Here is a 72,089-nt window from a genome sequence, read left to right as displayed (position 1 = left end):
ACCCTGACCTAAACCTCAAAGGCGAATATCCCTTGACTGACAATTTGGTTTTTATTAAGTAGTGTGTAGCTCTGAGGGAATCCTAAATGAGATAACATGATATATAGAAACACCATATAAAACATAGGGTAACATACATACACACTCACACACACACACACTCACTCCCCTTGGTTCATGCGGTATTGAAATGGAAGTTGAAGGATGAGAGCCTTATGGATGGTAGCTAAATGATTGGAATGTTACCCTAAAAAATCATTCTGGCATTTGATGGATCTCAATGACTTAAGAGCTGAATTCTTATAAAAGGAGTGGTCCTGGACTGTCATTCCTCTGGTGCTTTTCCTTGCCATGTATCTTCTTTCTCTTGATCATACCTGTTCTTGTCAGGTGCCATCCACTATACCGGCCTGTTGCCAGAATATTTTCACTGGAAGCCAAGATGAGACTTTCAGCCCCCCCCCCACAACTGTGTGATATAGTCTTCTTTTCTTAATATATTACATAACCACACATGCTTTTATTATAGCCATAAAAATGAGATAAATACCACTCTTCATTTAAGTCATTAGTTTATTACAAAAAGAAAGTTTTTTCTTATACCAGAACTTTGTCTTCTTCTAGTTTATTCAAGCAATAAGTTTTAGGAAAAATAAATATAATAATACAGAAGTGCAGAGTATCTAGTTTAGAGGTCTAATTTAATGAAGGTGACTCAAGGATGTTCAATAATGGATAAATATAATATATAGAATAAGACCAAACACTTCATTCAGTGACAATAAGACAGTGGTGTCCCTTGGTATTTGTTCTTGCAAATAAGCCAATGGTTAGATATCCAGAAGTCAAGTATGGACATACGCAAGGAAAGAAATGTGGCTATGATGTTTTGGGTCCCAGTCAGCTGGATGAAGTAGGGGTGATTTCTCCTTTTAAGAGGGAACTAAAATGTCTACCATGGAGTTGAGAAGGAAGCCCTCATGGGGAAGTTTTGCTAGCATTATACCTACAGGCTAGTCGAGGCTACGAGGAACTCACACTAAATGTCACACAAGACAAACACAGCCCTATCTGCTGTTGGCGTGAGGGACATGTAATCCTTCTTGCTGTTGTTATGTTTTCCCTGACTGTTGAGGGGAGATGACTGTGAAATAGGAGAGATAACAAGAAACAGAGAAGGAGCTCCCAGAAGCAAGTTTCTCCTCTTTAACTGACCACTCTATTAATGTATAAACCTTACAATGAACAGAGGTTGATGTTTAAATCAAATACACACAAGCTGCCCATACAAATTTACCATTTAGCAACTTCACAATTCACAGCACACATGCTTTGATATTCTAGAGATTTATTTTTGAGAAAAAAAAGAGGAAAATAATCCTTCTGTCTTTTTATAAACAAATTAAATTTCTGTAAAGCATAGAAAGTCAATTAGCATTTCTCAAACATTGTTTGGAAGACACAGAACATATTTCAAATATATAATTTTTTTAGACATTAAACCGTAATTACATCATTTCTCCCTTTGCTCCTATATCTCCCACGCCTGATCACTCTTCCCTCCTCTTCAACAACTGGGTCGTTACATGTGCACTTAAACAAATCAACATATTCATACAACCTACTGAGTATTACATATATATATATATATATATATATATATATATATGTTTCTAGGACTGATCACTTGGTATCGGATAATACTCAAGAGGCTCATCACTGGGGATGACTAATTCTCCCTCTCACAATTACTGATTTTCTTTTACCTCTCTGTCTAAGGGTGAGGCCTCATGAGATTGGGATGTATTTTTTGTCCTACTACAGTATTACTACTTATAAGTATAAATTCTGATACTCAGGTAGAACACGGGTAGCCCAGTCAGTCTACGTTTTCACAATAGCAGAAGTATTTCAAGCTGTGCTCTTAGCAAGCTCATTATTCTGATGGCTGGAGCATTCCAACAGCAGGCTGCCAACATCTGTGTGGGTTCTGGGGAGTCCTTCCCTGCTTGAATTGTCTCACTGTTGTGAGAGAATGACCAGGAGCCACAATCATCCAGAAATAGAGAGAACACGATGGAACAGAAAGGTGCAGAGATTCAAGGGCCATACTCAGTCATCTTTATAGCAAATGAGACTTGCAGGAATTTACAAGGATCCCATAAACCTCAGTAAAAAATCTTCCAAACAGATGATCACAGTGACACAATGACCTTTCACCAGCATACATTTTTAAAGTTATTTTATTTTGAGATTATAGAGTAATTATATCATTTCCACTTCATTTTCCTTCCTCCAAGTCCTCCTATATATACCTCCTTACTCTCTTTCAATGTCATAACCTCTTTGTTCATTAGTTGTTGTTACATGTATATATGTGCACGTATATATACATACATTGCTAAATATAATAGGCTACAGTCTTAAAACTTGACATCACCACATTTAATGTCTGTCTTCCATCACAAGAACTGATGAGCAACACACTCAAACCATAGCCAACCAATATGGACTCCACATGCTAGGCTATTAGGAAATAACAACTGAAGACAAGGTCAGCGGGGATCTGAGCTCAAAGTCCAGATCAAGTCCTACATCTGAAATTCTTATGTCAGGCAAGATTTTAACTTCACATCGTTGGTTATGGTGCTGAGGGATCTGATTCCAAATGTTCATTATTCCTTACTGTTTTTGTACCCCATGAAACCTGGAGCAATCTCGAAGGACACTTTTAAGCGACATAAAAACATAACTCCATATTTTATAATTTTGCTTAAATTTGTAATAATATTGCAGCTGTTTGACCATGACTGCTTGTCCCACTTAATGACATGTTATGAGCAATTTTCCGTGCCAGTAAATACAGCTCTACGCTGTTATTTTTGGCAACTGCCTTTGTCCTATTGTATAGTATTGAATAATTTGCTCCACTCCTCCTGGCTTATTTTTCAATGTTAAGGATGTTTAATGTTTGGGTTTTTAATAAGAACTAAATATGCAGCTGTGGCTAGGAGCTACTAAATTTAGCTCTAAATATAAAAAAAAAACATTTATGATCTTTCTTTTATTTCATTTACCACACCTTCTCAGGGTCAAGGGGAAAAGGCAATGTTTTATAAGTATTTTAAAAAGCTTACAGTGTTTTATAAGGACTTCCGTGAGGTCAAAAGATATTTTAAAAATGTGTGACTCAAGATGGTTTTCCTATTCCCTAGAAGAAGTATCTATTATTAAAGTTCTAACAATATCCTCTTCTCATATGCTCTCCAGGCTCCCAATTAATTGTGACACACAATAAACACAGAGAGATATTCATCAGAGCATTGGTCAGATCAGTTCCAAAGACAAAGGTCCCACAAAAAGGTAGACTTAGTGGCTCCAGCCAGTACTGATGAACCTCAATGTCCCGGTGACAGCTCTCTTGTTCCACACTAGCCAATTTCTCCCCAAAAAACATCAAAGATAAGAGATAAAAGCATTATTAATAGCTATACAATGCAACAGGCGGAAGCAAAATTATGCTGGTAAAATTGATATCCACAGATAACTCAAAAGTACACGCTGAAAAGCTCAGAAATGATTGCTGAAAGTTTTTATTCTCTTTTGTAGCTAAGACATTAGCTGGGAACTAAGGTCAAACTTATGTTCCATGTCTCTTCCTTCTCCATGGATTTTTACATCCTCAGATGTCTTCTCAAGGTAGTTCTGGTGGTGTTTTAGACACTTATCCAAACTGGGTGGAATCAATCGGTTACTTTGCAGCTAGTGATGGTGGTGATGTGGAATTACTTTCATAAGCATGGTTCTGGTTGGTATTTATTATTTTATTTATTTTTCTTAAAATTTAAAAGCTCTTGAATATATCTTTGTATGTTAAATAAACTTCATGGGCAATATCTAAGTCAGTGGTTCTTGACCTTCTTAATGTTGCAACACTTTAATAGAGTTCCTCATGTGTGGTCACCACCAACCATAAAATTATTTTCATTGCTACTTCATAACTTTCATTGATGCTTCATACTTTTCCTAATGTTAGGAATCGTGATCTGGGCAGTGGTGGCAAATGCCTCTAATCCCAACACTCAACACCCAACACTTGGGAAGCAGAGGCATGGGGATCTGTTTGAGTTTGAGGCCAGCCTGGTCTTCTGACTGAGCCCCAGAACATCCTCTCAGAACCTCTCCCCATCGCATTAAAAAAAATCATAAAGTAAATATCTTATATACAACCACAGTTTGGCTCACGGTGTTGTGACCCACAAGTTGAGAGCCACCCATCTAACTATTTTCCTGAAATTAAGGAAAGGCAAAAAGGTAGTTTGTAGGTTTCACCACTAGAGAGCGGGCTGGGCAAGATTTTTGAGTCGATCACCTGAAAGGGAAGTGACTTTCTGAAAAAAGGAAGGCAAGGTGTGGGATTATTTCCTATGTCTAAAACAGAAAGAGAAGCTTATGTGTGCCCTCAAATGCTTCTTTTGATCTATGTTTAAATGTTGGTTGAATTTTAACAGCTATCAGGAACTTTAGTTGCTTAACCTGTGGCCATCCATCTGGGATGTCATTCTTCCTTTTATTTCCCCCCGACAATTCTCCTGATTTAACTCTGGTAACAAACTCACTATGATATAGCAAAATTACTTGGTGATGTTTTCCATTGCTATATCACGAGACTGTGAAAGCTAATGGAAACGTAATAGCCCACTCCTTCTAGCACAAAGTTGATAGTTGGTTAGTGCTCAGTAAATAATGAAAGAAAGAATTAATGGATGAATGGCAAAAAGAAAACAAAGTGATAGAGTGAGAACTGAAATAATACAAGAGAAACTTGTGTTTTAAGATGGAATTTTGGTATAAGCTATATGGACCCTTCTGACCAGGGTGTTAAAATTCAGCTTCAAGGCTTCGATGATAGAAGGAGCATCTGCCATAAAATAAGATACATGGTTACTGTTTCAATTTATTTTCAGCTTTTTATAACTTGAAAGTGATGGCTGCCTCGTGCTCTTTGACAGCCCCTGGCTAAGTTGAGGCTCCTGGAAATAAAAAGGGGCTCAGGCAGGCTCATTGGCAGTGTGGCTTTCACACGATGCCTCTTTTTGCCTGGGATGTGGGCTTATGTCAATTTTTGTTGGGCAGTTGTCAGGTTCTCTCACAGGGGAAACTCCTACTAGGGCATTTCCCTGTCTTTCTTGGTTGGTTCTTGTTTACATTGTATCTGTTGGACAACTTCCCTTTTCCTGGCAACCTGAGCTGTGTTCTCTCTGGTATGGTGGAAAAACCCAGGATGGGGCAGCCTCTTCTGCAGGTGGAGTATGCAAATTCAGGGCACAGTCATAACAGGAATCAAGTTCATGGTATTTTACTTACATACCCTACCTAGGCAAGGACACTACTGTAACCTGGAGGCTTGTCTCTTGCATGGGTCAGATGAACATGAAGGAGTAAAGGGGCCAATATTACCTCACCAGTTCTTGTTTACCTTGTTAGATTCCTAAGAAATGGTTTTTCCTATTTAATTTTCCTTTCTTTCTATTTTTCTTTCTCCTCCTCCTAATCCTCATTCCTTCCTTCCTTCTTTCCTTCGCTCCTTCCTTCTTCTTTTATTCTTTTTGCCTTAAACATAATTTTTAGATTATTAGGTATAAGATTCTTGATTCTGCCTTGCAAGAGAGTTAGTTTTCCATGTCACATGTCACCAACTGCTGTCTATGTGCCTGCAGTCAGATAACTGTTCAATTAAACTGTTGTAATGAATAAAACTGAAGACAAAACACCAAGGTGGTGTCTTGCTATAGGTTTGTGCAGCTTTTGACATTCACTCATTAATTCTTTCCTTATAATATACATTAACACCTACGAGTTCAATTACTGTTCTGTCATGGAACCCACATTTCTATGTCTTGAACATGATGAAACCATGAACTTCTTTACCAAAGGCCTTTTAGAATCCATGTTTTAAAACTAGGCATCTATTTCTGATTCTAATATTCCTGTCAGCAATCATTGGAGTTTAGTTTATCCTGACACATTCTCCAGTACAGGTTGTTATTGGTCCTTCACTCCTCCCTAAGTGCTAATTTATTCCATTACTCAATATAAATTATTTTGAAGGGATTTTCTGTGATAGACTGTGATATACATGCATTAAATTCTTATTTCTTTTTCTTTCTTTTTTTTTTTTGGATTTTTTAAGAAAGGGTTTCTCCGTAGCTTTTTGGTTCCTGTCCTAGAACTAGCTCTTGTAGACCAGGCTGGCCTGGAACTCACAGAGATCCGCCTGCCTCTGCGTCCCGAGTGCTGGAATTAAAGGCGTGTGCCACCTCCGCCGGGCTTAATTCTTATTTCAAACACGGAACTATAATACTTTGTTTATTTTTGCTCTTCAAATCCCACACTACCTTTTTGCTTTCTGTCTTCAGATTGTTACTTTTTCTCACCATAGAATGTTGAGCCCACAAACCCAGATGAGCTTTCTCTAAGATCAATGTCCAGACACTCTAAAATCAACAGCAGAGTGTAATTAACTTTCCATAGGCTAGACAGCCATGCTCCCGAAAATTTACAGAAATGTTCTACTTGGTTTCATTTCAGTTGATTTCCCTTCATCGGTGCTTTAATTTGATCCTGTGAAGATGGCCAACTATTTTTCTTGGCCTTGTGGTGACTCCCTAACAGTCTGTCTACAGCAAGAACTCAACTCTATGCCTCGGCCCTTCATGTCTTTATACAGTGTTTTAGGCAATTTAAGGAAGAGAGTTTATTTGGGCTCATAGCTCCAGAGGGAGAGTCCATAATGTTGGGGAGGCGCAGCAGCAGGCAACAGGGGCCAGGAGGCTCAGAGATCACATCTCAGCCACACACAGAAGGAGAGATTGACTGGTAAGTGCGTAAGTCTTTCCACTCTCAAAGCCCATTCCTGATGATACATTTCCTCCTGCAAGGCTGCATGTCCTAAGAGTTCATAATCTTCCCCAAATACTGCTACTAACACTGGGTACCACGTGTTCATTTGCTTGATTCAACAAGGGACATTTCTCATTCAAGTCGTTATTCTTGGTAACCCAAGTTTCATATAAAATAGAAAAAGAAAAAAAAAGAAAAAGAAAAGGGAGTATTACTAAGGCTGTTTACTGATATTATAGAAAAATTCCTGAGACTGAGTATTTTGTATACAAAACAGGCTTATTTAACTTATTTTTGTGAACTTTGGGGATAGCATGTTGGAGTTAGAAGTGTATTGTTAAGTAGCACCATTAACTAGGACACCTTTAAGGGTCTGACAGAAATGACTCTGCCAAGGGAGAGATACCTGTAAGGAAGAGAGCATATGCAGAGGCAGTGTGTAGATAGAGACTGGGGGATGACTTTTGCTTTTCTGAAAACAACTCTTTAAATCAACTGACACCAGGATCCTACTAAATAATGTGTGTTATTTTCAGTGGTGACAACACAGTGATCTGAGAACCTTCCACTAGGCCATATGTGTTAGGTAGGATCTCCTTTCAATGTGGCCATAGGATAACCAAGCCCCCTGCACGAAACTTTGAGAAACACATTCTAAAACACAGCAAAGCCCCTCACAACATTGCCCTATCTTGTCTCAGTCAGTGACGTCAGCTCTGAGACCAGACTATATAGGAAAAGATATTTCCATACTACATTTTCAATAGGCCCCAGCTATAATGACCAAATTTAAATTCTTATGTATTCTGCATGTGTGTGTGTGTGTGAGTGTGTGTGTGTGTGTGTGCATGAGTGTGTGCTGTCTGCACATGTCTAGGGAGGTCTGTGTAAGCATGAAGGCCAGAAAAGTTTATCTGTTATCCTGTTCTACCACTTTTCACCTTATTGCTTTGAAATAAAGTCTCTCACTGACCCTGACTGGAACTACCCTCTTCATCTTGCTTCCTGTGATCTGTGAGTCATGGAAAATCTCTCAGCCTGAGATGGCAATGTGGCTCAGTGGTGAAGTACTTGGCTGGCATACACTAGCTTCTCGATTAGATTCCTATCACACATGGAGGCAGGGAGAGGGGAAGAAAGAGGAGAGTGAGATTAATCATAAATATAAAAATCTATGGTCCATATTCAGGAGGATGCCTATATGTTTTTCTTTGGGTTCTCCTTATTTAACTTCTCTAGGATCACTAATTATAGGCTCAATGTCCTTGGTTTATGGCTAGAAACCAAATATGAGTGAGTACATCCCATGTTCCTCTTTTTGGGTCTGGCTTACCTCACTCAGGATAGTGTTTTCTGTTTCCATCCATTTGCGTGCAAAATTCAAGAAGTCCTTGTTTTTTATTGCTGAGTAGTACTCTAATATGTATATATTCCATACTTTCTTCATCCATTCAAGCGATGAAAGGAGACAGAGACAGAGACCCACATTGGAGCACAGGACTGAAATCTCAAGGTCCAAATCAGGAGCAGAAGGAGAGAGAGCACGAGCAAGGAACTCAGGACCGCGAGGGGTGCACCCACACACTGAGACAATGGGGATGTTCTATTGGGAACTCACCAAGACCAGCTGGCCTGGGTCTGGAAAAGCCTGGGATAAAACCGGACTCTCTGAACATAGTGGACAATGAGGACTACTGAGAACTCAAGAACAATGGCAATGGGTTTTTGATCCTACTGCACGCACTGGCTTTGTGGGAGCCTAGGCAGTTTGGATGCTCAACTTACTAGACCTGGATGGAGATGGGGGTTCCTTGGACTTCCCACAGGATAGGGAACCCTGATTGCTTTTCGGGCTGGGGGGGCATAATTGGGGGAGGGGGAGGGAAATGGGAGGCGGTGGCGGGGAAGAGACAGAAATCTTTAATAAATAAATAAATTAAAAAAAATCTATGGTCCACTTAAATTTAAATAGATCCAAATAATGACCAGACAAAAACATCATGAATTACAGAGTTTTTTTTTTTTAATTTAGGGTGGGTTATCAATGTTTCTTAGTAAAATTATCTTTTTTTTGCTCACAAATATTGTATTCACAATGGCTTAATTTAGTAATACTTTGCAAAATGGCTGAGGAGTGCTCAAGCCACAAGGCTACAAGCTCCTGGTGAATACTGATTGAGCGCTATGCCTATTCACAGAAAATTTATTATGGAAAATGAAGAGAGAGAGGCAACAACAATTAGGACCTAAAATAAAGAACAAGGAATGGGGACAAGTCCCAGAGGCCTAAGGTGACTTCGTGTTGTGCAGTTTCTCATTTCCGTTCGTTTGTCTCTCTTTTCATATTCTCTCCAAGGAACACCGTCTCCTCAGGAGTCTTGGTCTTCGCTGGTGCAAGATCACTGGAAACTTTACAGAGGAAATGACTCTTTTGTTTTCCCTCTTCATTCATCTTCCTTTCTTTTGCCAAAACAAATATATTTGCATTCTGAAGTCAACAGCCCAGCTAACTGTGCTTTCCACTGACTATCCTCTATAGAAGGTTTATTTGTACATTCTGGAAGCTTTGAGGGTAAAACTGAAAAGTCCAAGCCACTTTCCTTCATCCCACTTGAAATTCTTCAGAAATTACACTGTCAGAATGAATGCATCTTTCTCAGTCTCTTGACTTATTGGCTTTGTGTCAAATTTCTTGGTGGTTTATTTGCCAATCAGCACACATCCTACATGACTTTCATGAGAAAAACATCTTATGACTTTTTATGTGTTTATTCAGAGTTTTCCCTTGAAATCTTTTGGTTTTGGCAACATTGTTTTTGTGATCCAGGAAGGTAACGATATTTATTTTCCATATTACGGTACTAATATTTATTGGGATTGGTAATTGGCTAAAGACACAAGGAACCTAGCAAAGCCAGGATGTAAACCACAGAATTATGCTCGCAGGTTAAAGGTTATCCTAGAACATGTGCTTAGCATCAAATATGGCAAGTGGGCTTGTAGGGAAGGATATTATCCTATTACTCAAACTGAGTAAGCACGCAAATGTTTCACTTGTGAAGAAGATTACATGGCTCTTTTTAGAATCGCCAGAAGGGGCACTTGAAAAAGGGGGGGGGGGGCAACCAGTGCTCCACAGACTGCAGCTTGCAACATGATGTAAAATCTAAGAGGAGTTCCAAATGAGCATGGGGTCTTTGGGGGAGGATTGAATGGGAGGGGAGAGGCAGGGAGGGGAGCAGAGAAAAATGTAGAGCTCAAAAAAATTAATAAAATAAAAAAAAATCTAAGAAGAGCTCTTCCTGGGACTACATACACTCTCTATGCCAACTGCTTAAAAAAAAAGTGTTCTAAGCAAACCCATGTGCTCATGCAAAGCTACTGAAGGAGGTCTACAAATTGAAGTTTATGAGGAAAATTAGAGAAAAATAAAAAATAAAAAAAATGTTGGTTAAGTGGTACCTACTAGAAAATTATTCATTTTTTTCAGATTTTCAAATATGGTGAAGTATAAGTGTGTCCTTATGAGGTTTCAGATTAGATTTCCTTGGTATCTGTTATTATGTGCCCCCTTTAAATTCTAGTTTTGTTAAATTGGAATTTCTCTCTTCATCTTTTTATTTGGATAAGGGTTTGTCAATTTTTTCAATTTTCTCATACAACAAACTTTTTCCCCCAAGACTGGGTTTCTCTGTGTAATAGCCCTGTCTGTGCTAGAAATTGCTCTGTAGAGCAGGCTGCCCTCAAAGCCACAGAAATCTTCCTGCCTGTGCCTCCCAAGTTCTGAGATTAAAGGTGTGCACCACCACTACCTGTCAAAACTAACTCTTTGTTTTGCTGAGTTTTCGTCAATTTTTTTTGTTTCAATTTTTTGGTTGCAGCCTTAAATTTTATTATTACTTGCTGTCTCCTCCTTTGGGGTGTGATTTCTTCTTTCTGTTCTAGAGATTATAGGTGTGCTGTTAAATTGCTAGTATGAGATCTCTCCAGTGTCTTTATGTAGGCATTTAGTACTATTAGCTTTTCTCTGAAACTGCGTTCATTGTGTCTCATGAGTATCTTCTATATTCATTTTCTTCCAATTCTAGAAAGTTTTTAATTTTATTTTATCTTTTATTATTATTATTTATTTATTAAAGGTTTCTGTCTCTTCCCCGCCACTGCCTCCCGTATCCCTTTCCCTCCCCCAATCAACTCCCCCTTCTCTCATCAGCCCTAAGAGCAGACCAGGTTCCCTGCCCTGTGAGTAGTCCAAGGACCTCCCACCTCCTTCCAGGTCTAGTAAGGTGAACATCCAAACAGCCTAGGCTCCCACAAAGCCAGTACGTGCAGTAGGATCAAAACCCAGTGCCTTTTTCTTGACTTCTCAAAAAGAATTCTGACTTAACACATTTTTACTCACTAAAGAGTTGTTCAGTTTCTATGAATTTGTTAGTTTTCTGTTGTTCTGTTGCTGCAGATATACTGCTTTAATCTATGTTGGTCAGATAGGATGCAAGGTGTTATGTTAGTGTTCTATCTGTTGAGACTTGCTTTGTTTCTGAGTATGTGGCCAATTTTGGAGAAAGTTCCATGAAGTTCAGGTAATAGGTATATTATTTTGTGTTTAGGTGAAATGTTCTCTAATAATCTGTTAGGTTCATTTGGTTTATAATGTCAGATAGCTCCAACATTTCTCTGTTTAGTTTTTGTCTGGGTGACCTGTCTATTATTGAGAGTAGGGGATTGAATTTTCCAACTATCAGGTGTCAGGATCATAATGTGATTTAAGCTGTACTAATGTTTCCTTTTTTGTTTGTTTGGTTTTGGTTTTTGTTTTCTGGTTTTTGAGACAGGATTTCTCGGTAACTATGAAGCCTGTCTTGAATCTCTCTTTGTAGACCATGCTGGCCTCTAACTCATAGGGATCTGCCTGCCTCTGCCTCCCAAGCACTGGGATTAAAGGTGTACGCCACCATCACCCAGCAGAGTATTTCTTTTGCTACCCTGATTGCTCTTGTGTTTCAAGTATAGTTGTTAAGACCTGAAATGTCTTCTTGGAAAATTTTTACTAGAATAAATACATAGTGTTCTTTTCTGTATCTTCTGATAAGTTTTAATTTAAAGTCTACTATGCTTTAAATTGCTTCTTACACCTATTTGTTTGAAATATCTTTTCTCAGTCCTTACGCTGAGGTGGTATTTATTCTCAATGTTAAGTGTATCTCTATGACACATCAAAAAGTGGATCCTGTTTTCCCATTCATTCCATTAGTCTGTGTCTTTTCGTTGAAATTGAGACCATTGATGTTGAGATATTATTGCTGATTCCTGTCCTTTTGTTGTTTGTGTTACTGTTATTGTTGTTGTTATTGGTGGTGGTGGTGGTGGTGGTGGTGATTTTGGTGGTGGTGGTGGCTGTGTGTGTTTGTGTGTATGTGTTACCCTTCTTTTAACTTTGCTGGTCTGGGCTTATTTTTTCTCTGTGGTTTTGTGGGTGAAATTAGCCTATTTCATTGGAGTTTTCCTTCTAGCACTTACAGTGGAGCTGGATCTGTAGATAGATTGCTTATGTTTGTCTTTATCACGGAATGCCTTATCTTTTCCATCCACGGTGTTAAAAGTTTTGCTGTATATAGTAGACTAGGCTGACATTTGTGATCTCTCAGAATCATCCAATCTTTGTTGGGTGGTTGCTTTCTTCCTTGGTTTCTGTTGTCCTCTCTGGTAGCTCAGTGGCTTTGTCCTAGAGGGAAATGCTTCTGGATTTCTGGTAGGTATGGTTCTGCATCCTTGGCAAGAGTGGCAGGAATGAGGGAAAATTGTAAACTAACCAGATTAAATGGGGTGTAGCAAATAGCCCTGTGACTAATGTACGTGTTGTACAAAAGTGAGGCCTAAGTTCATATCCTCAGAACTGGCATTTAAAGAATAGTAATAAGCAAATAAATAAATCAGTGAGGAAATAGAGAAAGAATTTAACATTGACTTCTGATCTCCATATGCACATTCAATCATTATAAACAAAGAAATTAATTAGCTAAAATTTAAAAGATACATTTCTAGAAGTGTATGGATACTACAGAAGATGCATAGTGAAGCTCAAACAACCATTTAATACAGCCACTTAATATCTTATAAATGCTGACTTATAAGAAAATGAAAAGTAATACAAGTTGTGGATAATTTCAGGAAATACCATGAGTTTAAAATAAAACTTGACTTGGGATTGCGTTGGTAATAAGCAGACTACTTTCCTGGTAAATTTAAATTTAAACTCATTGAAACCAATAAGAAGGTAATTTTAGAGCAAAGTCTATATAATAAAAATAAAAAACAAATTTAAGATTCATGTAAAATAAAGAAGTAACTTACATAGAGAAAAATATTAGGCAACAAGCTAAGCGGTTAGCACCAACATATCCTGTTATTTCTGTATAGATTCTGTCTAGACAATTAACAAGATTTTTTAATTTCACAAAATCTATAATCAATATATAGAATTCAATATATACTGAGTTAAGCCTATTTTTCGGAGCTCTCTACTTATTTGTAACTATTGTCTCGCTAAACTCTAGGAGGTTTTTTGAGTATGCCAGTAATTTTTTTTTTTAATTTGTACACACATGTGTGTGTGTGGTGTGGTAGTGGTGGTGGTAGTGGTGTTGTTGGGTGATAGTGGTGGTGATGTGAGTGTGCATGTGTGCGTGCATTTGTGTGTGTGTGTGTGTGTGTGTGTGTGTGTGTGTGTGTGTGTTACCTTTGTCCTTTGTGCTGGTACCCAAGCAGGACTGGATAGTGCGTGTCAGATCAACTTCAGATGAAGTTACAGATGCAGTGAGCTACCACACTTGGGTGCTGGGAACCAAACTCAGGTTGCTTACATATCTTCTTAGCCCTTAAGATTTGAATTTTTGTTAATTTACTGTTAGACTTTCTTTATTTGGCTTGTTATTATTATTTTATTAAAATAGGACCTTACATCACGGCCCTGACTATCATGAAACTACCAGAGCTCCGTCTATCTATACCTCCCAAATGTTGGGATTAAAGGCATTGTTAAAACTTTTAGTCCATGTTAATATATTGCTAAAGAAGCAACTGAGTTATTGAAGAGGTTAAGGTGGTGTGGGACAATTCTGTATTTTGTCAATTCTGTTTTAAATAAACACTGATTGGCCAATAGCCAGGCAGGAAGTTTAGACAGGTCAACCAGACAGGAAGTAGAAGTGGGGCAATGAGAATAGGAGAATTCTAGGAAGGTGGAAGCCTATTCCTCCCCCCAGTACTGTCTCAACCACAGAAGAAGGAAGATGGGATTGCCCCACTGAAAAAGGTCCTGAGCCATGTGGCTAACATAGATAAGAATAATGGGTTAATATAAGTTATAAGAGTTAATAAGAAGCCTGAGCTAATGGGCCAATAAGTTTATGATTAATCTAGACCTCTGTGTGATTTCTTTGGGACTTAATGACTGCAGGAATGCGGTAGGACAGGAAACCCTGACCACAGTTAAGGGATTTTTTTTCTAGGTCATTCAGCTAGTCATTGACAAAGTAGAACCCAATATCAGATCATCAACCCAATATTTGTCTTTCAAAGCAAGACATTTTCCATTGTAATTGGGAATACACTTAGTAAAACTTACAGAAAAATCTAGTTTATGAAAATATATGAAATCATTAAATTCAGACAGTGGCAGTTAATTGGCTTCTTAATCAAATAATTTACATGGAAATAGGCATATGTATGGATATCAGCAAAAAAAAATAAAACAAAGAAAGTTGTAACCAGGCTAAGTCTTTGCATGAATAGATTATGATTTAAACTATTTTTTAGAACACAAAGGAATAGTTTCACATTAGCAAGGATACTGAAGATTTAGGGACCATATCTCCATATACATTATTGCTTTCATTTAACCTCCAAAAGTTGACAATAAAGAAACAAACAAGAACTCCATATCCAAGAAGAGAAAAAGAGAACTAAAACTAAGAACGCACGTATCTCAGTTATATGTAGACCTTTACAGTAGGTTAAAATTGTGGCTCTCATTTTAAAATAACTTGGGACTTATTTCAAATGGAAGAGTTGCATCAGGAGCAAAATTCATTACTATAACCCATTAAAGCATCATTTGACACCAGAGAGAGTTAAAATATTCCCTGACCATCTCTGTGCCTTTTGTTCTTTCTTCTTCCCACTGGGGAAAAAAATTAAATTGATTCCTGAGGATGATATTCAACAACCACTCAGATTTAGCAATAGTTGATTTCTTTCTCCCCATAATTAGACTTCCAAACAAAGTCTCTACTTCACTTCAAGCAAATGCTCAGTCACTCTAGAGTTTATTTACAATGATTACACCTACTTTAAATATCTACAGTGTCAGACCTTATAGCAAGTGCTGGGCAATTTTGGGTGTCCTCATCAATAAGGCAGCTTCCCCCAGTTCCATTTTTCATAGTTAATACCTAGTCGTAGACCAAGATCTAATCTCATCCCTGTCTTTTCTTCCTACATGCTCTAAAATGATCCTGCCTTTGAAACTATGCAAAATGTAATTGTTTACAATTTCTTTCATCAGGTAATTTTCCATTGACTTCAAATATATGTTGAGACTTACAGAAATTAAGGTTTGAAATGTGATCAGGTATACAGGAGAATATGCCTTCTCTCTGATTCAATCCATTAAATGTCTGAAGGCCACAATCCATCTTCCCCATCATTGCTTCCAGGAATGATGGGCTCATGGGTTTTTAAGAGACTAATCCTTAGAGCATTCTTAATGCTAGCCACCTTTTCCTTTATTTAAAATTACAGCCCCCACAGCCTTCCTGCAGCTCCCACACACTGGCCTCTGGTTATGCAGACTTAACAGAAAACAATGCTGGTCAACTATGGGAACTGCTGTTTGCCCTGTTCAGCATACACGCACCCTTCCTCTGGCAACTGTGCCCTACATTCCATCAAGAAAGCTTTCTTCTTCCAATCTTGGTCTATCAAGTAAGAGAAGGAAGTAGATGTGCCCCACGGCCAAGTCAGTTAGTGTGTGCTTCTCATAGGACAACAATCTCATAGTTGACTACAAACATAACTAATGGAAATCAAGGGGAAAATTTTCAACTATGAAGTTATGTTATTTGAATTCTGTTGCAGGTAGCTCCTCGTTTTCTTCCTTTTTTCCCTCCCTCCCTTCCCTTCTTTCATTCTTCTTTCTCCTTTTCCTTTTTTATTCCAATTTGCCAGATGGTTTTACTTGCAAAAATAGCAGATATCTTCCAAAGAAATATCTATTCTATGTCAATTCTCCCAGGAGGTAGAAGACTAAAAATATCCCAACTTGATTAATAAGGCCAACATGACCTCATAACTGAAATGATACAAAGATTTTAATATATTTTTGTTAATTTTCTGAGAGTTTCATACAATGTATTTTGGTCATATTCACCCCTTTCTCCCAACTCTTTTCAGACCCACCCCCCACTTTATAGGCCTCCAACTTTGAGTTATTTTTTAAAATAGTCCAACCAGGGTTTTTTTTTTAACACTCATTAATATGAAGTCTTCGTATGTTTTTAACTGAAATAGTTATACCACTCTTCCTTTCCTCCTATATCCTCTCCCAATCTCTCTTTCCCACACCCTTCACAAGTCCCCTAACTCTCAAGTTGGTGGACTCCATTTTTTGTTATTATTGTTGCATACACATTTATGCATGCTTATATGTGTATGTGAGAATATATTTGAATAGAATCTGATGAGTGTGTTTTTGTTTGTGGTGTATATATGGTTTCAGGGCTGACCATACTGTACTGGACAATGGGATTTATCCCTGGGAAAGACTAACTTTCCTTCTCCCAGCAGTCACTAGCTGCCTGTGTCTTTTGTTTCTTTGTTCTGTTGGTTGCTTGGTTGGTTGGTTGGTTGGTCAGTTTGTGGGTAGGGCCCAACACAAATTTCCCTTGCAGACTTTAACATGCTATTGTTATTGCCATTATTCGAGTCTTGTTTATGCATTCATTTCTTTGGGACTTTTCCAACAGCAGACTTCCTGGTATTTTGGTCCTTCCAGTTTTTCTACTCTTTCCCTGCAGTGTTCCCTGAGCCATAGAGACAAGGGTTATGATGTAGATGTATCTACAGGGGCTTGGCTCACCACAATTTGCTGATCTCTATTTTATGTCTAGTCGTCATTTTGTGTGGTCAAACTTTGCTTACCGAGAAGAAGTATGGTTTTCTACATTTTTGTAAATTTATTTTTACTTAAAATTCTTTTTTGTTTTATTACATTTATTTATTTGAGAAGGACACAGCCCATTATCCACCTGTGGAGGTCAGGAATTTGTCCTACCCATACACCACAGGTTCCAAGGATCCAACTCAAGTTGTCAGGCTTGGCAAGAGGTGCCTTTTACCCACGGAGCCAGCTTTCGGGCCTCAGCCTTCTTTTAACTGTTACTACATCGAGTTCACAAATCATGTGGTAGTTAATATGTGTTCATTTTTCTGACTAAGAAATGCTCAGTTGCGAGGTGAAGTGTTGCTCCTGTCTGTGCTTATGATGGTGTGTATGGTGAAACTAGTATTTCACTTGACTATGTTTGTGATGGTGTGTATGGGGAGAGTAAGACTTCACTTGTCTGTGTTTATGCTGCTGTGTATAGGGAGACTAGTATTTTACCTGTCTATGTTCATCATGGTGTGTATGGGGAGATTAGCATTTCACCTGTCTATGTTCATCATGGTGTGTATGGGGAGATTAGCGTTTCACCTGTCTATGTTCATCATGGTGTGTATGGGGAGATTAGAATTTCAGCTGTCTGTGTTCATGGTGGTGTGTATGGGAGAATAGCATTTCACCTGTCTGTGTTCATGGTGGTGTGTATGGGGAGAATAGCATTTCACCTGTCTATGTTCATCATGGTGTGTATGGGGAAAATAGCATTTCACCTGTCTGTGTTCATGGCGGTGTGTATGGGGAGAATAGCATTTCACCTGTCTATGTTCATCATGGTGTGTATGGGGAGAATAGCATTTCACCTGTCTGTGTTCATGGCGGTGTGTAAGGGGAGAATAGGATTTCATCTGTCTATGTTCATCATGGTGTGTATGGGGAGATTAGCATTTCACCTCTCTGTGTTCATGGCGGTGTGTATGGGGAGATTAGCATTTCACCTGTCTGTGTTCATGGTGGTGTGTATGGGGAGAATAGCATTTCACCTGTCTGTGTTCATGGCGGTGTGTATGGGAGAATAGCATTTCACCTGTCTGTGTTCATGGCTGTGTGTATGGGGAGAATAGCATTTCACCTGTCTATGTTCATGGCGGTGTGTATGGGGAGATTAGCATTTCACCTGTCTGTGTTCATGGCGGTGTGTATGGGGAGAATAGCATTTCAGCTGTCTGTGTTCATGGCGGTGTGTATGGGAGAATAGCATTTCACCTGTCTGTGTTCATGGTGGTGTGTATGGGGAGAATAGCATTTCACCTGTCTGTGTTCATGGCGGTGTGTATGGGAGAATAGCATTTCACCTGTCTGTGTTCATGGCGGTGTATATCGAGAATAGCATTTCACCTGTCTATGTTCATGGCGGTATGTATGGGAGAATAGCATTTCACCTGTCTGTGTTCATGGCGGTGTGTATGGGGAGAATAGCATTTCAGCTGTCTGTGTTCATGGCGGTGTGTATGGGAGAATAGCATTTCACCTGTCTGTGTTCATGGTGGTGTGTATGGGGAGAATAGCATTTCACCTGTCTGTGTTCATGGCGGTGTGTATGGGAGAATAGCATTTCACCTGTCTGTGTTCATGGCGGTGTATATCGAGAATAGCATTTCACCTGTCTGTGTTCATGGCGGTATGTATGGGAGAATAGCATTTCACCTGTCTGTGTTCATGGCGGTGTGTATGGGGAGAATAGCATTTCAGCTGTCTGTGTTCATGGCGGTGTGTATGGGAGAATAGCATTTCACCTGTCTGTGTTCATGGTGGTGTGTATGGGGAGAATAGCATTTCACCTGTCTGTGTTCATGGCGGTGTGTATGGGAGAATAGCATTTCACCTGTCTGTGTTCATGGCGGTGTATATCGAGAATAGCATTTCACCTGTCTGTGTTCATGGCGGTATGTATGGGAGAATAGCATTTCACCTGTCTGTGTTCATGGCGGTGTGTATGGGGAGAATAGCATTTCAGCTGTCTGTGTTCATGGCGGTGTGTATGGGAGAATAGCATTTCACCTGTCTGTGTTCATGGTGGTGTGTATGGGGAGAATAGCATTTCAGCTGTCTGTGTTCATGGCGGTGTGTATGGGAGAATAGCATTTCACCTGTCTGTGTTCATGGCGGTGTATATCGAGAATAGCATTTCACCTGTCTGTGTTCATGGCGGTATGTATGGGAGAATAGCATTTCACCTGTCTGCGTTCATGGCAGTGTGTATGGGAGAATAGCATTTCACCTGTCTGCGTTCATGGCGGTGTGTATGGGGAGAATAGCATTTCAGCTGTCTGCGTTCATGGCGGTGTGTATGGGAGAATAGCATTTCACCTGTCTGCGTTCATGGCGGTGTGTATGGGGAGAGTAGCATTTCACCTGTCTATGTTCATCATGGTGTGTATGGGGAGATTAGCGTTTCACCTGTCTATGTTCATCATGGTGTGTATGGGGAGATTAGAATTTCAGCTGTCTGTGTTCATGGTGGTGTGTATGGGAGAATAGCATTTCACCTGTCTGTGTTCATGGTGGTGTGTATGGGGAGAATAGCATTTCACCTGTCTATGTTCATCATGGTGTGTATGGGGAGAATAGCATTTCACCTGTCTGTGTTCATGGCGGTGTGTAAGGGGAGAATAGGATTTCATCTGTCTATGTTCATCATGGTGTGTATGGGGAGATTAGCATTTCACCTCTCTGTGTTCATGGCGGTGTGTATGGGGAGATTAGCATTTCACCTGTCTGTGTTCATGGTGGTGTGTATGGGGAGAATAGCATTTCACCTGTCTGTGTTCATGGCGGTGTGTATGGGAGAATAGCATTTCACCTATCTGTGTTCATGGCTGTGTGTATGGGGAGAATAGCATTTCACCTGTCTATGTTCATGGCGGTGTGTATGGGGAGATTAGCATTTCACCTGTCTGTGTTCATGGCGGTGTGTATGGGGAGAATAGCATTTCAGCTGTCTGTGTTCATGGCGGTGTGTATGGGAGAATAGCATTTCACCTGTCTGTGTTCATGGCGGTGTATATCGAGAATAGCATTTCACCTGTCTATGTTCATGGCGGTATGTATGGGAGAATAGCATTTCACCTGTCTGTGTTCATGGCGGTGTGTATGGGGAGAATAGCATTTCAGCTGTCTGTGTTCATGGCGGTGTGTATGGGAGAATAGCATTTCACCTGTCTGTGTTCATGGTGGTGTGTATGGGGAGAATAGCATTTCAGCTGTCTGTGTTCATGGCGGTGTGTATGGGAGAATAGCATTTCACCTGTCTGTGTTCATGGTGGTGTGTATGGGGAGAATAGCATTTCACCTGTCTATGTTCATGGCGGTGTGTATGGGGAGATTAGCATTTCACCTGTCTGTGTTCATGGCGGTGTGTATGGGGAGAATAGCATTTCAGCTGTCTGTGTTCATGGCGGTGTGTATGGGAGAATAGCATTTCACCTGTCTGTGTTCATGGCGGTGTATATCGAGAATAGCATTTCACCTGTCTATGTTCATGGCGGTATGTATGGGAGAATAGCATTTCACCTGTCTGTGTTCATGGCGGTGTGTATGGGGAGAATAGCATTTCAGCTGTCTGTGTTCATGGCGGTGTGTATGGGAGAATAGCATTTCACCTGTCTGTGTTCATGGTGGTGTGTATGGGGAGAATAGCATTTCAGCTGTCTGTGTTCATGGCGGTGTGTATGGGAGAATAGCATTTCACCTGTCTGTGTTCATGGCGGTGTATATCGAGAATAGCATTTCACCTGTCTGTGTTCATGGCGGTATGTATGGGAGAATAGCATTTCACCTGTCTGTGTTCATGGCGGTGTGTATGGGGAGAATAGCATTTCAGCTGTCTGTGTTCATGGCGGTGTGTATGGGAGAATAGCATTTCACCTGTCTGTGTTCATGGTGGTGTGTATGGGGAGAATAGCATTTCACCTGTCTGTGTTCATGGCGGTGTGTATGGGAGAATAGCATTTCACCTGTCTGTGTTCATGGCGGTGTATATCGAGAATAGCATTTCACCTGTCTGTGTTCATGGCGGTATGTATGGGAGAATAGCATTTCACCTGTCTGTGTTCATGGCGGTGTGTATGGGGAGAATAGCATTTCAGCTGTCTGTGTTCATGGCGGTGTGTATGGGAGAATAGCATTTCACCTGTCTGTGTTCATGGTGGTGTGTATGGGGAGAATAGCATTTCAGCTGTCTGTGTTCATGGCGGTGTGTATGGGAGAATAGCATTTCACCTGTCTGTGTTCATGGCGGTGTATATCGAGAATAGCATTTCACCTGTCTGTGTTCATGGCGGTATGTATGGGAGAATAGCATTTCACCTGTCTGCGTTCATGGCAGTGTGTATGGGAGAATAGCATTTCACCTGTCTGCGTTCATGGCGGTGTGTATGGGGAGAATAGCATTTCAGCTGTCTGCGTTCATGGCGGTGTGTATGGGAGAATAGCATTTCACCTGTCTGCGTTCATGGCGGTGTGTATGGGGGGAATAGCATTTCAGCTGTCTGTGTTCATGGCGGTGTGTATGGGAGAATAGCATTTCACCTGTCTGCGTTCATGGCGGTGTGTATGGGAGAATAGCACTTAACTTTTCTGTGTTTATGATGGTGTTGGGGGGGACTAGTTCTTAGCCTGTCTGTGTTTACTGTGGTGTGTATAGGGAAACTGGCACTTCAGTCAGTGCAGAAGATACATAGTCCACTCACCTGTATGAGTACTCGTCCCCCACTCGATTCTGGACTGAAAAAGAAAAGAAGAAAATCAACACAAGGCAAAATTCCTCTCTCTTCTTGAGCTAGAATGTTCTTCTCTGCTCTCAGACATCGTTTTCCTAGTTCTTAAGTCTTCAGACACTGGGTTCAGACTAACACCTTTTTTCCTCTTTCCTTTTTATATCAGCGTCCGGGCTATACTGCATCATCCCATGACTTTCTTAGTTCTTTAGTTTTCAGATATTATCTATGGGATATATATACATATATGTATAATTAATATATATTTCTTCAGAAAACTCTAATTCATATTACTATACCTGAAATCATGGAAACAAAAATCCCTAACACAATGTCATCAAATCCAATCCAGCAGTATATAGAAAGAATAATGTGTTATAACCCAGTTCATCTTATACCAGCAATGCAAATTTAATTCAGTCCTTGACATGCAGCATAATTCAAAATGTTACTACACTAAAATCATAAAAACGATGACAACATCATAAATATGGCACAAATTTCAATGGTCCTTTCTATTATAACCTAGAATACTAGAAATTTAAATGAATGTTACCATTCTGAATGACGATATGGACATAATGTTTTTTATAAAGACTGAATTCTTTCCTCCTAAAACTGACTGAAAACAAAATGCGGGCTCTCTCAAGTTCTATGTAATATTCTATTGACATTCTTAACAATACAGTCAATAAAGAAAAGATACATTAACTACAAAGGAATTAATATACATATGTTTCTTAGAAGACAACATGATTATCTACACAAAAAGCCACAAAGAGCCTAAGAGAACTACAGTAAGAAATAAATATTTTTAGCAATTTCATCAGCTGCAAGATCAAAGTAAGAAAAAATCAGTTATATATCTTGACACTAGTGACAAAAAGGAAGTTGACATTTATAAACAGTGCTACAGCAGGTCAAAATTCAAGATGCTATTAGATAAGAAATTGCCAAAATATGTGCCAGTGTCCTAAACGGAGAAGGATACGTATAGATGGAAATAGATGTAAGAAAATAGAGAAACATATTATGATCATGAGTTCAAAGATTCTGTGTTAATCAATTTTATCAAAATCAATCTGCAAATCCAGCACAATGCTAATTAAAATCTTGACAATTAAGTTTTTATAAGAAGATAATTTAAAAGTTGCATAGAAAAATAACATAATCAACTTTAGCAATATTAGAAAAGAGCAGAACTGAAGGAATCACCGTCCCTGATTTCAAGTCTATTATGAAGCTGCAATGGTCAAAAATGGATACATGGTGACAGATTTAACAGGCAGAAACAGTAAATTTGGGGTGGCAGGTCCTCCAAAGCAACTGATCACCTCAACCATCTGGGTGGCTACTTTACAATAAAACTTTTGATTATGAAAATACAAAAAGAATCTTTAATCACAGATCAAATAAAATGGCAAGGTGCCTGATTTTGCTAAATTCTGGATTTAGAGATTAGATTAGGTCAATTGTCAACAAAAATAGGGGAAGTTAATTGTCTTTTTAAGAAATATTTAGGGGCAACTAAGTCTTCCCTACCTCATGACATATTACAAAAAACCCTAAAAGTTATATACATATGTATATGTAAAGCTATCAAAATTATAAAATGTGTACCATAAACTGAATGTCTGTCATTCTAGTGTGTAAAATAGATTCTAGAATATGAAATAAATCACCAATACCAAGCACTGGAAAAAACAGATGACTTTGATTCTCCTCTTGTGCGGTTTTAATAAAGTAGTGAAAGTACTTTGGAAAAAATGGTGTTTCCTTATTAATTTAAATATTTACAATAGATTGAGGAATCGTAATTCTGTGTGTTACTCTCAGAGAAGTAAAAATATATGTTCAAATGAGAAAACAACCTGCGTGACCCTTAATCATGTTTGGAGTAACTGACTGTATTTGGAATCAACTAAAAGGCCAATCAACTAAAATCCTCACTCTTGTGTGGATTTTTTGATCGGATGACTTAAAGTGGAAAGACATTCTCAATGTGGATGGTACATTCCAAAAGGAGACAGAAGGAGGAAAACTTGCTTTGTCTCGCTTGCCTTCCACTCTCTCAAGTGAAGTACAAACATACACAGTTGATGCCTCATTCTCTCACCTGGAATAGCCATATCTGATGGAAATCGTGAAGTCATAAAGCCAGCACTGCTGTTTGGCAAAGATTCAGGAAAACTAAGCCACATGATGGCCTCCGTGCCACATTAGGTTCTCATCTCCACCAGTCGCATACATGGAAGAAACTTTTAATACTTGTACAATTTGTGAACATTGTGTTGAAGGAAATGCTATTTCTAAGTTTCCCCAGGACAGTCCTGAGCATACGATCTGCTGCCCACACCACTTTAGGAAAATATCCATAATTACTTGAAGGTCTTCCTTACTCCTAGGAGGTTATCAGAATAAGATAACCAAAACAAAGTAAACTTTAAAAGGTCAACAAGATTTGGTTGGCAAGAGCAGTTGGCCACAGTTCAGATTCCAAGCCTCTTCCCACTATATACTCAGGAAATTACGTGGCATATATACCAACAAAGTTAGATTAGTTGAAGTTACCTCTGTCCTACACAGAGACTTATACTGATGGGCAAAGAATGATGTAGAAAGATGATAAAAGTATTTTATAACAATATAAACTATAAACATTGTATTATGCGAGAATTTGAATAATAATTGTGGCAAATTTGACCTGAGGATGTCTCTTGGGCACTCTGACCACTAAGAGTTAATAATATACTGCTTGGGACATGACAGCATGCCTGCGATGGCTTTAAGATTGTTTTGGTCCTTGCAGTCACAAAAGCAGCTATGCTGAGAAAAGCTTGTCATATAGCTCTAGATTCTTAAAAATTAGGTTATGGGGTTAATGAGTAACAATGATAACTTCGTTTATCTATGATGTCAGAACTTGCGGGTAAATGATTAGAAATGATAACTCTGTTCTGTCATAGTTTCTTAATGATTACTAAAAGATATGCAAAAGGAAGAAAAACACATGTCGAAAAACAATAATGAATGATCTATGTTTTGGAACAACATGAATATATCCCAACTTACTAAATTCTGTATAAATAAAGAAGTACTCTGGCTGCAAGTCAGTCAGGCTACATGATTCTCCCAACCATCATTTCCTGACTCACTTCCTTCCCTTGTTAATTTCTTGCATCCCCTGCTGGGACCCATCCACTGTGGCTCCCAGTGCTCAGAACCCAGCTAGTTTATGTTTTCAATGAGGACTGAATACCATACCCTTTTTTGGAGTCCTGAAGACCTTCAGCACCAGATTGGGAACTTCTGAGCCTTCAAACCTCATGAAAAAGCAACTGCTAGGTTCTCGACATTTCCAGTGCAAAATGTCCATTATTGGACTACTCAAACCTGTAGGTGGAGGCTGCTCATTTGTTTCCCGGCTACCCAGACCTGAAATAATCACACTGAAACCATATTAATTGCAACACTGACTGGACAATGACTCTAGCGTAGTCCTAGCTATTTTTTTACATCATAAATTAACCCAGTTCTATTAATCTGTATATCATCACACAGTTGTGGCCTACCAGTAAAGTTCTATGCAGCATCTGTTTCCTGCAGCATCTACATGGTATCTCCCTGGCCCTGCCTACTCTCTTCTCTCTCTGTTTGGAATTCTCACCTTGCCCTATTCTGTGCTGCAATAGGCCCAAAGGAGCTTCTTTATTAACCAACAGTAATCACAGCATACAGAGGGGAATCCCACATTACAAACACTTATTCTACAACTCAATATAACAAATGTTCATTTATAAATATCCATTTTCTCAGTCTGTTTCTCTATATTACCCTGAATAATACAGCAATATATTTGAGGGTTTATTATTAATGTCACTAACCTGAATCCAGCAATATGTCTCTCCCCAGGCAAATAGATAAAGCAGCTCATGTGATATGATACCACATCAAAAAAATCTACAAAAATAAAAGAAATAACACAGTTCAATATTTACCACACTATGCTATTAGAAGAGGCTCAAAAGACTGCAGTGTTGTCTGATCTCTCTTGGAGAATGAAGAATGAACATCCATGTCATTTTGACTTTACTAATCAGTTTGAGATACTTTACTCATTATAGTTCTAGAAACATTGATGTGGAGGTAATATTTATTTATCCAGTATCTACTACCTTTGCCACAGAAGCAATGTGGCAAATTATCATGAAAAGATAAAGATTTTATCTTTTTAAGAAATGAAGAAGCAGACCTAGAAGCCTAGCATGATAGCAGATCTTCCCTCCACGTACTAATCTGGCCTGCCCCCACTTAGCCATGGATAATCCTAAGTCAAACACAATTGTCTCATTTGGTATAATGTTCCTGGTAAGTTATAGTATTTCTCTTTTCTCAACTGGTGGTGGTATATTAACTTTCGCTGCAGCGTAGCAACTCTCATCATTGTGAATGTTTGTTTGCCAGATGTTATAAAATCAGGAACCAGGAATGGGTACATTTTACCCACATGCAAATTCTATCTTTATCAACCTGACTTGAAGGGACAACATAAAGCATCAAAGAAATATAATCTCAAGTTGAGATATTGGAAGGATCAAAAAGAACTACTAACAGAGTGTAAGGAGAGTAAGAAAGTGTGAGACAGGCAGAGAATTGAGAGAACAGAAAGCTGAAAACCAGAGTATACTGTGTTACTGCTGAACCAAAAAGGAAGGCTGGAGTCAGGACCCTTTGAAGGCCATCAGAGAGAAGACAAGGTTGTTTTGGTTATGAAAGTATAATAGTCTCAAGTGAAAATGAAGAATTAGCAAAATACTATCAGAGTTTTATTGAAAACAAAGTAAAATAGGGCCTAGAAATGGAATGAAAATATGTCCTATTTTTTCATGATGACACTACAGGATTATAAGTTGATGTGAAAATTCTTCCTCAGAGGAGCAGATGAGATGACATTGTATCTGGAAGATTAATGAAGCCACATGAACTTCAAAAAACCTGGGCCAGAGGAGGTGCCTGAAAAGTCTTGTCCCCACAGGAAGGCCGGCTCCTGCTCAAAGACCCTGGGTGACTTGGCACAGGATATTAATTACGCAAGAGGATTCAAGGGTGGCAGGAAGTGGGGTAGAACGCAGAGAACTGGGGCTCATAAGACTTCAATAACCAAGGATGGATATAATAAACCAAGATGTTTATATTCAAGCAAAACTTCAACAGCAAATTTGCAAACCTGCTTCAGGAGAGGTAAATTATGAGGAATATAGGAAGGTGGGCTTAGAAAAGTAGACAAATTTTACTCCTAGACATTTGCAGTCATGCTATTAAAACTTTGCAACCCTCCATGTGGACAGGTGAGTAATTTGATTTCCATGTAATCAGCATACCTACTGTAGCCTGGAACACAACACTACTCAAAGCCCATCTTTCCACAAAATACCTAGGAGTTAGAAGAACACAGCCCTGGAAATTTAGGATTAAATAAGAACATAGGTAACAAATTGTAGTTTGTTCTAAGTCTGAATTTTGGCAGGAATAACAGTTAGCATTTTAAGTTTTATTGAAGGTTGTAAGGAATGTTCACAAACCTGTTCTCATGTTGTCTTCACAATGAAATGATTTTGTCTTCATTTTTAAAAACTGAGACTTGATACCCAGACAGATAAGTGATCTTGACTAAAAGCATCCAACTATAGCAATCGCCATTGGAGCTTCTTTCTGTAGCAGATGGGAACAAATACTGAGACTCTGGGCCAGGCATCATATCTATTCTTTCAGGGCTAAGGGAACCCTGGGAAAGAGGAGGCAGAAAAAGACTGAGAGCCAGAGGAGATGGAGGACACCAAATAAACAAGGCTTCCAGAATCAATGAGATCGAAGCTCAAATATACTCACAGAAACTGAGGCAGCCTGCATATATATCATGACTTTCAGTTGAGTATTTGCTTTATGGAATTCCTGAGTTTGCCAACAAGTGGGTTTCTGATTTCTGTGCCTTTCGGTGTGAGGGAGGGGACTCTTTGTCCCTTGTTTGCTTGTTTTGTCGAATTCTAATGTATTAGTTTTTACTTTACCTTATGATATTTTATTTTATTATTTTCTCTTATAAGCCTTTTTTTAAATGAAAAACAGAAATGAAATAGATCAGGATTGGAGGGAAGATGAGGAATAGAGGGAGGTAAAAGTGCAATTATGCCATAGTATGTGAGAAAAATATCTATTTTCAATAAAGAGGGCATCCAAGAAGAGAAGTAGAAAAGCAAAGAAATGAGAGGGAGCACCCTCTGCTCAAGGGAGGTGACCGCAGTTCACTTATTGACTTCTTTGGGAATAATACATTTCCTACCAAGGGAGGGGAGGATACCCAGCAAAGGTCAAGTGAGATAGAAATTTAGTCATTTGATTAAGACTCTGTTGATATTTTTGCTGTATCCATGTGTTGCTTTAATGGTTAATTGTTACATTCTTGTAATCTGTGAGCAGAATATCTTCATCCTTAAGTCTCTCCTTGAGAGATTCTGATTCCGCCAATATTTCTTTTGGAGTCTGTTTTAAGCTTCTGGACATCCCTAAAGATTTTCTCGTCTGATAGATTCACTCAACTGTGTGTTGTGACTTAGCAGGGTCATTTGGGAGAGTCTTTCACAGAGTACTTAATGCAGCCCAAGTCTGCCTGAAAGGTCCCCAAAAAACAGGATAACAGGATGAGACAGCTTTGAAACTAAATACCATAGTGAGCTATCTGATCAATGCCCTTCAGCAAGTTAAGTCATCTCTATGAAACTTTATCTATTACCACACATCAGGTTACGGTAATGTTACTGAGTGTGGGTCCTTTATACAGAAAAGACATTTAGCACTGTGTTTTCGAAGCTCAAGTGAATAGCAATGGAACTTGTATCAGCTGGTTTTGGTGAGGGTCTTCTTGGGTGTACTACATGAGATGAAAATGGGAGAGAAATGTTGAGGTGGCCAGATCATTCTTTTATGAAATTCCTCTTGTTAAAATGTAAGTCATTTTTCCAGAATGATCTTAATCACATTTGAAGATAGCACCTCCATTGATTTTACCAGCTTCCCTCAGATCCCACACTAGGATCCCTCTTTATCGCATCAGCACTTCACGAAAACCAAGCTCTCAACACAGGAACTGCTGAGAGACACGGTTAGACAAGTTTCAAACCACAGTTCTGGGTTTTCTAATTTACCAGAGCTTAAGCTACTCTACAGAACTGCAATGAAAATGTAGTTTAAGCAGACAATGTCATGTATGATAATTAAAACCAGAGTTTTAAAAATTAAAGTTTGAAAAAATAGGGGACAAAAAGAATCACAACTGAATTGTCACGAAGAAAAGATACTACTGAAAATCTAATGAACTATGAGATTCATTGATAGGATAGGATCTTTTGATTAAGATTCTATCTTAACACAAAATTATTCTACTGCCACAAATTTTTCTGTCTATTGACAATTTTCTAAAATAACTCATATTCAGAGTTATTCAAGACACTTGATGGTTTTTTTTCCACAAACATACACATAAAACCTACAGAATGTGCATTTCCAGAGACCTAAATGGAAACTTCTGGAATTCAAAATAAGCCCAAGTTAGACATGTCTAAAATTAAGCCCAGTGTGTTTCTGTCTACAAAAGAGTATGTGGGAATCTGTTCTAAAGTTGACAGTCACTCTGCTGAGAAGTGAGGCCCTCTGTGAGAGACAGAGATGATAGGTAATATGGACACTGCTCTTGTAACAAATAACTCATGTGCCACTCCAGCTAAGCACACGGATTCTCTTTGCTCCAAAGCTAGCACCCAACCATCGTTGGTTTCAGATGCAGCTTTGCCTCATCTCTGCAGCGACTTCTTCCTTGCTTTAAGACATTCTTGCTTTGCAAGTTGAGATGAGGACATCTGTTAATGAATGATTCAAGATACACAGGTGGCTCAGAGCTGGGCCTGGCAGACAGATCCCTGAACCGCACCCCCACCCCATGAAGATCCTTTTTAAATGGGAAGAGCAGGCCAACGGCCAGATTCCTGCTTGGTCAATTATGCACAGCACCTGTCAGTCAAATTCTCGGGTTTGCATCATCATGGAGGCTGATTAATGGTTAGCATAGCTGGGCTATGCTTGAGGGTGGCACTCATACATTTATGGAAGCCCCAGCAACCTGGGATTGCAGCCTGACCCCACTGGCTGAAAAGAGAAGGCTGTGCTTATCTCCTTTGTATGGAACAAGCTGTTAGCAAGACTACAATATGGCCTTTCCTTTACTTTTTTCTCAACCTAGATTTTCCACAAAGCCTCAACCTGTACTGTAGATCTAGGAGCAGAGCATGACTATGAAGGGTTTTGGAAGCCCCTCCCCCAAATTCTTTGGTTGCACTCCAAACTCCCAATACCTTAGAATATGACTGCAATGGAAACTAGACAGTGCAGTTAATGATTCCTAGTGGATTCATAGAAGAACTAAATGTGGTACAATGGCATCCTGATCAAAAGGAAGTTGAGGCTCAGACCGACAGAGAGCACCTTGGGGAGATGGAGGCTGGTAAGCCAGGGAGCACCACAGAATGCTCACTAACTACGCTAAGCTCGCGAAAGCCAATGACTCTTTTTCATGTCCCTTACTGTGACCAAAACCTGCTGTTGTCTCATTCTGGATCAACACATCTCTTTTGTTTAAGCCACCCAGTCTCTGGTATTTTGTTATGGCAACCCCAGCAAAATTCATGATGACTTTGGTTTCTCAGAGGAGGATTCTCAAATCCTTAAAGTTCTACATGCGTTTCTATGACAGCAGGCAAATTAGGGTGCAAAGTTTGGAACTAGATAGAACTCAGAGAGGCTTCACCAAGTCTAAGCAGTCTATTTTGGAGACCTGGTGCAGAAATTTAGAATCACAGCCATTAACATGGTGGCCATTGACTTGTGAGAGCTTGATTAAGAATGTGAAAAATCCTGGCCCTTCACTGACTAAATAATTTATTAATAAAACAACCTCAATCAAATGCTCTTTTTGTCATGGTTTATCTAGGTGGGATCGCTTTGCTTTACATAAACTACACATGTGAACAAAGAAACGTTCTTGGTATGGACAGTTCTGGGTCCTTTAGCATCACAAAAACCTGGGTTAGGGCTGACTTACTTAGTCTTCTTCTTTCAAGCTCTAAGAGCTAAGGACAATTTGCTCCTGCCTGTAGAGGTCAGAGATGTATGACTTCAGAAGCCTGGGTTGGAAGCTTACTGATCTGAGATTTAACCTTCCCTAATACTCAGTAGTTATTGTAATCTTCAGCTTTCAGTATCAGGGAATAGCAGCAGCAGACAATGGCTGCCCACACTACAGCTCCTGGGTAGACCTTCAGTATTGGAAGTGGCTACAATTATAGCTCTTGGTGCTAGTGTATTATGAGCCTTGACATCTAGCGCTATATAGCTGTTAAGGCTGGGTTTTAAGTATCTGTTTTTTGGTGGGTTTTTTGTTTGTTTGTTTGTTTTTGTTTTTGTTTTAAGACAGGGTCTCACTATGTAGTTCTGCTATCCTGGAACTTGCTGTGGAAGACCTCAAGCTCAGAGTTCTATTTCTGTATCCCAAGTGTTGAGATCAAAGGCATGCACCACTACACTCATCTCTCCTTCAGTTCTGAACAGTTGTTAGGACTGTAGATCTTGTGCCCAGAGCATCAAAGCCTTGGCAGGGATGCCTTAGCATCTACCTAGAAGTCTTCCAGTGACCAGGATCCATACTTTCCATTTCTCAGATTGTCTATACTTCTACCACCCCTCATTGTCTCTGATCTTTCTAATTACCCTTGGTTTTGTGTCCAGCCACTCTCTAGAACTCTTTATCTGGTGTCTTGCCTCTGCTGCCTCTCTCACTGTGAGTATTCCTGAAGTTTACAGGCAGCAAGCTGCTGCTACTTTCACATCTGTCATTAATCAGCTGAAGCTTCCATTTAGTCTCTCTCTTTGTCACCAGGTCAGCCAATTCTTCTGACAGATAAGTTGAGAAACAAGCAAGAAACTCTCCTTGGGAAGAAAACTTTCATTGAGTCTAACTCTATGAGACCAGAGGCAATCAAGGAGGGAGTGGACTGACAGTTTTGAGAAGTGGCTGAGCTGTCTTATTTACATAGCCATAAAGAGATTGTACCAATGGTCTGTGCACCAGTAATTACATAACCATTCATGCAAAAGAAAGGTCATGATCTATATCAGTCCCAGACCTTCTGCTGGGACATCAAGATAACTCTTCCCCCTTTGGCTTCAGTATACATAGTTGCTGGATCCTCTAGAGTTCACCCAGGCTCATCTTGTTCAGAGTGTTGCCTTTCTAGGCTGGCAGAAGCTGCATGGAGTAATTCTGACTAGAGCATGTCTTCGTGGTAGTTGTATTAATTCCTTACAGCTGTGGAGGTGGCCTTGACATGACCCCTTGTGTTCATAAGAGATGGAGTTCCATGACAATACTGTGGCCAGTTTCTGCTAAAACTGTGACAGTTCTGTGCTCATGGTGGCTAGAAATCAGAGCCTGTTTCAGCCCATTTTATTCCCTGCTCTTGACAGATTTGATCAATCATTTCCAGACATGATTAAATGGGCTATTAACAACAAAGACTGACACAAAGCTCAGCACTGAGACTTATAATAGCACTTAATAGTACTTACCAGTATTTAATTCCTCCTATTCCAGTGTCCTTCTGACCATAGGATACAGCATCTCCAATTCAGGAAATTTGTGAAGATTCATGCTGCTCAGGTCAGACTTCCTTTTCTAAAGTAGCAAGGGGAATTCTGTTTCCAATGGTTAAATACCTTCTGCATTATCTGGAAAATATTTTTCCCATGAAGATTCTATAGATTGTGATCTTTCAGTATGGTGGGCCTTACTGACTTTTACACAGCAAGGTCTACATATTAGCCTATTTTAAAGCAGGATATTAGCATGCATATTTCCCATAACTGTTGATGTCCTTTGTTAGAAGTGTTATTTTCCTTTCCCAATCTTAGTCCTGTACAAACTAAGTTTATTTTAGACCTATAATAATTGAGTTGATTAATGAATGGATATAAATATATTGCATGGTGCTGAGTCAGTGGCACCTTCCAGGAAGGAGTTCTCCTTTTCCTCTATGCTGTCAGTGGGCTCAGGTTTTAAGTTGTTTTTTCCTGATGCTTTGGCATGGCACAATGAAAAAGACAAATATGGGAAAAAGTATATAAAAGGAATGGGAAATATATGGATAAGACCAGCCGCCCACAACAGAGACTGAAAGTTTTCTGCCTGCACATGGAAAGACCACCCATTTTACATTTACAAAACAGTCTGTACCTAACATTTATTTAGACATCACTTCAATATATGAAGTAGGTCAGGAAGACAGTTCTAATGTCTGGTTTAGTCAGATTGACATGAGCTAGAGTCATCAGAGAGGAAGGAGTGTCAGTTGAGGGAATGTCTCCATGAGATTTATCTATAGGGAAGGGATTTTCTCAATTAGTAATCAATGTGGGAGGTGAAGCTCATGGCTGGTGGTGCCATAGCTTGGCTGGTGGTCCTGGGTTCTTTAAGAAAGCAGACTCAGCAAGTCATGGGAAGCAATCCAATAATCAGAACTCCTCCAGGGCCCCTGCATCAGCTCTTAAGACCAGGAGACTGCCCTATTTGAGTTCCTGTCCCTGACTTCCTTCAGTGATGAACAGCAATGCTAAGCATCAGCCTAATAAACCCTTTCTTCCATCATTTGCTTTTGGGCATGATGTTTCATTGCAACAACAGAAACCCTAAGTAAGACAAACAGTTTTCTCATGCATAGCAGAAAAACAAAGTCAATTATATTTTACAGTAAATGTTACATATTAAATGAGAGGCAGGATGAGTTGAAGCCTGATATATTCTTCGGTAGGTGTCACCTTTAATTTTATGTTATTGATTTTTAAAATAAGGGCCTAGGCTTTTGAATGAATACTTTCAAACAAAGGTTGGTAGATAGACAGACAGACAGGTGGCAGGTGAGTTAGTCCATGTTGGTTTTGGGGATTGGTTTTTCCTGGAACACACTTCCAAAGAGTAGCAATCTAAAAGCAACTCTTTTGAGAAGGATATGAAACTTACAAAGCCGAGAAGCAAATTCTACAGGAAAGTATTAGATAGAAAACAATAGTTTTATAAAATCCTAGTCATTGTCTTACTTATCATCATTAATGCATCGATAACTTATCTCCCAGAGTCTCTGCTCTTGTCTGCAAAAAAAGCTTATTGTGATCATATCTGAAAGTTTGTAGCATAGATAAGAATAAGTTCTGATTTCAACTCTTAGGATTACAATTGCATCAAGACAAGTTACCCACTAGATATACCAATGCTGCTATCTTTTTCTCCGGTATTAAATACATCTTTAACTTGCTTCAAATAAATTATAACAAAATTATAATAAGACAAACAACAAAGAACGAAGTAGCTAATATAAGAAGCAGTCTAAACTGAGGCTACAACACATAACTGTCTCACTTGCCAAATGCAATCAAGAACTTTTAGAGACATGGAGAAACAGAGGGTGGGAGTGTTACTTGTAACAAGCTTACCTTCTTCATATTCCATCTCTCCCTCTCTTTCATTATCATCGTGACTAATTTCATCATCACTGCATCCTTGTACACCTTCAAGGTTGGTAGGTTGATACAAATCAAATACTTATACTCTGCAAGACCTCATGTCAAGAAATTCAAAGTCCCTTGATTGTAATTGCAGGGGCTGTCTGTGGGGTGAGCTTACTAGTCATGACTCCACACATTTGATCTTATGCATCCTGTCTTTAGATCTCATAGTCCAACAATGGAATGAAGCTGAATCTGAGATTCAGTCCTTCCTTCTCTGGTTCCGATTTGCTGAGACACTTGATTCAGCTTCCTGCTCTCCCCTCACCCCATTATGTCAATCACTTCCTGCCCTACCCTCACCCCATTGTGTCAATAACTTCCTGCCCTACCCCATCCCATTATGTCAATCACTTGAGTGACTCTTATAGGAGAGAGGACTCAGGGTCCTTTAAGGACAGAGGTCATTCAAAGAATTGACAGGAGTGAATAATGCCTTTCCTTGGCGCCAAAAGACTTTCTAGAAAGTTCCAAAATTGACTTACAATAAGTGTGAATTTGCCCGTTGACTGAGTGTGACTTCCTGAAATGTGGTGACTTATACAAAGGAAAACAGCTAGCAAACATCTGATAAGAGACCTCAGCTGAGACTCACAGGGTTTTTCATTCATTAGATCAGCATTAGACTATAATCACACTGGCTTTTCCTCCACCTCTCCCTACCGCAGTGTTAGTGCTTAATTTGGTAGGTGGTGAAGTGGAAGCATATTAATAAACCAAGAGACGCCAGCTTTCTTCCAAGGCCAACATGGAGCAGAGAGTTTCCCAGCCCAGACTGATCTCGTCTTCCCTCGCCCTTTTCACAGAATTCCTTTTCTCTATGGCAAAGTTACTGCGGTTTTTATAGACAGTGGCAGCAGGTTCCCTAATCTTTTCCTTGCTTTTAGTCTCAGCCTACTCCAATTTATCCCCCAGACTGTAACCAGAGGTAGCTTTTAAATTGTAAATTTGACGAAGTAATTTGCTGCCTAAAACCTGTCAGTGTCTACCAGTTCCCTTCAAGACAGCATTCAAAATCCTTAAGAAGCCTTTCAAATCACCTGGTAAGCCAGCCCAAACAAGCATTCACACTTCATCTCTCACCCCACCTGCATGGAGTGCTTGCAGATTCAAGGAGCTACAGAGAGAAAGGAAAAATGCTATGAACGTGTAGGGATCATAATTTTTCTTTTTCCATTCTCTGAATCTATGTAACTCACTCACATTCAACACATGTTAGACCCATGGTCCCTCCACATTTGCCTTTGTGTGCCATCATCAATATTCAAAGGTTAAAAAAAAAATACTGGGGTTGGGGGCAGGGATGTTCTCTCCTATGCAAGCTTCGCCTACTCAGCTTTTAGGAATCCAACTAGAAAAAAACATAAAATTCTTTTTTAAAGGTGATCCTGCAGCCTCCTCTTGTAGCTCTTCATTTCTGTCCTTCGGTTGACCTGCATTAGGCTCAGCACCCATGTAATGAATACTGTGGCTCCTCTGCCTACACATGGCTGGAGCTGAAATAGATTCTGAGAGAAAACTCCTCGCCTGCTTTAGACGGAGGAAGAGAGAAACACAGTGCAACAGATCCTATGTGTCTTTGCAAAAGGCAATCTGTTCCCAACTTAAACTCAATTTGACAAGGGCATGTCCAATAACCAAGCTTTCATTCCCAAATGCGGTCAGAGCACACTCAGATAAAAAGAGAATGGTACACAGAGAATTGGCAGTCATGGAACACGAGGCATTTAGAAAAGGGGATGCTGGAGGACACTCTGCAAATGCACAGCTGACAAAGCACACTGGTTAGAGCGAGCTGTGTGAGCAGACAAGCAGGAATGGGCACGGTGTATAAACTGTACAATAAGGCCCTAGGACACAACCATGTTCTGGCTAAATACGCACTGTATGGTTCTCATTCAGTACTGCAGGCATTGTCAATTTATCTCCACCGATATCCTCACAGAGTCATATATCATAGTAGGACTGTACCTTTTCTAAATTATAAAAAAGTAAAGTTTCTGGTCCAGACACTAAAAACCTAGAGTAAAAGACCAGATACATAGTAGGGCTCCTGCTTCATCAGTGATGATGAGGCAAGATTACATAAATCATTCAGTAAATTTATTTGACTAATACTGCTGAGCCTTAATAGTCATCAGGCACAGAATCTAGTAAAGCATAACTAAACAAGTAAGAAAGTAAACTGGTATTGTTATGTTAACAGGTTGAAACATAGTTATAAAGCCAAGATATGAAAGAACAATGCAAGTTCTGATAATTTTCTAGTAAATAAAGAAAATGAAGCCAAGTAGGCTGCAACAGAGAATAAGGTATTTCTGGAATGGACCTGACCGTGTTGGGGCATGGGGAGGACTGTGGAAAGATTTTGGGGATTTGAACTAGAAAGTGTAATTCAATGCTCAGATCTGACTGAGCTAGTATGGAAGTTTAGAAGATAGGAATGGCAAGAGGTTCGGAGAGTGGAGACCTGGCTTTTGAAAGTTTCAGAGGTAGTAAAGAACTCTTTTACTAAGAATCTGTTTTCTGGTAGTTGGGGCTGAAGAATAAGCTAAGATTAACAAGAGACCAGCACACTGATCTCATTCATTCAGTTGCCTAGGTCTATAATTGCCTTTTCTAATTTCATTTATGTTGCTATGAGAAACAAAAGAACTTTGATTTATAATTCTGGGTTACAATCCACCACTGAGGAAATTGAGAAAGAAACTTAAGCAGCTGGTATCACATCCATAGTCAAAAGCCAAGGGACAATAGATGTATCCTTGAATGTTGCTTAGAGATCAGCTAGCCTGTGCTTTTTCTTATTGTGGTATCTGGACTCAAGACCAGTCATCCCACAAGCTAGGAGTTTAAGCGACAACTTCTAACATAGGCAAGAAAAATAAAAGGGTTCTTATTTCTGTACTCTATGAGAAAAGTGGCTATAGAGACATCGAATCCATCTTGTAATGGGAGGAATATCAAAGGATGCAGTAACCTCATCTTTTTTATTTTTTTAATTGATTTTATTGAGATATACATTTTTCCCTACTCCCCTCCCTGCTGCTCCCCTCCCTTTCAACCCTCTTCCATGGTCCCCATGCGACAATTTACTCAAGAGATCTTGTCTTTTTCTACTTCCCATGTAGATTAGATCCATGTATGTCTCTCTTAGGGTGCTCATTGTTGTCTAGTATCTCTGGGATTGTGATTTGTAGGCTGGTTTTCTTTGCTTTATGTTTAAAAACCACTTATGAGTGAGTACATATGATAATTGTCTTTCTGGGTCTGGGTTACCTCACTCTATATGATGTTTTTTAGCTCCATCCATTTGACTGCATATTTTAAGATGTCGTTATTTTTTTCTGGTGTGTAGCACTCCGCTGTGTAAATATACCACATTTTCCTTATCCATTCTTCAGTAGAGGAGAATTTAGGTTGTTTCCAGGTTATGGCTATGACAAACAAAGCCGGTATGAACATACTTGAGCACATGTCCTCATGACATGATTGAGCATCCTTTGGATATATACCCAAAAGTGGTATTGCTGGGTCTTGAGGAAGGTTGTTTACTAATTTTCTGAGAAATCTCCATACAGGTATCCAAAGGGCAGTACCAGCTTGCACTCCCACCAGCAATGCAGGAGTGTTAGCTTTACCCCAAAACCTCTCTAGCATAAGTTGTCATCAGTGTTTTTGATCTTGGCCATTCTTACAGGTGTAAGGTGGAATCTCAGAGTTGTTTTGATTTGCATTTCTCTGATGACTAAGGATGTTGAACATTTCCTTAAGTGTCTTTCAGCCATTTAGATTCCTCTGTTGAGAGTTCTCTGTTTATGTCTATACTCCATTTTTTATTGGGTTATTTGTTCTTTTGATAACCAATTACTTCAGTTCTTTGTATATTTTGGAGATCAGACCTCTGTCTGATGTGGAGTTGATAAAGATCTTTTCTCATTCTGTATGCTGTCTTTTTGTCTTGTTGACCATGTCCTTGGCTTTACAGAAGCGTTTAAGTTTCAGGATGTCCCATTTATTAATTATATCTCTCAGTGTCTGTGCTGCTGTGGTTATATTTAGGAAGTGGTTACCTGTGCCAATGATTTCAAGTGTAGTTCCCACTTTCTCTTCTATAAGGTTCAGTGTGGCTGGCTTTTTGTGAGGTCTTTGATCCATTTGGACTTGAGTTTTGTACATGGTGATATATATGGATCTATTTTCATTCTTCTATGTGTTGATATCCAGTTATTCCAGCAACGCTAGTTAAATATGCTTTCTTTTTTTCCATTTGATTATTTTTTTGCTTCTTTGTCAAAACTAGGTATTTGAAGGTATGAGGATTAATATCTGGGTCTTCGATTTGGTTCTCTTGGTCCTTCTGTCTGGTTTTATACCAATAGCAGGCTGTTTTCAGTACTATAGATCTGTAGTAGAGTTTGAAGTCAGGGATTGTAAGGCCCCTAGAATTTCCTTTATTGTACAGGATTGTTTAGGCTATCCTAGATTTTTTGCTTTTTCTTTTGAAGTTGAATAGCATTCTTTCGAGGTCTGTGAGGAATTTTGCTGGGATTTGATTGCTTTTGGTAAGATTGACATTTTTACTGTTAATTCTGCTACACAAGAACATGGGAGATCTTTCCACTTTCTTGTGTTTTCTTCAATTTCTTTCTTCAATAATTTAAAGTTTTTGTCATACAGGTCTTCCACTTGTTGGGTTAAAGTTACTCTGAGATATTTTATGCTATTTGTTGCTATTGTGAAGGGTGATGGCTCTCTGCTTTCTTTCTCAGCCCATTTATTATCTGTGTAAAAAAGGGCTACTGATTTCTTTTTTGAGAGGACCCTCATCTTTAAACCTCTATTCTGGCCACTAACATCAAATTTTGCACATTCTTACTAATGTAAAATACACTAATTTGCAAGCTCTAAGAATTTTATAGCACAATAATATTAGACTTATCCCTAAGGTTCATTTTTTTAATTTAATAAACTTTTTGCCTATGGTTCCTGAAGTACAGATCCTTGACTTCTGTCTTCTTTGATCTAAGTCATGAAATTGGGAGCATATTAGACCTCATATCAAGCAAGTCTCCAAACAATAGACAAGAAATAAGTAAGTCCTATCCAATCTCCTGGAGAAGATCACAGTCTAGATGACTTTAACTGTGTCAAGGTAGTGAATTCAAAGTTCTCATATATCTTATGCTTTATATGAATCTCAGTTACCATTTGGAAAATCTGCAGATAACCATGATGTAGGCCTCTAAAGGATGTTATTATCTTTAAAATGTAACTTTAAGAAGACAAAGCTATTACAAGGTTTGCACGCTCCTGCTAATATACTAAGTTCACTGCCACTGTGGGGCAGAAGATGGATGCATAGTCCCCTCCCCACAACTTTTCCTGGGTTGCCTCTTTCATGTTAACTTGGACCCAGGGAGCACTTGTTCATGATGAAATGCAATCAGATTTTTATGTAATCTACATGCATCATGGAAGATGAAATTAATACAGATGTAGACACTGTTTTGTTGATGGAGCTTAGGTATTTGTTTATTTTTAATACCTCAGTTTGTCCCTTCTGTCCCCAACTTCACTGCCCCCTCAGTTAGACATAGTATATACAATCACAATTCCTGCATTCAGGTTATCCCAGGGTAGGAAGGTCTGATTTCCTGATAAAGCCCAAAATAATACAAGCAGAACAATGAGTTAATTGCCACAGCATAATGGACAATAGCTTGTCTTACATATAAAAATAGGCAAAGATATCAAGGGAGCATGCAAAGCTTTTACAGAAGCAACATTTTAGCTAGTCCCTTCCAATTCTCATTATGTGGGAAGAACAGGGAATGAACATCAATTCATTCTTATTAAGGATTACTGGATTTTTTTTTTATCAAATTGTACTAAACTCTAGGATTTTTCATTAACCTTGTATGAACTCCTATCTAGTAAGGATTCTTAACACCTGACTCACAGTCTCTCCTCCTGATTCTTTTCCGAAACCTCTATAAGAAGTTGCTATTTATTCCTATGCATGGCAAAACCAGGATGGAGAATCTTAATGACTTCCTCCTTTCTGAGCTGGCTCTTTGTGGGTCTGCTTGATTACCCTGTTTGTCGTGTGTTCCCAGAACTTCAGGCACACCCATGCACAAATGTATACATCTTTTAAAAACCCTCTGTCAAAGGAAACATCAATCATTTCTGAAGCTAAATATAGTCCAGTTGCTGCATAAGGTTCTATACGAAACTGCAGTCTGCATTCTAGTCACTGATACCTTCATAACATAATATAAAACTACTGACTAATAATTGCTTATTTCCTGTTGGCTGGCTGATGATAGTGGTGTTCTTGATAACATTTAAATTTATCCTTTTATTTCCTTTCTTTTTCTTTTAGAATAGGTGTTCTTTCTATATTTTCTTTTCTTTAATATATTGAGAATAGATTCTTCTCTCACACAATATATCCCGACGACAGTTTCCCTTCTCTACACTCCTCCTAAAGGCGTCCACTCTACCTAGCTACCCCCTGCCTCCCCTCATCCCCAGATTCACTCCCCCTCTGTTTCCTCTTCAGAAAACAGCAGGCCACCAAGTGATGGCAGGCAACCGAACAACATAAAATGCAATAAGACAAGGCAAAAGCCTTCATATCAAGGCAGGGCAAGGCAACTCAATAGGAGGAAGAGGCCCGAGAGCTGGCAAATGAGTCAGAGACACACCTACTTCCAGTATTAGGAGTCCCACAAAAACACCAAACTAAAAGCCAACACATACAGGCAAAGAATCTGGTGCAGGCCACTGCAGCTCCTGTATTTGCTGCCTCTGTCTCTGTGAGCCCATATGAGCCCTGTTTAGTTGACTCAGTGGGCCATGTTCTCCTGGTGGCCCCCATCACTTCTGACTCCTATAACCTTTCCTCCCCCTTTTTTGCTATTCCCCTAGTGGAGGACCAATGGAGGGACCTTTGCCTGTCTTTCTATCATGGAGTCCTCCAATTTAGACTCTCAAAATAGTGTCTGGCTGTGAGTCTCTTCACTGGCTTCCATTTCCCATCTGCTGCCAGAGGAAGCCTCTCTAATGACAACTGGACAAAGCACTGATCTATGACTACAACGGAATATCATTAGGAATCATTTCATTGATTTTCTTTTTTTTTTTTTTTTTTTTTTTTTTTTTTTTTTTTTGCTTGTCCTATTTGTTTCTACCTCAGTTCTCCTGCTATGCAATCTTCTGTTCCTCGGCATCTAGGCAGTATAAGGAGTGGGTTCCCTCTCATGGCATGGACCTCAAGTTAAATCAAACATCAGTTGGCCACTCCCCACAAATTCTTCACCACCATTATTTGAGCACATCTTGCAGGTAAGACAGATTGTAGGATGAAGGTTTTGTGGCTGGGTTGGTGTATAGGTTTCTCTTTCCCCCTTTCCCATAGCCTGTAGAGTAACGTCCCATGTCAAAAAGATGAAACTATACTAGTTAAGGCTCCATACAGGCACCAGCTCAACATCCGTATTCAATGAGTTGTGTGGGTGTTGCCCTTCCCAATGGGGCCCCCTGTCCTAGCATCAGTCTGTGTTGTTCAGGGATCTTCCCTGGATCCATTTAGCCAATAACACAACCAAATGCAACAACACTGGAAGCTTGCCTGCTTAAAAAGATGGCCAGTTCAGACTCCACATTTTCCATTGCTAGAAGTCCTCACTAGGGTTGCCATCATTGACTATACCGTTTTCACACCTACCCCCTCCCCCATGTTCCCAATTAAAGCTGTCTCTTCACAAACTCTCTCCCGCCATCTCTTCACCGGATCCCTTCCACTCCTGTCACCACCCACCCCCAGTTGACCTTAAATCTATTCTACTTCCCCTTTTCAAGAAGGTTCATGTGTCCCTCCTTGAGCCCTTCTTGTTACTTAGATTCTCTGATCTATGGATTACTATATGAATGTCCTTTACTTGACAGTTAATATCCACGTATAAGTGCATACATACTATATTTGTCCTTCTGGGTCTGGGTTATCTCACTCAGGATGATTTTTTTTCCTAGTTTCATCCATTTGCCTGCAAATTTCATGATGCTTTTAATGGCTGAGTAATACTCCATTGTGTAAATGTACCACATTTTCTTTATTCATTTTTCTGTTGAGGGACATTTAGGTTGTTTCCACTTTCTGGCTACCTTAAATAAAGCCACAGTGAATATAATTTCATCAAGTATCCTTGTGGTAGGATGATCATTCTTTGTGTATATGTCCAAGAGTCCTATAGTTAGATCTTGAGGTAGATTGATTCACGATTTTCTGAGGAAATGTTCTATATATTTCCAGAGTGACTGTACATGTTTGCACTCTCTCCAGCAGTGAAGGAGTATTCACCTTCTCCTACATCCTCTTCAGCACGAGCTGTCACTGTGTTTTTGATCTTAGCCATTCTGACAAGTGTAAGGTGGAAACTTAAAGTAGTTTTGATTTGAATTTTCCTGGTGGCTGAGGATGTTGAACATTTCTTTAAGGGTTTCTCAGGCTGTTTGAAATTCCTCTATTGAGAATTCTCTGTTTACATCTGTACCCCATTTTTAATTGGGTTATTTGGGTTTATGCTATCTAATTATTTGACTTCTTTACATATTTTGGATATTAGTCCTCTATCAGAAGTGGGGGTGGTGAAAATATTTTTCTAACCTGTGGGTTGCCGCTTTGTCAGGCTAACAGTGTCCTGTGCCTTACAGAAGCTTCTCAGTGCCTTGAGGTCTTATTGTTTGATCCTAGCATCTGCACTACTGGTGTTCTTTTGTTTTTCAATGCTAGTCTTTGCTTATAACTGTTGGTACTAGGAAATACAAACAGTTAAATGTCTGATAATTTTGATTTTTTATAGGGTTACTAAAGATGGGAAAGATGTGTGGGACACAGCACACCTAATGCTGGAACATTAAAGAGCATCCTTATTTAGATCCCAGTAGATTTCAATACATTTGGATGTTGTTGAAATTGCAGAAAGAGATAACCATGGGAATGTAACAAATAATATACTTTGTATCACTTCTTTATTATTATTATTACTATTATTGATTTTTATTGAGCTCTACATTTTTCTCTGCTCCCCTTCCTGCCTCTCCCTCTTCCCCTTTACCCTCCCCCAAGGTCCCCATGCTTCCAATTTACTCAGGAGAGCTTGTCTTTTTCTACTTCCCATATAGATTAGATCTATGTAAGTCTCTCTTAGTATCACTTCTTGCTTCATTGAAAACCACCAAAGAGAGTTATAACACACATAAAGGAAGGGGTGTCACCTTAGTAAGAGCTGGTTCTGCATCTAGAAAAGGCAGATGACAGTGCAAGCTGACAGATGTGATTTAGACCTAGTTTACTAGAGGGTATGACCATAGTAGCAAAGTTCTTTCTGAGATTAACCATTGAACCAAGCTCTGCTGACAAGGTTTCATGTTGAGTGATAGAAATGATAGAGAAAAAGGAAGCAAGGGGAAATGTTTGTACTGATTTAAGCTCCAGGTCTGTCTATCTCTATGCATACACAGAAAAATAAATCCTATATTTCTACAGAGACAAAAGCTAAGAGAAGGAGGCCCCTCAAATATCCAGAACCCAGGTACTCTGCCTTGTGTGCCTACATGGAAAGAACAGTTCACAGCAGCATACACATGTGTTTCAGCTTGATCTACCTTGAAGTTTTCCATTAAGAAAATGAAATACCTTTAGAGATCATCTTGTCTGGGCCTCAGTGAAACTAGAAGGAAACAGTGATGTTTGTACCCTTTAGGTCATGATATATCTGTACTGTCTTTTCGTGAGCACTATTTCATAGATCGTCCTTGGGACTTTTTTCCTAGGAGATGAGAGAACTCTGGTACAAAGTTTCTAAAACCTTGAATAGAAGAGAGAGAATAGAACATGTCCTCAGTTCTTGTCAGCTGTAGCATTTCATCAGCAAACCTTCGGAGGTAGATTTCTTTGAGGAACTTAAAGACAAAGTAAAAGCATAAGGTTTCATTATTTGGGAAATGATTGTATTCCACATTTTAGTAAGAAAAAAAAAGAGTCTCTGATGCATGACTGCTCTTTCAGCAGGGGAAAAAATGGTGATTTTGCTAAAGCTAAAAATAGAGTGTCTCAAAAAAAGTCACATTATTTATAAATAGCATTGCTTCAACTCAGGCGTGTTTGGTCAGAAAGAGTAGCTCAAGCAGAAGAACAAAGTAAAAATATATCTGCTTAACTGGCTTGGTGAGTCTCGCTACACGATTCAGTGCTATGGCATATGGAGAAAAGAATAATGGGAAGATAAACAATCAAGAATTGCCCATTAAATGGACACTTTTTTAGATAAATACCATATACCAAAGTTAAACCAGGACCAGGTGAACAATCTAAACAGACCGGTTAGTCGCGAAGAATTAGAAGAGGTTATCAAAAACCTCCCTACCAAAAAAAGCCCAGGACCAGATGGTTTCAATGCGGAATCCTACCAGAACTTCCAAGAAGAACTAATACCTATACTCCTTAATGTATTTCACAATATAGAAATAAAAGAGGCATTGCCAAATTCCTTTTATGAAGCTACAGTCACTCTGATACCAAAACCACACAAAGACTCAACCAAGAAAGAGAATTACAGGCCGATCTCACTCATGAACATCGACGCAAAAATCCTCAACAAAATACTGGCAAACCGTATCCAAGAACACATTAGAAAAATTACCCATTATGATCAAGTAGGCTTCATCCCAGGGATGCAGGGCTGGTTCAACATACGAAAATCTATCAATGTAATCCAGCATATAAATAAACTGAAAGAAAAACACCATATGATCATTTCATTAGATGCTGAAAAAGCATTTGACAAAATTCAACATCCCTTTATGATAAAAGTATTGGAGAGATTAGGGATACAAGGGTCATACCTAAATATAATAAAAGCTATATACAGCAAGCCGAAAGCTAACATCAAATTAAATGGAGAGAAACTTAAAGCCATCCCACTAAACTCAGGAACACGACAAGGCTGTCCACTCTCGCCATACCTCTTCAATATAGTACTTGAAGTTCTAGCAATAGCAATAAGACAACATAAGTGGATCAAGGGGATTCGAATTGGAAAGGAAGAAGTTAAACTTTCGTTATTTGCAGATGATATGATAGTGTACATAAGCGACCCCCAAAACTCCACCAAAGAACTTTTACAGCTGATAAACAGCTTTAGTAATGTGGCAGGATACAAGATCAACTCCAAAAAATCAGTTGCCCTCTTATACACAAAGGATATGGAAGCAGAGAGGGAAATCAGAGAAGCTTCACCTTTCACGATCGCCACAAACAGCATAAAATATCTTGGGGTAACTCTAACCAAGGAAGTGAAAGATCTATTTGACAAGAACTTTAAGGCATTGAAGAAAGAAACTGAGGAGTATACCAGAAAATGGAAGGACCTCCCTTGCTCTTGGATTGGGAGGATCAACATAGTAAAAATGGCAATTCTACCAAAGGCAATTTATAGATTCAATGCAATCCCCATCAGGGTCCCATCAAAATTCTTCACAGATCTTGAGAGGACAATAATCAACTTTATATGGAAAAACAAAAAACCCAGGATAGCCAAAACATTCCTATACAATAAAGGACTGTCTGGAGGCATTACCATCCCTGACTTCAAACTCTATTACAGAGCTACAGTGATGAAAACAGTGTGGTACTGGCATAAAAACAGAGAAGTCGACCAATGGAATCGTATAGAAGACCCGAATTTTAACCCACAAACCTATGAACACCTCAGTTTTGATAAAGGAGCCAAAAGTATACAATGGAAGAAAGAAAGCATCTTTAACAAATGGTGCTGGCATAACTGGATGTCAACCTGTAGAAGAATGAAAATAGACCCATATCTATCACCATGCACAAAACTCAAGTCCAAATGGATTAAAGACCTCACTATCAGTCAGAACACATTGAACCTGATAGAAGAGAAAGTGGGAAGTACCCTACAGGAGATGGGCACAGGAGATCGCTTCCTATGTGTAACCCCAACAGCACAGACTTTAAGGGCAACATTGAATAAATGGGACCTACTAAAACTGAGAAGCTTCTGTAAAGCAAAGGACACTGTCACCAAGACAAAAAGGCAACCTACTGACTGGGAGAAGATCTTCACCAACCCAGCAACAGACAAAGGTCTGATCTCCAAAATATATAGAGAACTCAGGAAACTAGACTTTAAAATGCTAATTAACCCAATTAAAAAATGGGGCACTGAACTGAATAGAGAATTCTCAGCAGAGGAAGTTCAAATGGCCCAAAGACACTTAAGGTCATGCTCAACCTCCTTAGCGATCAGGGAAATGCAAATCAAAACAACTTTGAGATATCATCTTATTCCTGTCAGAATGGCTAAAATAAAAAACTCCAATGATAGCCTTTGCTGGAGATGCTGTGGAGGATGGGGTACCCTCATCCATTGCTGGTGGGAATGCAATCTTGTGCAACCACTTTGGAAATCGGTGTTTCGGTTTCTCAGGAAATTCGGGATCAACCTACCCCTGGACCCAGCAATACCACTCCTGAGAATTTACCCAAGAGATGCCCGATCATATGACAAGAGCATTTGTTCAACTATGTTCATAGCAGTATTATTCGTAATAGCCAGAACCTGGAAACAACCTAGATGCCCTTCAAAGGAAGAATGGATGAAGAAAGTATGGAATATATACACACTAGAGTACTACGCTGCGGTAAAAAACAATGACTTCTCAAATTTTGCATGCAAATGGATGGAAATAGAAAACACTATCCTGAGTGAGGTAACCCAGACCCAAAAAGATGAACATGGGATGTACTCACTCATAATTGGTTTCTAGCCATAAACAAGGGTCACGGAGTCTACAATTGGTGATCCCAAAAAAGCTAAGTAAGAAGGTGAACCAAAGGAAAAACATATAGTTGTCCTCTTGGCTATGGGAAGTAGACAATATGGCCGGGGAGAAAATTGAGATCTTGGGGGTGGGGTGGGATGGTGGTAAGGGGAGATGGGGAGAGTAAATGGAGAAGGGGAGAATTGGGGGAACTTGGGGAAAAAGGAGGATTGGGATAAAGGAAGGTTGGATAGGGGAGCACGGAAGCACAATTCTTAGTTAAGGGAGCCACCTTAGAGTTGGCAAGAGACTTGAACCTAGAGTGGCTCCCAGATGCCCAAGCCAAGGTCCCCAGTTAGTTCCTTAGGCAGCTGAGGATAGGGAACCTGAAATGACCCTATCCTATAGCAATACTGACGAATATCTTGCATATCATCATAGAACCTTCATCTGGTGATGGATGGAGATAGAGACAGAGACCCACACTGGAGCACTGGACTGAGCTCCCAAGGTCCCAATGAGGAGCAGAAGGAGGGAGAACATGAGCAAAGAAGTCGGGACCACGAGGGGTGCACCCACCCACTGAGACAGTGGAGCTGATCTATTGGGAGCTCACCAAGGCCAGCTGGACTGTGACTGAAAAAGCATGGGATAAAACAGGACTCTCTGAGCATGGCAAACAATGAGGGCTGATGAGAAGCCAAGGACAATGGCACAGGGTTTTGAACCTACGTAATGTGCTGGCTTTGTGGGAGCCTAGCCAGTTTGGATGTTCACCTTCCTAGAAATGGATGGAGAGGGGAGGACCTAGGACTTACCACAGGGCAGGGAACCCTGACTGCTCTTTGGACTGGAGAGGGATGGGGAGAGGAGTAGGGGGAGGGGGAGAAGGGTGGGAGGAGGGGGAGAAGGGTGGGAGGCGGGGGAGGGAAATGGGAGGCTGGGAGGAGGTGGAAACTTGTTTTTTTTTCTCCTTTTCTCAATAAAAAAATGGAAAAAAAAATAAAATAAAATGTACCAATTGACCCAAGTAATACTGAAAAAAAAAAAAAGAATTGCCCATTGTACTTACTGGGGACAAGAATATGTGTCCTTGTGTCCATTTATCTTGCAGATGAGGAGCATGAGGTTTGGAGGAACAGGTGACTGGACCACAGTCACAGAAACATGTAACCTGATGGGATGCTTTCTCTGACCAGTTCCTTCCACTCAACAGTCCCATGTCCAGCCACCATTCTGACAGTTGTGGAACTTTCTATGTACCCAGCAATATCTTTTCACGCAGTTGATCCTAAACTCGGAGAAACTAAGAGGAAAGAGGGACAGTGAACACTGAAACAGATTTGGGGGAAATGCCTCATGGATCAATTAATTAATGAACTGAAGTTATGTCCTGGCAGAGACCTCAGGCAGAAATGAAGGGCCTGTGGAATGTACTGTAAGAGTTGTAGCACAGTCTTCAATATTAGGAAACGTATGCTCTAATCAATAAAGCAAGATGAGTCGCCTGTTGGAAATATAGAATGTAAAGAAACCAACCATTTATTTCTTAAATTGTCACCAAATTTCACTGTACTAATGTGCGGAATTCATATCTCCTGTGAATTTTATTTTTCTTTATTCTTATTTGAATATCTACGAGTTTTACAGAACTTAAGGATATAAAGGAGATAAATTCCACAACAACCAACACGAGATACAGCATATCAGTGTCGCATTACAAGCATCTACTTCTTCAACTTTTGTTTCAGCAGACTTTAATAAACTTTTAGCTTCAGAGAAACTTTAAATTTATAGAACTCTTGGGCAAGAGTTCAGCTTTGACATATGTAAGCTCTTACCTTCCTAAGCTTCCACAATTAGTTATGATTTTTTATTCGTGGAGCATATTTATTATAGTTTATTGGCTCACATTGACTTATCATTGTTATTTGAAGTCCATAGGCAACCTTAAGTTTCATTTTTTGTTATTACGCATCCTCTGGTATTTGACAGTGTGTGGTGGCATGTATCCATGATGACAGCATCACATTAAATAGTGTCACTGGACTCTCTTTACTGTACCTTGCCTATTCAAACTGCTCCCTGTGAAGAGCCTAACTGCTAATCCTTTTACTGCATTTATAGCTTTATCTTTTCAGAATGTCATGTTGTTAGAAAACCATCACATCTTTTTTGTATTGATTCCTTTCTCTTGAGAGCATCTAATGTTCCTCCACAGAGATGGTGCCAGTGCTATCATAACCCTTTGCCTCTGAATCACACTCCATTTCTCTACTGTCCCGTATCTATCACTCTGTGTTCTGGAAGACATCTTGATTCTTGCAACCATTTACAATTATGAGTAAATTTGTTGTAATACTGATATGCACATTGTATGTGGACATACTTATAATCAGTTAGCATGAGATGTCTTTAGCTGCACAAGGAACAAGTTTTTTTTATTTTTTAAACTCATTCTTAGAGAATTTCATACATATATACAATCATATTTTTGATCATATTTAAAAAATATTCATTCCCTTTCTAACTCCATTCAGACCCTTCCCTGGACCATCTCTTTCCCAACTATGAAGTTGGACAAATATTTTCAGTTTATTTAGGCAAATGACAAGGGTATTACTGCTGGATCCTGTGGTAAGACTGGGCTTGGGCTCATAATAAACTACCATATTGCTTCCAAAGTAACTGCACTGTTTCCATTTCGCCACTAATAGGTAAAATTTCCTGATGTCCCACATCTCTGTCTGCACTTGGTGTTGTCTGCGGTCTGAATCTCCATCATTTTAATAGATTTATAGTGATGCCCTTGCTCATGTTGAACTTCTCTAATGATGTAATGCACTGAGCATCTTTAAATGTGTGTTTACCACTTGCATATCTCTAAAATATCTGTGGCCTATTTCTGGCTCAGTTACTAGCCTTTGTTTGACAGTTTTTAAAGAGTAGTTTGAAAACAAGTTCTCTGTTGCCATGTATTCTCATAGACTCATTTTCCGTTTTTGGTTTTTCTTTTCGTACCTTTTTCATTTCAATTGTTCAGAATAGATTTCTTAACTTTAATGATATCTAACATTTTACTTATTTTTTTCACTCATTAGTCATGTTTCAGGTAGATCTAAGATGTTCTTGTTGATTCCAAAGTCATATGTATGTTCTCCAATGGTTTTCTATGGATTCCTTAGTCCCCACTTTGCATCTATATTTATGTCCATTTGGATGAAACCCCGATGTCTGTGTAGAGAGTAGGGGTTCTTCATGTGGCTGTCTGCTGCAGGGGACAATAGTCATTGAATGGTCTGTCTTTTCTCCTCTGAGTCACCTTCATCTTTTCAAATATCTGTTGACATTCTTCTGGGTCTCTTCTGCAGCTCTTCTTAGGGTCAGTTGAAAATCTGAGTGACTCCTGTTTATTATATTACACTGTCTTCCTTACTATAGATACATGGTGAGTCAGTGAGTAGGAGCTGCTGATTTAGTATTTTCAATGCTGCTTTTGGCAATTTGGCATCACTTGCCACTGGATGAAGCTTTGAATGAGTTTGTCAATATCCAAGAACTAACTTTTGAGTCTTAATTGGTAACTTGAGTATATGTAAACATGGTACTTTGAGAAGATATGCCTTCTTATCTGTGTCCACTTGAGATATTTCTCTATTTCTGTAAGACATTTTGGAGGATCTATTCTTTTATATGAAAAAAAAAGGTTGATAATGATGAGGAAGGAGTGAACGCAAATAACAGGACTATTATGAAAGATGGTGTAAAACTATTTTTTTACTTCTAAGTCTGTGGTGGGTATTTTAGTTTGGGTGTCTTATAAGTATATATCATATATTTAATACTAAAAATATAAAATATAATATAAATACTTTACAGCTTCGGTTTCAAATTCCAATTCTAGCTGTCTATAAGTTCACTAAATTGTATAGATGTTGGAACTGGTTGATTTGGGTCTGTGATGTTTTTTATTCATTTTTAAGTTTTTAACAATAAAATATATTTCAAAATAAGTAATGATAAATGCTGTGATATGGGGTGTGTTTATACCTATAGGTAATACACTTCTATTATCATCTTTGCGTCACTTACTCATAATCAAATACAAGGAAAGATGCAGTAAGATGTGGAGGGATAATAATGGAGGGACGCATATGAAGTCACAGGGGTGCCTGCCAAACAAGGTTAATCATATGAAAGGTTGATGGACATAACAGGAACACAGCTGGAGGAAGATGGATGGGAAGTTCACTAAATGCAAGGTATAAGGGGACAGAAGTGTGTGTGTGTGTGTGTGTGTGTGTAAAAGAGAGAGGGGTGTAAGGGACAGAGAGAGAGAGAGAGAGAGAGAGAGAGAGAGAGAGAGAGAGAGAAAGAGAGAGAGAGAGAGAAACCGTGGGGGTTCAGGGGACAGGTACACGACTTTCCTGGAAGGTTACTTATAATCTAAGGGGAGGGAAGCATCTGACAATGAGCATGTCAGATGTGCAGCAGAGCTGATAAAGTGTCAGATTGATTTAAGGAATGATGAGAAGATTGATTTCCTGATGTGTGGCAGTGATTTGTGCGGATAAAATATGAAAGAATGAATACCCTGGTGTCTTTTCAACCAGCAACTCTATTCCTGTCGCCTTTTGCATTGTTTTCCTCTCAAAAAACATCTCAAGAGGACACACCCACTGAGATTCACTCATGCATTTATTCATCTGTTAACTCTTTCGTGGGGCATAGTGCACCACATACTATACTCGTCTAGATACTGAGCTACAAATGTACAGACAGATCAGTGGAAATATGACCCTTAGGCCATTGAATACTGTCTCCACTCTCATAGATCTATCACTACCTCTTTTTAAAAAAAGGAAATACATGTATTTATTTATTTTATGTGTATTGTGTGCCTGAGTGTATGTTTATGTTTCATACACATGCTGTACCAGCATAGGGCATAGGTGGCCATTGTATTCCTTTGATTTTAAGTTATAGTTTATAAGTCATCATATGCAGGCTGCAAATCAAACCCAGTTCTTCTGCAAGATCAGTAAGTGTACTTAAATGGTCAGCCATCTCTCCAGCCCCTGTAGACCCGTCTAATTTCCTTAGTCCTTTCTTGATTTAGAATTCCTTCTCTTGTTCATTAACTTGACATTTTGCTCAGTCTCCTCTGGTCCATGTCCTCTTCTTCATCTTTAGGTTTTAAATTATATTTTCTTCTGTGGTGTAAGAATATATGTACCACTAATGCCACCCACAATATCATAAAGCCATAAGAATTGAGGATCTTTTCCTTTTCCATGGTGGGAAATTTGGGTCATCAAATCACACTCATATTATATAAATGACACAAATGTATTTAATATGTTTGTCTGCGTTCATTTTATAGGTTAGCGATGCTTTTGTTTTAGGAAAGATAAAGTGAAGTGCCATGAAGAGGAGCAGGAAGGGAGGACGATACTCTGGACTGATTTGTGAATGGAAAGAATGTTTCATGATCTGTTCCAAGGAAGATGATGGACCGAATACAATGTTCTAGAGACTCGCTTCACTTATAGGATGCCTAAACAAGAAAGTTAGGAACACAGTCAAAGCATAACCTTTTATTCTATGTATACACCATGGCTGCAACATTTCCTTTAATTCCCTCAGAGTCTTACTATTGTTCAGATGTCATTTGTCTCCTATAAGCTTATGAATTGGAGAATTAGTTCTTTGTATAAGGAAAGCTTGAAAATATGGGCTAAGTAGGAAGTCCTGAGTTCAATTTGGAGAGGTAACTTTGGAAAGACCAAAGCACCCCAATATTTCTCTGGATTTCTGTATTATGGTGCTATCTTTTTTATTTTTTGTAAAGAGAAGAAAACTATCTCTTTTTCATTCTACATATCAATCCCTATCCACACTCCTTCCCTTCCTCTCATTCCCTTAATTTTTTTCTCCACCCCACCCCTGATCCATACCTCAGAGAAGGCAAGGCACATTGCTTTGTGGAAGGTCAAAGGCCCTCCCTATAATATCTAGGCTAAGCAAGGTATCCATCCAAAGAGAATGGGTTCCCAAAAAGCCAGAACAGGCAGTCAGGATACATCCTGGTGTCACTGCCAGTGGCTCCACAGTCTGACTAGGGGCAAGATCAGTTCGAGCACCCTCTCCTCTATTGCTTAGGGTCATCCTTGTGAATTCCTGAGAATTTCTCTAGTGCCAGGTTCCTTGCTAGCCCCATAATAGCTCCCTCAATCAAAATGTCTCTTTCCTTGCTCTCATCTCTGTCCTTCCTCCATCTTGACTATCTAGTTCCCTCAAGTTCTCTTCTCCCCCCTCTCCTTCTCCCCTCCTCTTCTTTTTCCACCCTCGCTTCTCTCCCCAGCCCCATACTTCCAATTTTGTCAGGCTATCTTATCTATTTCCCCTTTCCAGGTGTGCAGGCAGAGACTGCTCATTCGTTCCCAGCCAGCCAGACCTGAAATAACCACACAGAAAGTATTAATTAAAACACTTCTTGACCAATCACTTAGGCATATTGTTAACTAGCTTTTATATCTTAAATTAACCTATCTCTATCAATCTGTGCATTGTTAAGAGGTCGTGGCCTACCAGTCAAGTTCCAATGGGCTTTGAGGGCATCTTTCCCCTTCAGTGGCTACATAATGTCTTCCCAACTCTGCTTTTTTTTCCTCCTCTATCTGCTTGGAATTCCTGCCTTGCTCTATTGCATTAAGCCACTGGCCAAAACAGCTTCATTCATTAAACAATAAAAGCAATATATATACAGAACGACTTCCTACACCACAGATGGATTGATATATGTTTTTTCTTAGGGTTCACCTTGTTAGTTAGCTTCTGTAGGGTCATGTACTATAGGCTCGTTATCCTCTGCTTTACAGCTAGTATACCAATGAGTGAGTTATTGCCATGTTCATCTTTATGAGTCTGGGTTACGTCACTCATGATGATTTTTTTCTAGTTCCATCCATTTGCATACAAATTTCAGGATGTCATTGTTTTTTATCACTGAGTAGTACTTCATTGTATAAATATACCACATTTTCTTTATCCATTTTTGGTTCAGGGGCATCTAGGTTGTTTCCAGGTTCTGGCTTTTATAAATAATGCTGCTATGAACATAATTGAACAAATGTCCTTGCAGTATGATTGGCCATCTCTTGAGTATATGCCCAAGAATGGTATTGCTGGGCCCTGAGGTAGGTTGATTCCCAATTTTCTGAGAAACTGCCATACTGATTTCCAAAGTGGTTGTACAAGTCTTCATTCCCACCATCAATGGAGGAGTGTTTCCCTTACTCCAAATTTTCTCCAGCATAAGCTATCATAGGTGTTTTTGATCTTAACCATTCTAACTGGTATAAAATGTTATCTAAGAGTTGTGATCTGCATTTTCCTGGTGGCTAAGAATGTTGAACATTTCCTTATGTGTCTTTCAGACATTCGAGATTCTTCATTTGAGAAAATCTGTACCCCATTTTTTAATTGGATTATTTGCTATTTTAATGTCTAATTTCTTGAGTTCTTTATATATTTTGGATATCAGTCCTCTGTCTGATGTAGGGTTGGTAAAGATTTTTCCCCAGTCACTAGGCTGCCTTTTTGTCTTATTGACTGTGTCTTTTGCTTACAGAACCTTTTCAGTTTCAGGAGCTCCCATTTATTTATTGTTGCTCTCAGTGTCTGTGTTACTGCTCTTATATTTTTGAAGAGGTTTCCTGTGCCAATGCTTTGGAGGTGACTTTCCTTTTTCTCCTATCAGGTTCAGTGTGGTCAAATTTATGGTCTTTAATCCATTTGGACTTGAGTTTTGTGCATGGGGATAGATATGAATGTGTTTGCATTCTGCTATATGTTGGCATCCAGTTATGCGAGGTTCTGTCTCTTACTCCCACATGCCCCCTAACCATCACATGACCATGATGTAATACAACCCAAGAGGGAAAAGTGTGAGTACAAATTAATGAGGCTACCCAAACATGAATAATTTTTCTTCAAAACTGCATACTTGATACATCTCTGTTCTTTACATGAGACTTCCTTAGGTATTTCATTACAGCAACAAAGAAACAGACTAAATTAAGCATGAAGTATTTCTGTTTCTCCCTGAGGCTGGAAAACATATATAATTTCCACCAGAGTTGTCCTGTGCTTTGTTAACAAAGCTTGGATTCGAATTTACTTAAGCTTCACTATACAACGTCTCACAATGGTGAGCAGACACTCAGTAGTGTTTTATATTTTAAAGCTTTTCTTTCTGCCTTGCTACCTTACTTGTTAGTCATATCCTCTTTCAGGTCTCTGGAAAGGTCTATATGAGATTTCTCAACTTCCCACAGGTCTGAAGTGTACTGAAGTGCTATGGGCAGGTGAAAAGCAATGAACAAGCAGCCCAGGAACCCCAGGTAGGGCTATTCTAGAGATGTTATACACAGTCTCAGTGTTCTCTGGCAATGTCAGCCTCCAGAAGGCCATGAAGATAATAGTGCAACTGTACCTCATTTTTGTTTCCTTCCTCCCAGGCTGGTTTCCACACCCCTGGAATAGTGCTTCTTAAGACTACTAACCAGCTTTCTCAAGTAACTCAGTGAATCAAACCATAGTCTCAGGAGTCACTTCCTTGAGAACCCAATTTAAAATTCACATTTCACCTTAGAAATAATGAACGCAGAATAATGAATAATGAATCAGAAAGGCTGTCAAAGATCTTTGAAATTACAGGAACCCCTGTCTACAGATGAGCCTCTCGTGCTGTCTGTGGTTTCATTCCCTGTCCCTCTTCCTGTGATTAGCACACTCCTGACAGCATTAGAGCTTGCTGCACTTGTATTGAAGGAAATAAAATACAAATTAGTGTTGGAAGGGATACAAAGGTTTGAAAATAAGAGTTAAAGGCTAATTGTTTCTCCAGGGAGCCTGAAGGCTCTACCCCAGAACAGACTGACTGACTGAACAGATGAGCCGTGGGAAAACCCACTACTGACAGGGACCATGGGTAGCTGGCCTAGTAACTGTGTTCTCACCACGCTCTTTTTCAAAGCTAGGAACTTTCAGCATAGATCCATAATCCACTGCTCAATATATCTTTACATTTGTTGAATCATCAAATACTACTTTCTCCTGGTGCAGGGCCTGAAACTCTTAACCATAGGCAAATATTTTCAATAGCTCCACACATCTTTTCTTAGGAGTTTATATTGAAAGATATGAGGGACTTATCAGTCATAGTCTATCAACTGCCACATTAGCTTGGACAAAGTTCCAGGTGACAATGGGTCAGAAAAACGTGTTCATAAATAATAAGACACCTCTGACAAGCATGGAGTGTGATATAGAGACCTCATGCTTTAGGATAAACATTTAACAGTAAAATACTGAGGGTTCTGGCATAGTCACTGGAGGCTGAGGATGGTGCTGGGGCTCACCCTTAAGAGCGTGTAGGATGTCAGGAGAACTTTCCATCTCTACTATAAGTGACTCAGTCGTTTATAGAGTAGGGAGGCCAGGAGACAGACTAGAGCATAACCAGGGAACCTAGTGGGAAAATCTGAATTGAGATGGGTGAAAAAGAAGAGTTGGTAGCCCGCACACTTGGTGACCCTCAGAGCCTGTCATGAAAAGTGCTGTAATAAAAGCCATCAAGCACACAATGTGTGTGTGTCTTCTCAGGAAGGGATGCTAATTCTGGCTCTTTGTAACTAGAGTGTTTTCCCTAATCTCTCTGCACTGGAATTGCTCAGGCTGTGAAATGGGATTCTTAGTCTATAGCCGATTTAGAATAAGAATTAAAATGAGGGATATATATATATATATATATATATATATATATATATATATATATATATATATCAAACCTAAGGAAGGCTGTACGCAGTAAACAGCAACCCCCCGATTGTTAGACACAATAACTGTTCTCTCTGAGCTGAATAAAATCTTTCTTTAATGAGTTGATTAAAAGATTCTTTTTTCTCACTTATCCACAGAAAATTCTCTGAAGATGCTTCTTTAAAAAAAATCCTGAAATGTGAAGGCAGTCATTGTTTGTCTCAGGATTTACTAATGCACACAGTTAACTATGTCAGACAAAACGCTCTGCTCCCTTAACACTCGTCATTGTGGACGGGATTGTTCTGTCGTAGAAGCAGCAGGCTCAGCTCAGGGAAATACATATCATTCAAGAAATGAATAACCCGACAAAGTATAGTTTAGTACTGGAGAGGGCTGGAGACCCTAGAGTGTCTGTGGGACCACATAGATTGTGGAAGGGGATTTCTAAGAGGAAAAATCTTCAAATAGCAAATGAAATGAGTGGGAAAAGTTGGCCAGGAGGGCAGTACCCTTGGAGAGCTCTCCGGTGAGGGTGCATGATGCTTCTCTCTGAGACTTAGTCCCCAACACTGTCTCAGTCCTCCCATGATGGCATCAAAGGTAATATTTTCCCCTTGATGGTTTTATTTCTCTCTTGTGTCAACACCAGGTAGTTGGTGTAATTCCTTACTGTGTTGCCTAATTTCAATAAGAATCCACTCTGTCCAACTCCTTGGAGCATCTGCATTCATTGCATTCTGGGGAAGTGATGAGAAGTTAATCTTTTTATATTTATTGCTCAGAAAAACGGAGCCTGCAGCAAGAAGCACTTTTATTTCTTTTGGAAGGAAATAATTTTAGGAACATAGCTCTCTGCCTAAATTACACTCAAAGAATAAGGATCTATAATTAGTTATCTAATGTGATTTTTGTTCCTGAGACTATGGGGTCCTCCTCTTAAAGAAGAAGTAATCACACACACACACACACACACACACACACACACACAAACACACACACACACAAATAATTTGATTAAAAGAAAAATGAAGTGATTTGTTGCAGGTTGAAGGTGGCTCCTCATTTACGGACTTCCAATTGCTTGATCGGCTCCTTCAAAAACAGGTGACAAAGCAAGCCCGGAAAGAAAGATGGGATAAGCGGAACATAAAGTGTATCCCTTCCTGGATACCTCCTGCAGCTCTTTCAATGAAAGGCCTTCAAAAAAACTTTCAGTTGAAGTTCACTGAAAGTTTAATTGAAGTTATTATAAAACTGCTTTTGGCAAAAAAGAAGTCTGAGCAGCAATATTTGGATAGTGTATGTAGTCATGTTTTTTTTTTTCTCTGTTAATACCTAACTTGCTCATCTTCCTGGTCTCCCTGAGGAAGACAATAGTTACTGTGTTAAAGCTGGAATGGTATTGGCTTGCTCAATTGGTTGGGCTAATGACAGTCACATTAAGTAAACAAGGTGTATGTGAGTGTGTGCGTGTGTGTGTGTGTGTGTGTGTGTGTGTGTTTATGTTGAGACAATAGATATGGGAAATAGTAAGCTTTGCATTCTTAAAACTTACGTAAAAATATCTTTGTTGTGGCAGCTTTACATGAATGATAGACTCTTTCTCTCCTGCACAAATCATTCTTTTGGGTACGACTCTCTAAAGCTACAGTTCTTTGGATCCCAGATCATGCTTGTTACCAGACTACAGTATGTATTCAGATACACTATTTGTGCTGGTACATGACTGCTCCATGGAGCTTTGAAAGAATGCTCATAAACACATCGACAGGGCACATATTTGTGTCAGGATACCGAAAAAAAAATGGAGTGGGAGTGAGAAGGAGATCTGTTGAGTACAAGCTGGGCATCTATACTTAAACAGAGATCACTGTAGAGAAAATAGTGACTGAGGGTGCATGTCAAGGGGTTGTCAGCTCCTCTACACACACACACACACACACATACCACACACACTACACACACAAAACACACCATACACACAAAACACATTTTATGTGTGAGCAAAGAAAGAATGCATGTGTTCTTTACTTCCCTGTGTAAAGCTTGACTCTGTAAAGACATTTGAGATTGCCAATCCTGTTTGGAGGTAAGAAGGCCTATGCATTTACTGTAGCATTTTTGAGGGAAATCAGTCTACCCTCTGGAATGTAATGCCAGTGCTAATTTTCCTTGAGAAATCAACAATACTATTAAGGTGGTTGTTTTGTTTCTTAGTAAAACTCTTGTTAATTCTGTATTTGACTTTTACATGTGGACATTTTTGTGGGTCTCAGGGTTTCTAGCTGTTTGTGCAAAAATGAAACAAAATACCCTGTGACATTAGACATTGTCTCCTATATCTTCCTCCTCGTCCTTATAACTAGGAATCAGTTAAATTAATGATAATCCCAATCCTGTATAGTTTCCCACTGAATTCCACTAACTCAAGTTTATAAATGGTGTAATAAGTAGCCTTACACTATTTCCTCATGAACATTCTCCAATTTTATTTTAGGACAACATTAAACGTATATGCCATAACATCAGTTCATAAATTTAATATCTGAAACTCCAAGAGTTTTCATAGCAACTAATTGGTAGAATTGGATTTTAAATGAGTATCTTGATTTTAAGTTAATATACATTTTCAGATGCTGTTTCCTTGTAAGTGGACATAATAAGAATTAAATAACTATATTGATGTTTAAATAATATATATTTATTGCTATATTTTGTGTATGTATGTATATGTATATGTGTGTGTGTGTAGCAAGTGCAAGATAAAAATCTTGTTAATACATATCTGCTTAGACTAGAATTTCAAAATAATCAAGAAAATTTGTTAATTTATAATGTAAGTCTTGCTGAGAGGTTTTGGCTTTAACTTTACTAGAGAGTGAGAAAATATGCTATCCCTGACTCTGAGACAATTCCTACTTCAACATAAACAATAAAGCAACACAATCCCAGCAATATCCTCATCTATTCAGTCTTGATCTCACTTGTGATTTTCAGAAGAAATTACATGAAAAAATGGGGAGAGCTGGAGGACATTGGAGGTGACACAAGGACTAAATGGAATATGAATAATGAAAGATTTTTCCTTCCAGAGATAAGCTTGGAGTTTTCCCATTTCTACCAGAGGCAGAGAAGTTTAAGGCACTCCAACAGGAGACAGTTTGAAGAAAACAATCTCGAAAATTTTTGTTGTTGTTGAGGATATATTTGCATGGAGTGTCACTTCTGTTACTTCCAAGATTATAAAATGTAGCAATGAAAGCAAGGCCTAAAAAACATAATCACAATTTATTTTAAAGTGGCCCATTGCTGCATAATTACATAGATTGCTTTCAGTGATGGAGAGTCTCTGTTTACGAATCTAAGTTGGCCATTTGACATGTATTGATCAATAAGACATTAGCAAAATGCCTCGAGAAAAGCCTGATGGTCACTTGTGTGTCAGGCTACCTGATTCTGCTCTGGGAACAATGAGGTTATCATATGAAAGTGTCCAAGGCAGACTACTTGCATTCTGCTGACAGCTGGCCAGATGTCAGACAAACCAGCAAGATCCCCTTCAGGGACCACTGTCAGGTTGTCTCCCAATTTCCCACACACACATTATAGCCCAGCATGGGTTTGACTGGAAGAAACCTCTACAGAGTCCTCAGGGGCATGGAATAGTGGCTGATATAAGTGCTCTGAGTTCTGTGATAGCTGTAATACAATATGCTCGGATCCACATGGCATTCAACACCTAAACTGCAACCAGGGAAGCCTGAGCCTCAAGCTATGATTTCAGAGAAACTGCACATAGCACTATGACAAAATGGTAAGATTAGCTCAATGCTTGGTAGTACCTGGGTTCAGGAGACATGTTCTTAGACTAGATAATTAATATAAGGATTGTCTTTTATGGGAAATAAAATAGTTTATGCTATTATGTATGATTAGCCATGGCTCAGAAATATGTATTTGTATAACCTGAGTGGACTTTTTTGTTATAGGAAGAAAACATAAAGCACAGAACAGAAAAAAAAACTGTAGTCCTCTGCATTTATCCAATACACTGGTGATAGCATTGACTTGTTGGGCTGCAGTCAAGTGGGGGAAATCCCTTATATGGCTTTCAGATGTTAACGCTTTCTTATTTTTAGGTTTGGCCAGTGACAGAGATGTACCAAGAACAATAACACATTTTAAGAGCTTTATTTAAGGTCCACTGAGATGTTCATTTATATAAAAAGGGTGAGTTAAGAAGCTATGAAAGCAGACAATATAATTTTGGTTCTCAATATACATTTTATCTGTCTATAACCATCATCACCCCAGTAAATGTCCAACAGTCTACAAGTGTTTGAAAATGTATGTTACCTCTTCAGAGAACTCCAGCTCCAAGGACATATTGTAAAACTTGCAGACAGCGTGTGAGTATTTTTGGGTTGCTAGAACAAACAACTGAGAGCAATGATTTTATTTATTTATTTATTTATTTATTATGTATACAATATTCTGTCTGTGTGTATGTCTGCAGGCCAGAAGAGGTCACCAGACCTCACTACTGATGGTTGTGAGCCACCATGTGGTTGCCGGGAATTGAACTCAGGACCTTTGGTGAGATCGTAGTTTTAGAAATGAAAGTGTACAACTGGCTCTGCTGTTTCTGGATGTGTGATGAGGAGGACACAGAAAGAGCAAGTGATGGAGTAGAGAAGTTCATCTCATGGAGTTCAGGAAACAGAGAGATGGAAAGGAGCCTAGGTTAAAATAACACCCTCAAGGATATGTTCCACAACAAACATTCCCATTCCCTCCATTGACACTGTCAAACAGATTAACTCATGAATGAATTAATTTGTTATTCATCCAGACTCTTCATTATCCACTAATTTTTCAGTGATGCTTTTCTGTAGAAACTGGAAGAGTGTTGGGAGCAGTGAGACCCCAGATCCTGAATTTCTCGTAATCCCCTGATCTGAGTGCCTACAGCTGCTCTGAGCACGAGACCTTCAGGAGTTCCTGATGGCAGGAGAGTGGTTTCTGGTGGATTTGGCTGGGGTGTGGCTATCTCTATATAATCTGCCCCTGAACACAATAAAGGGGACATTCTTGGGGAATTCAAGGATGACCCGTGCCACTGTCTCTCTGTCTGTGTGTGTCTGTGTATTTTAACCTCCAGCCCCCTTGTCCGAAGCTCGCGAACTGGGTGCCAGCGCACAGAGTGCAGACAAGGGGGCATGGTGCACGGCATAAGAGGACATTAGATCCTCATAAACTGGAGTCACAGATGGTTCTGAGCCACCATGTAACCATGTGGTTGCTGGAAACAGAACCCAAGTCTTCTTGCTAGACGTGGCATTGTTCTTACCTGCTGTACCATCTGTTCTGCCTCAGAATGAGATCTGCTGGGGGGATACTTTATATTTAAACTGTGATATACTGAGGTGGTTGAACCTTCTTTTCAATTGTAGACTATATCTTCAGATTGACAGTCTTTCTGGCATCTTGAGTGTCAGCATTTTCATCTGTGAAATAGAATAAAAAGTCTTTTCTTACATTGCCAGTTTCTAAGTCCACTGACAGGCATATTGTAAATGCTCAAGTAAATGCCATGTATTTTCAGTTAGGGAGCTCACGAAGTTGCAAGAGAGGTAGACTAGGGAGTTCACATCATTACAGATGCCTGGGTTCTTGTTCACTGCAATAGAGAATTTACAGTCAGGAATAAGGCTTTAGATGTTTATTTAGAAGAGAAAGCATGAATATACCTACATACCTACTGAGAACAGCTTGAGTGAGGACAAACTGTGAGAGGTTGGATGCTTTCTATTAAGTTAGAGATTTGGATAAGAGGCTTAATGGAGGTCATTTAAGTAGCTGTACATTTTATCATAGTTCTTTCATAACGAGGTGCATATCTGAGCCTTGGGCACCTGTATATTATTGAGTTGAAGCTGTAGAATATACACAGTGACAAAATTGCCCCTTAAAATTGCCCTTACTCTCAAAGGGCCACAGTCGAATGGTCTACGCTCATTTGGTGGGGGTTTAGGCAACCAAATGTACTTGGGGGAATTCACAGTTGGCAATGATTTAAAAAAAAATGTGGCAATGTGAGACCATGTTCCTTTCTTATTGATAGAGAGAGGCTGCCAGTGTGTCTTGTAGTATGTGATCGATCAAGGAACGGGCATAGCAAGGGGTTCTGTCATTATTCCTGGTCCTTAATGATCCTTCCTCAAAGATACTTCAGTGAGTAGAAATTTCAGAACTGAAATAGAATCTGTCTCCTTGTGTTCTGTTTGAATCACTACTGTTGTTTGTTTGATGCATCTGTTCCCGTGGGTTATTGTTGAAGAAGGACCATTATCTGGCATGACACCAAGATGGTAAAGAAACATAGCAAGAAAATCTTACCAGAGTCCTTGGCCATACATCTTGGCCATGATGATTTTCCTAATTAAGAAAATATTATATAACAAAGAGAAATAGAAAAAAAAGTTTATTTATAGTTTGGGCCAAACTTTAGTAGAGAGAAATTCAAAATTTCTTTCCCTCTTGCCCATAGCAATGTCATAACTTATCAAAGGTAAATCAAAATCCAAAGGCCCTCCAAAAATTTGCCTTGCAACCTTCTCAGTGGTTCTGAAGCCAATCAAGTTGACCATGCTGATCAATAACCATGAATGTCTAGGATTACTCTAAGAAAACCCTTTTCAAGAGCGCTGATGACAGGAGAAGCGTTGTCTCCCCAGGGAGGGCCTTTGGATTTTGATTTACCTCATGAAACCTGAGGACTTTTCAGGAGAGGTTAAGCAAGGGATAAAGATCTGCCATGATGTGGCCATTGCATCCAACAAGCTGGGGAAATGATGAAATAAAAGAGGAAAAAGGGCAAAGTCAGTGGGGTGGTGTCATTCCTTCCTTCTGTTCTCTAACCTGCTGTGATGTGAGTTCAGTTGCTCTGACAGCCCATCCTTACCAAGATTAACTGAGTCCTCTGAAGCTATGAGCCAACAGCTCTCTCCTTCTTTAAGTTGCCCAGGTCAGGTAAATTAGAACCAATGCTAGAAAAAAACAAACAAACAAACAAACAAACAAACAAAAAAAAACAACTCTAAACAGTCTAAACAGATGGGATCTGATGGTTTAATGGGCAGATATAGTCATCAATACCAGTCTTCCACTAAACCATTGCTGGTGATTTGGAGCTTGCGCTGTGCAAGTACATAGAGCTAGAAACAAAGAGAGGGAAATAGAACAAGCAAGTTCCCCCACTTATTTTCAAAAATACCTCTTATTACTCCTGCAGATTATTCCATTAAGGTTTTTACTCAGAAATTGATTTAGTATTAATGAAGGAATAATCACCAGTTGAACAAATGAGCTGTATTTTATGATTGGTAAATTGCAAAATCTTATTTTAATAATAAAAGTATGTAAATTTAAGTGAACAGGAAAGGAAATAAACTCTTGATTTCATGTCATGCATGTGTTTAAACAATACAAATGTCATGGAAAAGCCAGCAAGGTGGTTAAGCTGGTGAAGCTGCTCACTGCATAGCTTGCCTACTTGTATTTGGACCCCAGCACCCATGTGGCTGTAGGAGAGAACCAACACTTACTAGTTAGTCTCTGTAAATACACATACACAAAAAAAAACACTAAATAAAAGTAAATTATTTTAAATAAATAAAATTCAAAAATGAAAAGAATGCTGATATTTTTCTACTAAAATTACAATCTTAATGTTTTAAAGAGAAATTTGAAGTAATATTTTTCACTCTAAAAAATGTGAAGGCATAGGGAAAGTTCTTTCAAAACTATGTTTTCCTGAACAAGGGCTCAAACTACAGTAAAGTCTCAACAACGAGACTGGTGAACAACCCCATGCACCCTGCTTTTCTCCTAGTAACTTCAAGCCTCTTTTCCAACAACTGTACATACACAGTATTAAAGACAAGGTCATAGGTCTGCCATGCTTTTCCAATTAAAGGAGAGCCTATATGAGCCAATGACTTCATAGGCCCATAGCCTCAGTAAGCACACTGAATAATATTTGACAACAGTAATATGATTTTTCTATGGTATTGAGTAAAATTGAAAGTAAAAGTATAAGCTCTTTTCTGACAGGAAAATTAATTTTAGAAAAAATATATTTTGTTCAAAAAACCCTATGAATATTTACCAGAATTCAGCAACTAAAAAATTGCTGGAAATTCAGTGACACCAATATTAAAACTTTATATTTTTTTTAAAGATAAACTCTTAACAAAATAATATCAGACAAAATAACTTGGCAAAATTATTTATCATGTGCCCCTTAAACAAAGAGTTAAGTTACCTAATAAAAAAATGGCCAAAAGATATGATCAACCATTGTGTTAAAAAGGAAATCTCTCTATCCAAGGGGAGGCAGTGATAATAAATCTCATTAGGAATATGGGGTACAAGAAAGGCAGAACACAATGTCCTAAGGAGCTCCTATATTATATTCACTAAGAATCACATTTCTTTCCTGTTTTTTCTCTTTTTCTTTTTTTTGGGGGGGATGGGGGGTGCTGAAGCCTGAACTCAAAGCCTTGTTCCTTTTAGCCGAGTGCTCTACTGCTGAGCTAAATCCTCAACCCAAGAAATACATTTTTAACAAAAAGTCTGACAATTGCAAGGTTTGGCAGAGCTAGAAAAGTGGAAACCCTCAAGTACAAATGATAAGAGTCTAAACTGCTACAATTTGGAAGGCAACTTATATTATCTACAAAGTTTAAGGTGGAAAGATATGATGACCAAATTACTCTTAGTTTATCTAAAGAAATATATACCTGCATGGCCCATTAATATATATGTTTGTGACCATTAAATGTGTGTGTGTGTGTGTGTGTGTGTGTGTGTGTGTGTGTGTGTGTGTGTGTGAAACTGAGAAAGAAAATTGTGCATGACACAAAAAGGGAACTACTCCATTGGTGTGGGAAGTCCTTCTGTGTATGTGTTGTTTTTATTGGTACTGGTCAAGGAATAAAGCTGCTTTAGGCCAGGCTGGAAGAGATATATAGAGAGAGAGTAGGCAGAGTCAGGGAGAAGCCATGGAGCCACCAGAGGAGAAATCCACAAGTCACCAACTGGAACCTTGCCAGTAGGTCATGAGTCTCATGGTAAAATATAAGATAATAGAAATGAATTAATTTAAGATTTAAGAGCTAGGTAGAAATGCGCTTAAACTATTGGCCAAACAGTACTGTAAATAGTATAGTTTCTGAGGGATTAATTCAGGGTCTGTGCATCAGGGAAACAAACAAGTGGCCTCTGTCAATTCAATGTTAGTAAATATGTCTACATGTATCAACATCAATCAATCAACAAACAAAATGTCAAGTGAGAAAAAACAAGCTATCATATGGCTTCAAGATGATATCTGAATTAATTATCCATAACTCCCCTCACAAAAAAACATCATTTTTGAAGCAGTAATAGAGACTAATAGCTCACAGTGGATTCTGTGGTTAGATTTCCTAGGGGAAAGTGAGCTGAAGATAGGTAAGGCAGGAAGCTTAAATTGCACAACTGGTGTTTTATTCCTTAAGTGTTGATGGTACATGCAAAATTTCATGATATTATCTTTTATAACAATGTCTTTGTTATGAAACAGTACATATCCAAGGTTTTTAAAAATGTGTTAGAGAACAAGTATCAGTGATTTATTTATTTATATATATGGATGACCACCTCTTGTTTGCAGACAGCAAATGAAGAAATATCTCCATGTTACTGTGCCTCACTCACTGCATCCTATTCCCACTAGCTTCCTGCCTGCTTTAGATGCAGTATTTGGGTGTTCTCCGGGGTCAGCAAAGTCTGTAATAGGAATACTAGAATATGGAAACTCTTCAAGGCTTTCTCTAGCAGGAAATCCTAAAGGGAAAATGGTTCTGTAACTCCCAGTCACCAGCAGAACCCTGGCAACTCCAACTACTGGCATGACTGCACTGTGGGTCTCTGCTTTTACATTTCCACACATGAACCCAGGACCAGGGTGTTTTACTGTCCAGGTCAGAGAGGTTAAGGGACTTGTTGGAAGTTATATAGCTTATAAAAAGAGATCCAAATCTGTGTCCAGAAATTCTGGCGTACTTTGGAGGAAAAGATGAAATTCCAATTGTTAGAAGATGCCTTTAGGCAAATTATTTAATTTTCAGTTTATAGATCTAAAATGATAATATAATAAATATTCTTTAGGCAGCTCTTATAAGGACTAAATGAGATGCTTCAACCAGTGGTGCCATATCAGCGATAAAGGATTTGTCAGAAAAAGTTCATGACCATAAGCAATCATGAGTTATTGTTACTTTAATGATCCATTTACTGAAGAATTACTAGTACTGACAGCATTATTATTGTAGTTACAGGTTATCTTGCAGGAGAGTGGTAACTTGTCTAAGGAATAGAAGCAGGGATAAGACAAGGACTATTTTAGGACCCAATTACAGTACTTCATTAGGAGTAGAAGTTTAGTTCAGATAGGCACTGGGAGAAGAATTCAGTGTCTCAAATCTTAGCACTCTACACTATGTTAAAGGAACCTACTGCCAGATGAAGATCAAACTAAGTCAATGGAGGACTAGCGAGAATTCATTCTTTTCTACTTGCAAAAGCCTTTTGCTCTCTTAGGTGGTCATGTATTCCGCCTTTGTGTGCCTTGTTATAAAATAAAGGTATTCCTTATTCTGCAGACACAAGCTCCTCTGAGATTTCAATGAAAATTCTTATCTGTTGAATCTATATAGATCAGACTTTATGAATGGTTCTAGACCTTTATTTTAAATTGATTTTTAAAATTAATTATTTTAACACTGCTTAATAATGTGCCTTACCTAGATCATTAATAATATATTATTTCTGGGGAGTAAGCTACTAACTATCATTGCCTCAATCTTTTGATATTTTTGAAGTTATTTTAAGTCCCTAGTAACTATAAACTGTAAAGTATATTTTTATTTAAATTTTCAGCTTGCAGTTTCCATAGAGTGAATTCGGAGCAATCGATGTGTTAGGTGAGGAAACATCTTCATCTGTGCAGACTAAGGCATCTACAGGAAACAGATTCTACTTAAAAGCTCAGGCAGTTTATACCTTCAGCACACACTTGTGAACATCATGCTCTCTTCTCTCTTGTGCTGACCCTGATCATTGTAATTTTTGAAACTGCTGATTTTAATGGTGCTTCTTGACTTAAATCTGCAAGAAATATAATGGATATTATTATCTTATGTTTGCTTAAGTTTTCTTTATACTTATTTGCTTTGGAAATAAGGTTTCATCATGTAGTCTAATTGAAGTCAAGTTTGTAATGTAACCCAGACTGACTTTAAACTTGGAACCTTCCTTCTTCAGTCTCCCAAACAGAACTACCACTGTGTTTCCTCATAATTGACTGACTCACTGTTGTGTTCTCTTCTGGGCTTGACTAAACACCACAGGGACATTAGCCTGGTCAACCAGAGCCCTATCTGAAATCTGAGTGTGTTTTGATCTTACTAAGTTGACAATTTCCAAATCACTCCTGTATGTCTTTTCAGGATCTTTCCACACTGATTTTGCCTTTTGCAAAGCCATTCGTCAATAGCCAGGGATGTATTTCTAGAGGCTTCTCTAAGGGAGGTGTAGCATCAGACTCATAAAATGTGTCATATTTTCTGAAAGGAATTGTTTCAGGGTGCAGTAGTGATTCTGAAAACCTCTCTCACTGTTTTTGTGCATGTCTATTAAGTCTCATCTTTATCCATGGAGGGTTGGGGCTGCATTACAAGAGGCGAGTGGATGCCTGGATCTTTGAGAGGTAACAAACCTGAGATAAGACGTACAAGTCTGGTTTTCCTCACATAGTCACAGACATAATAATGACTCAAATAGTCACCCTTGACTTAAAGCAAGTGTCTTATGGTTTATTTTTATATATCTGAACTGCCAGAAGAGTAACTATTCAATAAATAAATATTCTGTGATCAAAGTGGCTTTGTGACACTAAGAGTAACTAATTACTTAGATGGCCATCAAGAGACTAATGGTAAGACACACAATGTGGATACTCTTCATGTCAAGGCCATTCATATTCTAGGCAACAGAAGACATGGGTGACCTCTCATTAGGCAACTTAAAACAATTATTATTTTTTCTTATTTCTAGAATTTTCTATACAGTGTAGATTTCATTCGACTTGGGGCAGTGAACTAACAGGTAAGGTCAGACAATTATGCATATAACATTTACACATGTCATTGGCATTTGTCTATTAGTATAGTTGATTATCTGCCACTAATGCAAGTAATAGAAGCATAGTTAACACAGTAAATATGCCATTTTTTATTTTATTGCTTGTATTGATTAAATAAAAGAGATCTATGAGTTTGGTGAATGGTAGTGTGTGCTTTTGACCCTTGTTGTTACTAAATTAATTTTCTAATCTATATCAAATAAATAAAAACTCAAGAAAATTTACACAACCTTAGAAATTAAAAGAATAAAAATATTAACTATTTTGTATTTTGTAAGATGAATATATATTCCTTGCCTCATAGTTATTACATCCTTATGAATAAGGACAAAATAAAGAAGATAAATTTATGCTATATCATACCTCTAGTATCTTGAAAGTATTGAAGACTCGTTTCCTCTCTATGGGGCTGGCAATGTCTTCCTTTTCTCATCTTTTTGCTTCCCAAATGACAACATAATTTAATATTGTTTTCTAGGTGCAAATATTTTGATTTTTTTGTTTTTTGAGACAGGATTTCTCTGTGTTATAGCCCTGGTGTTCTGGAACTTGCTCAGTAGACCAGGCAGGCCTTGAGTTTACAGAGATCCACCTGCCTCTGTGATGTGGGGGTGTCATATATCAATCTGTTGATTTCATTGGTTAAGTAATAAACAAACTGCTTGGCTTCATAGCTTAGAACATAAATGGGTAGAGTAAACAGAACAGAATGCTGGGTGGAAGAGGAAGTGAGGTAAGACGCCTCAGACAGAGAGGTCATACTCTGCTCTCCCGGAGAACGATGAATCAAGCCGCCAGGTCAGACATGCTGAATCTTTCCCGGTAAGACCAGAGCTACACAGTTTACTAGAGATGGGTTGATTGGAATATCAGTATTAGCCAGTAAGGGCTAGAGCTAATGGGCCAAGCAGTGTTTAAAAGAATCCAGTGTCCATGTAATTATTGCGGGGTATAAGCTAGCCAGGTGGCTGGGGTGCTGGGGACACAGCCCCACCGCTCGTATTACTACACCTCTGCCTAATAAGTGCTGGGATTAAAGGCATGAGCTACCACTACCCAACTCACAAAATTTAAATATGCAAATATATGACTAATAATTTTAATATATAATTAAATACTTTCATGAGTTATTTCAGAGATTATAATTGATTTACTATATTAAAAAGACATAAGTTGAGCTTCCAATACCCAGCTAATTCCACTAGGAGACTAGTCCATTTGTGATATCCCCAGTATATTTATTAATGAGAAACTTCAGGGTTTTAGATTGAAGTATATATATATATGTATATATATATATATATATATACATATATATATATAGTTACAGTGATAGATACAGATATAGATATAAGAAATGGACAAGCACCTAGATAAGCCTCTAAATAAGCCAGGTAGTAAGATGAAATACGTTTGCATCCAGAAGTACCAACTAACTCACGAGCTCTAAAATAGACAGATCTATATCAACTAAACCTCTAGTCAGGGAAAAGAAGCATACTTGCCAACAGGCAACACTGCTTTCTCTTGTGTTTCTCTGCATGAGTTGAGGTTCTTCGAGCTGTAAATAATAGAACAAGTACAGTTATTCAACTTAATTAAGCCCAAAAGGAAATTTCTGCCTTGGGCAATTGAAAGGCTGGGTGCTTTCAAATGGCTCAGACTTGTCTAAACCTAGATGCCCAAATGATACTAGTAGAAATTAATTTTTCTGTCTTAGTTACTCTTCCTGTTGCTGTGACAGCTTACTCAACAAAAACAAGTGGAGGAGAGAGGGTTTATTTTAGCTCATGGTTCAAGGAACATTCCATGGTAGCTGGGATGTCAAGGCAGCAGGAATTGAGCAGCTGCTCACGCTGAATCCACATCAGGAAATAGAAGGATGAATGCCGCTGAGTTCAGTCCCTTTCTCCCCTTACACAGTCTAGGATTCCAACCAGGGACTGGTGCCACTCACAGTGGTCAGATCTCCACACCTTAATTAACATAAGTGACATTCCTCCTCAGGCACAGCTGGAGGCCCATCTCCCAGATTTTGTCAAGTTGATTAATCATGCCATCACACATTCTTTAACTTTCTGCAAGCCTAGGCCTTACCATTGTGGTTTCATTTGTTTTGCACGTGCTGTCCTGCTATAGTTTTATACATGCCGAGTTTGACTTATGTTGTTAGAATGGGTAGTCACATTGGAAAAAGAATACCTATCTTAATAGCCTCAGAAATAAAGACAGCAGGACTGGAATTTTCTAGGGTCCATTTAGAACTGTCTCCTGGTATTCCCAAGTTGTCCTCTTACAGTGCTGTTACTTCATTTAACACACATCTATGGAGTACTGAATTTGTATCAGGCATCCTTACAAAGATATGTGGATCTGATAGCAGAGTCTACTTGTGGGATACACAAAAAATATATAGCACATATTATAGTGTGGGAAGAACCAGGATGAACTTGGCAGGAGTTTGCAGATCCATGAAGGGGCAGACAGACATCCAAGTCTCAGTAGGTTGGGAACACCTGACCAGCATGCTGGAGTCAACCAGGATGGCCCTAGTACAGCACTGAATTTTCATTTCTTCCTGTGGTAGGGTGTGTGCTCTGGGAGCTATCACTGTCCACTCCCACAGAGTCCTCATGGGGTCTCTGCACATAAA

The sequence above is a fragment of the Microtus oregoni genome, unplaced genomic scaffold, assembly GCF_018167655.1.
Source record: "Microtus oregoni isolate MIOR12 unplaced genomic scaffold, Mior012 000049F_ref0000343, whole genome shotgun sequence".
Classification (NCBI taxonomy): domain Eukaryota; kingdom Metazoa; phylum Chordata; class Mammalia; order Rodentia; family Cricetidae; genus Microtus; species Microtus oregoni.
Note: the sequence above shows the minus strand (reverse complement) of the source record.